Source organism: Beta vulgaris, chromosome 5, assembly GCF_026745355.1.
Source record: "Beta vulgaris subsp. vulgaris cultivar EL10 chromosome 5, EL10.2, whole genome shotgun sequence".
Classification (NCBI taxonomy): domain Eukaryota; kingdom Viridiplantae; phylum Streptophyta; class Magnoliopsida; order Caryophyllales; family Amaranthaceae; genus Beta; species Beta vulgaris.
Window position 1 is genome coordinate 34,610,276 of NC_079206.1, and position 72,089 is coordinate 34,682,364.

The 72,089-nt window shown below is 36.4% G+C and overlaps 2 protein-coding genes across 3 annotated transcripts in view; one reads left to right on the top strand and one right to left on the bottom strand.

The window, feature by feature from the left end:
* LOC104893617 (receptor-like cytoplasmic kinase 176) overlaps nucleotides 1-10,990 on the bottom strand; it is a 14,214-nt gene extending 3,224 nt beyond the window's left edge. Inside the window, exons 1-5 of one of the 2 annotated variants that reach the window (XM_010679746.4) lie at nucleotides 10,394-10,990; nucleotides 9,643-9,962; nucleotides 9,259-9,394; nucleotides 9,020-9,162; nucleotides 8,799-8,922 (exon numbers count right to left, since the gene is read on the bottom strand). In XM_010679746.4, the coding sequence (XP_010678048.1) occupies nucleotides 8,799-8,922; nucleotides 9,020-9,162; nucleotides 9,259-9,394; nucleotides 9,643-9,962; nucleotides 10,394-10,445 (775 nt within the window). In that variant the 5' untranslated portion in view covers nucleotides 10,446-10,990. Of the gene's footprint in view, nucleotides 1-8,798; nucleotides 8,923-9,019; nucleotides 9,163-9,258; nucleotides 9,395-9,642; nucleotides 9,966-10,393 lie in introns of both variants that reach the window. The other variant, XM_010679745.4, reaches the window with a different exon arrangement.
* A 14,433-nt stretch (nucleotides 10,991-25,423) lies between these two features.
* Nucleotides 25,424-35,072, top strand: LOC104893616 (mitochondrial import inner membrane translocase subunit Tim9). Its single transcript, XM_010679744.3, has 2 exons — nucleotides 25,424-25,656; nucleotides 34,634-35,072. Exons 1-2 carry the CDS (start codon nucleotides 25,562-25,564, stop codon nucleotides 34,818-34,820), a joined length of 282 nt encoding a protein of 93 aa, XP_010678046.1. The 5' UTR covers nucleotides 25,424-25,561; the 3' UTR covers nucleotides 34,821-35,072.
* The last annotated feature ends 37,017 nt before the right edge of the window (nucleotides 35,073-72,089 follow it).

A 72,089-nucleotide genomic window follows, 5' to 3' on the forward strand; every position in this document is an offset into this window, starting at 1 on the left:
TCGTTCTTGAATTGGGAGAGGCAAGGCGCATGACTCGTCTCTTCCATCATAAAAACATGGGTGATTACAAGCGTTTTGATCATGCTATCTCAAGGTTAACAAACTATGCAAGTGATTGGCTTGATAGTTATCAAGATAGGCGTAGGAGAGAAGGGGAGGAGGAGTTAGCAACTTGAACTGATTTGTGTGCCAAGAGGAAGAAGAGATTCGTCCCTAGGACATACAAGCTTCATCAAATTGAATTCTTTGCAGCAAAGTCAGTTGAGTGTGGAAACATATATTTTTGAGTTTGAAAGGTCAAGTTCCTTCTTGGTCTCGAGAAGAAAATTTCTGATTTTTTGGAACTCCATCCATATGAAACGTTTGATGACTTGTGTTTGCTAGCCAAGAAAGTGGAGAGGCAACAAGAACCAAGGGCTAGGGAGAGTAGTTGTGAGCTGACGCAAAGGGCCGAAGGAACAAAGGTGGGAGATGCGGAATCTAAGCTTAACAATGAGAGTGCATCTTCCTCTAACTACAGGGCTCAAGCACAAGAATCTTTGACACAACACACAAGGGCAGCAAACTATGAAAGAGGAGATGTGTCAAGTGAGAGGCTTCGGTCACTTGCAAAGGGCGTGTCAAAATCAAGTCCTAATTTATGTGGAGAATCATAAAGCACACTTGGCTGCAGTAAGGTGTGACGAAGAAGAGAAAACGTTGGAGGATGTGGTGAACGAGGGTTTTTGGCAAGCTACTCCAATGTTTGAAGCGGAGAAGGAGCATAAAGGTTTGATCTTGAGCAAAGCGTTGATGGCTACACCACACCAAACATTCAACAAAGGGATAATTTGTTTAAAAATAGATGCCTTGGTCAATGGTAAGTTGTTTTCAGTTATTGTTGATAGTGGATCATGTACTAATGTGTGTGCCTATTCTATGATTGATGATGCAAAAAATACCTACTAGCGAGCATCCTAGGCCATATAAACTGAGTTGGTTGGATGAGAAGAGTCGCGTGTGGGCAAGCACTTGCTTCAGTGGCTATATGGATCAACTATGGTGTGACATGGTTCTTGCTGCTTGTGCTTTGTTGTTGCGTCACCCATGGCAACCAAACAGAAGTGTGATTCATCATGGAAGAGACAACATATACGGTGTTGAAGGATGGGGAAAGAATAGGATTAAAGCCTATGCCTCCAAAGGGTGTGCCCTGGAAAAAAAACTGCGGTCGCGGGAACGGTCACGTTCTTGTAACGGGAAAATAGAACGTTCCGCAGCCAACGCGGCGTGAATTTAAAAAAAAAAAAATCACATAAATATGTTTCAACCTTATTTGCATTTTTTTAGTTCATGAAGCATCATTACAACATAATATAATCAAATCTATTAGAAGATCATGTTTCATCAACTATATAATTAAGGGTAATGTTATATGTAGCCCTTAGGGCTACATATAAGCATTAAATACATTTCTTTGAATGGAAACAGTTTAAGAATTCAAGACATATTTTCACATCAACTGAGGTAATAAATGCTTAATTCAATATTTTATTTTCATTTTAAGCACCTTATACATACCCCTAAGGGCTATGTATATCATTTTCCTATAATTAAATCATAAAAAGAATTTGGCCAATGTTTGAAAAGAACATATTTGACGGGGATAAAAGCGTTCTAACACGGCGAGTTCGCGTTAAGGAACGGACAACGCGGCGAGAAATAGGTGAATTTTATTGTGGGCATTTCATAACGGAATTTCGCGGAACGGCAAATCAAAAGTCCGTTACAGAACTGTCGTTCTGTAATAGAACGGGAGAGTTTTAATTCCCTAGGTATGCCTGCTACTTCAACGAGCGCACCAAGCCCGAGCATGGCTGTTGTAGCTAAACCTCATGTATGCTTAAGTTCTTGTAGGGAAGAAGTCTTGGATGTGTCTAACAACAACAAGGAAAGGCGAGCAAAGCTAGCGCAATAGTCCACACTTGCACAAAAAGGATTATGTATGGCTTTCATTACATATAAACCATAAGCATGTCGAGCCTATTGATAAGGATCCATTCAAGGTTGCGAAGAAAATTGGCTATGAGACCTATAAGGTGTTGCTCACACACGACATTTGTGCTACATTGAGTGTGAGTGATCTTATGCATAGACACAACTTGAGACAAATTGAATTTAAGAGGGGGAGTATGATGTGTGCGTGAAGGCATCATTATTACAAGTTCTAGTTTTGTTAGGACACTCTATGTAGTTCCGATGTGTTAGGAAACTATGTATTTGATTTGTTTTATGACTAGTTTGTTTCATTTCCTTGTAGTTTGGTTCATTACCTTGTTTTAGGAGTTAGCATACAAGTAGGAGTGTTAGTTTCATTTCCATGTGGTTCTAAGTAGTTAGGCGTGTGAAGGATGCTTCATTTCCTTGTACATCCTAACTAGTTCGCGTGGTGAACTACGTTTATGTGAATTAAGTCAGACCACCCAAACATCTAACCAAACACAATGTGATAGCTAAGGAAGATGAATAAGAGAACGAAGAGAGAAAATTACACAAGCAACAAAAAACACATAAAGGAAAGTGGTATAATATTAGTATTGCAAGGAAATGAGAAATACAAAATAGTATGAGCTTTCGAGAGGCTCACTCTCTCACAACCAAGTTCCCACAATTTTCCAATACCTCTCTCATTTCCCTCTTCCCTTATTTATTGACAACCCATTGAGATTCTTTTTAACCAAATCTAACACACCCACTACCCACTAATTGTTTTGTGGTCCATTCCCCAAATTCCCCTTCTTTATGGCGCCTCTTGTATGTTATCACCTAAGGTGTATGATTCATCATATTACCATCCGCCCAAAGATTCACCTTGTACTCAAGCTGGAACCAAGGAAAACGATGATTAAGTCCAGCCACATCCTCCCATGTAGCTTCAAAGGTAGGCAAACCTTTCCACTTAATGAAAGCTATTAGACGAGTATCGGTGCCTTGATTAATACATTTTACCTCCAATAATTCTCCCGATTCAACCATGAGCTCCAAAGTCAGAGGAAAGTTATTCAGGTCTGGTAGGTAACACCGGTAACTGTCCCACAACTTTCTTGAGTTGAGAAACATTTTGGCTTACATGCCAATGGACCAATTCGCTGCGAAAAAGGACCATAGAAGCGAGCAACCAATTTCTCGTATGGGCGTTTGGCCAAAGATTTCTGGCGATATGGCTGTAACTTCAAAAATATCTTATCTCCCACATTGAAGTTAACCTCCCTTCTCTTCTCATCAGCACCCAATAAGGCATCAGGTTAACATGAAGATCATCCAAAAGTGCATCAATAAGGTGTATGTGCACACATCAGGTTAACATGAAGATCATCCAGAAGTGCATCTCTTTCTTGCAATAAGGCATCTAGACTATCAACTTGAATGTGGCCTTCTACAACGCGGAGTAAATAGGGGGATCTGTGTCGTAAAGGACCTTAAAAGGGGGTCATCTTGGTAAACAAATGACGAGAAGTGTTGTAGGAGAATTCCACCCAAGCCAGCCATTTTGCCCACGATTTCGGTTGTCCGCCAACAAAATAACGCAGATACGTCTCCAAACTCTATCAGACAATTGTAGATTGTTCATCCGTTTGTGGATAATATGCGATACTCTTCTTAAGTTTTGTACCATGAATGCAGAAGAGTTCCTTCTAGAATATGCTCATGAAAATGCGGTCTCTATCGGAGACAATAGAGGTGGGAAACCCATGGAGACGAACAATCTCCTTCATAAAAAGTTCACAAACTATTAAGGCATCGCAAAATCAGGAAATGAGCATACTTAGATAACCGATCTACCACCACCAAAATTGTATCCACTCCCTTCGATACCGGTAACCCTTCAATAAAATCCATGGACAAATCATCCCAAACATGAGATGGAATGGGTAAAGGTTGCAAGAGACCTCCTGTTGCTGGTTACTTACTTTTTGTTGCTCGGAGACTGTGCAATGGTGTACATAGTGGCCTATATCGCGGCGCATGCCTTGCGAATACCATTCCGCTGCAATTTTGAAGTAAGTTTTTCGATCCCCCGCATGTCCTCCTATGAGTGATCATGATAGTTTTGTAAAAGAATGGGATTGAAAGGCGAAGAAGTGGGAATGACATACCACCCCTTGAACAAGAGTGCATTATCCACTACAGTGAAGTGCTTGTGGCGGGAGTGTGGGACTCGACCCCTGTTAAGAATGTCTTTCTTCATCTGGACCACCAAGAATCTTGTTCTATTGCTCTCTCCAAATCCCCCTAGTCCCACGCCATGAATAGAAATCATAGCCCCGAGCTCCACTACTCCTAGCAAAAATCTTTACGTGACAACGCATCAGCTACGCGGTTGGCAGCCCGCGGCTTGTATTGTATCTCAAAATCGTAAACCATCAATATAGTTACCCACCTTTGGTACTCAACACCTATTTCCACGTTGTTAGTAATGTAACGTAAGCTTTGTTGATCGGTACGGATCACAAAACGTGGCCACAACAAATATTGTTTCCATTTTTGCACAGCAAGGCAAATGGCTATAGGCTCCTTCTCGTATACTGACTTCAACTGAGCCTAGGGACCCAACAACTTGCTCTAAAAAGTGATACGTTAGCTTTCTTCCATTAGCCCTGCTCCCACTCCATACCCCAATGCATCGGTCTCAATAACAAACAATTTATCGGCATTGCTAATACCGGCGCCGTGACCATTGTGACATCCTTGGACCACCCAAAACTATCCTTCTTTAACTAGGCAGTCAAAGGACGAGCAATGTGGGCATAGTACCCCGTGAGACCCAAAAATCCTCGGAAGTTCGTGGAGGTTCTTTGATTTTTCCCGTTCCCACATAGCCTCAATTTGCCACCCTTTTGCTGGAAATTATATGGCTTAAGTAGGCAACTTCATACTTCCAAAAATCACACTTCTTCATATGAACAAAGAGCTAGTGATGTGCCAAGGTATACAGCACCACTCTTAAATGCTCAACATGTTCTCACTCAGTAGGTTCTATTGTAGATGAGTACGTCGTCGAAGAAAACAAGCACAAAACGCCGTTAAAAAGGTCTAAATACCTCATTCATTAGTGTCTAAATGTCGTCGGGGAATTCGTGAGGCCAAAAGGCATTAACAAGAACTCGTAATGCCCTTCATGCGTACGGAATGATGTCTTATGCATATCTTCGGGCTTCACCAAAATCTTATGATATCCCGCTTTGATGTCCGGTTTACAAAATATAAAAGATATTGAAGCCCTCTACAACTCATCGAGTAACTCATCTATTACGCAAAACCCTATTACGCAAAACCGCCAAGATCCATCCTTCTTTTTTACCAAGATGACGGGACTGGAAAATGGGCTGGAGGGCTTAATTATCACTACTGCCAACATCTCTTTGATGAGTCTTTGGATCTCATCTTTTTAAATTGTGGGTATCTATACGGTCGAACTCCCACCAAGTTGCTCCCTTCTTTGAGCACTATAGCATGTTCATGTCCTCGCTGTGGAGGTAACCCCAATGGTACATCAAAAACCCCCTGATGGTGCTCAATTAGGTTGCGTAAAAATGGTGGTATTGTTTGTTGCACTTGCTACTGATAACAATTCATAGCTCATAATCTAATTACATTCCAACCATAACCCACCACCTTCCTTGCACAAACTACGTAACATTGGCACATTGCCTTAAGTGAAATTTTGGACTGAGCTAAAGATGGATCACCCTTTAACTTGATTGGAATTCTATCGACCACAAAACTCATCTTCTGAGTTTTCCAATCACTAACCAGTGTACCCAACAATTCTAACTAGTGGACCCCTAAAATGACATCTGAATTTCCAATCCCCAAAGGTAGAAAATCAGTCTCCACCTCAACTCCTCCATCTAACTACAGAATTACACCCTTACACACTCACTCTGGTCCCTCGAACTGCTTGACCATCTTCTAAGGATACCCCAAAGCCCGCAAATGTTGTTATCCGAATCGACAATTTGTCAATGGTAGTGAGAAATTGGTAGTGAGAGATAGAAAATTGTGTATAGCCCCCGGATTGATAATCACTACCACCTCTTGATAGTTTTAGGGTTTATCCAACTCCAGCCAATAACGGAATTAAGAGATACCTCTATTGGAGTGTCTTCCATTGAGGACGTAGGTGGCTCGCTGGTGGCTAATTCTCCCTCGGGCTCATCATCTTCCAGATCATCCAGGAGCAGCACGCTCAATTCCTTTCTCCGACACCGGTGGCCGTGGCCCCACTTTTCATCGCATTTGAAACACATTCTTTTAGCCCGCTTCTCTTGCAACACTCATTCTCCCAGTTGTCACATCTCCCCAAAGCTTCTGGTAAGCATTGAGCATTGATTTAGGTGAATTCACACAGGATTGAGATTCACTTGGCTCCAACTCTTTCCCCCGAGTGGGCCACCGTGACAACTATGAGAATGGGAAGAATTTGAGCCACGGTTACAAAGGGAATAAGTGTTGGATTTATAAGAGTTAAGCCCGCTGCGTTTAAGCCCAATAACCCGGTTTTTCTCCTCAATATCCAGGGCCTGCTCCAAAGTCAATGGGTTCAAAACTCTCATATGTATTTAGATATCCTCTTTGAGCCCGTAAATAAGATTTTTTCGAGAATTTTCTCCAATGTTGCAGCCATCTTTATGAAGCGACAACGATATTCAAGAACGGCGGTGGTGTGGGTTGTGGCCAACCATTGTTCGTGTAGAGATCCACAATTCGTCAGCCGGAATTGTTGCAGTACAAATTCCTTGAGCCATTCCCAACAGTCAATTAGGTTTCTCTTATTCTCCCATAGATACCACGACCGCCTCCCATTTCTCCTTTCCGTCAGCCTGTAAAACGAGAAAAACTTCTCGGCTCCCAGGAACCATCCATCTGGATCCGCGCCTTCAAACCTGGGCATATCCCATTTTCGGTCCCTCCAAGTTCCTCCACCACCATACCCCCCACCTTTGTCCCACTCATATCCTGATGTGCCTCCAGATCCACCCTCCTCAAACACTTCATTCTCACCCAGAATTCCTTCAACCCCAAACCAATTATGAGTTCTGCATTCTTCCGGTGGTTTTCCTCGAAGATTCAATTCATCCTCCTCGAATCTCACTAATCTCGTGTTTTGAGTTGCGGGCCTAATTTGATTGGAGATTTGATATCATTGTTCTCATCTGTGATTGAAACTTCTCTTCCTCCGAGCGAATTATCGTTAAGGATCGTTCGATATTCTCTCGTGTTTGATTAATCCTCACTTCGAACAGGAAATTCGCCAAATCCTAGTCCTCTATACATTTTCTCATCGCTTCCTCCATTCTCCTAGTGATCTGGTAAGCAATGGTTTGCTTGGCTGCATCACTGGCCAAGCTCACTAAACTCGTGATCTGTTCAGCAATGGATTGCAGACCTGCCATATGAGCTTCCAACAGATTCAGCCTCCAAGCTCACTAAACTCGTGATCTGTTCAGCAATGGATTGCAGACCTACCATATGAGCTTCCAACAGATTCAGCCTCTAAGATGATGTCGGTGGTGCCATTTTAAAATAGAAAAAAAAAATTCAGCCAGAAACGAGCTCCTTTCAAGTGTGTTGAACTCTGTTCACCGAATCAAGTCAAACCACCCAAACAGCTAACCCGACACAATGTGATAACCAAGGAAGATGAATCAGAGAAGGAAGAAAGAAAATTACATAACAAGCAGAAAACAGATAGAGGAAGGTGGTGTAATATTAGTATTACAAGGAAATGAGAATACAAAATAGTATGCGCTTCGAGAGGCTCACTCTCTTCCAGCCAAGTTCCCACGATTTTCCAATACCTTTCTCATTTCCCTCTTCCCTTATTTATAGACAACCCACTGAGATACTTTTTAACCAACTCTCACACACCCACTACCCACTACCCACTAACTATTTTGTTATCCATTCCCCAAATTCCCCTTCTTGTGGCGTTTTGTTTAAAGTAATTAGAATGCTTGCATTGAATGTTGGTTGTGAACCAAGAACATACAAATCGAGGTTTGTGTGCATCTCCTAATCGAGGTGAGTGAGAGATCATCTAGTTCTCGAGGAAACAATAGAGCCTATCCCACTTAAAGATCCAATCTTTATACCTTAAACATATAAAGTTCGAATCTTTACATAGCTACAAGTGAGACTACAGTATTCAGAGTATTGTTCTTCATTCCAATAGACGAAAAAACATCATTATCCGATATCCAACATTCCAAAAACTAAGTATCTGAATTGGTATGAGATCTGAGATTTGGATCGGATAATCTTTCAGATCGAGTAGCCAAATAATCAGACCGGATAAAAATTGGATTATCGGAAATTTGGATTGTAAGATGGTTTTACTCAGCCGCGGTAGTATGATGGCTGCTGCATATATGGACCATGAACTACACTCCAGCACTCGATAGTTCCAGAAAAATACAACTCAGAGCTAGTAGCACTAGCGCTGCGTTTAAAACCGGGAACAGTCAGTGCATAAGCACTTCTTACAATTACACTGACATTGAGACAGAGTATACAAGCTTACTTTCAATTGACATCAACAATTCTCAGAACATAGGAAAGACTCTCTATGCATCAATCATATAGTGAGAATCTTTGAAGCCCATCAAAAAGATATTATACGTTTTAGTTGTTAACAGTTAAAGACATAATTATTGCACCATGGAAATACAAGGTTAAAGAGCACCAATTGCTGGACAGGAAGGGAAGACTTTGTACTTGAGACTCTCAAGACAAGCAACAAGGCATGAAAAGCATACCTGTTGCGACATATTCTGGTGCAGCATATCCATAAGTTCCCATGACCCTCGTAGAAACATAGCTTTTATCACCAGAAGGTCCATCCCTGGCTAACCCAAAATCAGATAGTTTTGCATTGTAATGCTGCAATGCACATAACAACAGCAAATGAGCATTCACATAATCTGATAGCCTTTTCATTCAATAGAACAGCATCAAGTACACAAAGCAGTTTGCCTACCACGTCAAGTAAAATATTCGAAGTCTTAAGGTCTCGATATATAACTCGAGCTTTATCACTGTGAAGAAAAGCAAGCCCCTTCGCAGCACCAAGAGCTATCTTCATCCTCAGGCTCCAAGAAAGAGGCTGGAAATGTGCAGACCCTATCCCACATATTTCAGAAGGCCATTAAGTTAACTCACAGAGTGCAACAGATAAATAAGTAATAAGCGAGCAGCACATAGGAGTATGAGACTCACTCCTAAAAAGATGGTTCTCCATGCTCCCACGAGGCATAAACTCATACACGAGTAGGCGGTGCTCCTCTTCTAAGCAATAACCAATCAATCTCACAAGGTTTGGATGACGTAATTGCCCCAGATAGTTAATCTCTGTCTGTCAACCATAAAAATAAAATTAACAAGTTCACTCATTTCGCATACTCCAGAATCCAATGAAAAACACACAATTATATTTTCAGATGATATACAAATTCTTACAATTCCTCATACTAACATAATTTTATAGGTGAAATAAACATCAAAACACGTGTAGTTTAACAAAAAGCATAATAAAAATAAGTTAATAACAATCACAAAACGAATATAATCAACAGAAAGACAGGAGGGATGCATGATACTAACCAACCACTCTTTATGGCCCTGAGGCCCTTCTTGATTAAGCCTCTTAACAGCGATCACTATTCCGGTTCCAGGTCTAGTGGGAGTAAGTGCATGCTCATCAATCCATCCCTTGAACACGGCACCAAAACCACCTTCCCCCAATACACTATCAGGACGAAAGTTCCGAGTCGCTGTCTTTAGTTCATTGAAGCTGAAGTTTTTCAAATTGGAAGACTGCAAAATCTCCCCCTCGCTGCGAGGAGTCTGGGGTGTTGAGGCGGACGAGAGTTTGCTATTACTCCAATCTTTGCCATCCTTACTGCCAGTTCTGGAATTATACCCTGCTATAGTGCCAGACTAGCCTACTTAGAAAAATGAATATGGGCAATTCTTGTATTTCATATCAAATTTTGCAAGTATTGACCGAACAGTAATCAGCCATATGAGCTTTAAATGACTGAATCATCATACAGAACACTATATAACTCTGTTGATGAAATTCATATCCAAAAATATCGATTATTACTCTATGACACTAAGACAGGAACTGCAAAACAAGGGCAAATGAAATTTATAAGAAACTAACATATAAAAGTATTAGAACATGATATTCTACAGAATAAAAAACTAATCATAGAAAAAGATTATGCAAAAAATGACTGAAAAAACTAAATGAAATTGAAACCCTTAAACTATCCAATATCAGTAATTATCATCAATAACAAAAATCCAATAATAAAACATGAAAAAAACGGCAGAAAATCATTAATACCGGTGTGAAGAGGACTCTCAGCTTTGATCCGTTTGCTCCAGCAAGCTCCCATAGAAATCAAGCAATTAAAAATTGTACCCACTATATAAAACTATCAAAACCTCTATCGAACACGCAATATATATACTTTAAGTCTATAATTTTGTGTTCTAACTGAATATTCAATAAGCTAAAATTTTTATCGAACAACAAACAAAAAATAAAATAAAAACAACTTTGGTCACGTACATCCGGTGCGAAAAGCTCAAACCCAAAAACAAAATTATATCATCCACTGTTCCACAATCACAAAAATTAGGTTGCCATCTCTTTTTCTCTTCTCTAGAAAAACAACATACTTGTACTTTTCTCTCGAGGCGTGATTGTTTTGACTAAAAAATGAGTTGGGCAGCAGTAAACAGTTTGGACACGAAAAAGATTATGTAAGTTGATGATGATCGAGGAAACTGCGATAAAGAGGGGAAATTTTGGTGAAAGTCTAGAATTATTGGGTTTTGTTTGGTTGGATGATAAAAAATAAAAGTGGGGAAGTGGTAGGGAATGTTAAATGTGAAAAGAAAAGTGTGGGGAAAGGACGAAAAAAGTGGAAATACGGGCTCTTTGCGTTTTGGGTGTTTATGAGGTTTATCGCTTCTGGCATTGTCTGTCGCCCACGTTTTGGACCTACGCTAAAAGAGGTCAGCGGTTGACTCATGAGATCATAGCTTGCTAAACTTCGTGCAATCTCATAATTTTGTAGTTGGTATCCTTTCTTTATTTTTGAAACATTACAAAATTTTATATACGACTATCCATCTATATAGTATATTACCTTCATTTCTCAATAAGTGAAATATTTTTTTTTCACTTGGAATAGTTACAATAAGTGCAACTAATCTCAAAATGGTACAAAAAAAGTTCAATCTTATTACAAATATGTCAAAAGCAAAAACGGATCACAATTTTTTTTGTTTCATTACTTGAATTACTCTACTTTATTGTGGTCCAACTTTTCTCTCTCTACATTTATTGATATCCCCCCACTTTCTCTATGTTGCACTTATTAGAAACGGATGAAGTATATACTAACTAAGTCATGCACAAGTGCACGATGCACAGAATAATTATCTGCTTAAATAAAATGCTTGAAGGATTTAAGAACCTCGAATTATCATAATCCTAAATAAAATGACATAATGTGTGTAGATAAACGACCATTAATCAACGGAATACTATTTGTATAATGCTTAAAGAATGATTACATCTAAAATGAAACATCCAAAGAAAATGTAGTCATTATCATAAAACGTTATTGATGGGTACATTAATTGAAGCTGGTTCTGCAAAGAATATTGATTAACCCATCCTGCACAGCAATATACGATACAATTAAAAAATACAAAGTAAATCAAATAACAATTGCAACATAGATAATTTATGAAATAAAATATTAGTAGTTATATTCCAATTTTATTTACTTTAATTACAAGTCAAACAATCGGTGACCGATTCTACATGTAAGGGTTTGATACATTTTTGTACTGTTGTTATTTATTTTTATAGTTTTCTATACTTTTGTATAGTTTTATGTAGATTTTTTGTATTTTTGTGTGTATTTTTGTATTTAACAATTTTTATTTTTCTCCCTCCACCTTCTCTCACTCTATAACCAATGCACCACTATACCACCTCCTCCACCTCTCTCTTTCTCCCAATTACAACCCATTAAGACCCTCGCCCATCCACCTAACCACCAACAACTAAAAGTCTAGCTCGCCACCACCCACCACCACTACGAATACTATCGGACCTTGCATTGTGATTTTTGTTGATCTGTGCTTGCGCGTCCGCCCGGGCGGAATTTTCTTCCTTAGATTTTTTCCTACGTTTTGCGAATTATTGCCCAATTGATGTTGTCTTACGGGCCCGTCCGGGCGGTTTTCGCCCGACCGACCCGGGCGGTGCCCAGTGAGCGTTAGTCTTCGAGTTGGTCGAAGTTTTGGCCCTGTTTCCCATGTTCCTGCAGTAGTGTTCCAACATATGAAAGTTCACTCCAAAAACACTCCAAAAAAAAATCAAAATGAAATAAAAAAATGGAAAATTAGGAAATTGGGTTGCCTCCCAATAAGCGCTAGTTTTAAGGTCATTAGCTCGACCTCCTCAATTATCACTCAGATGAAGGGATGGAGAGTATGATGTCAACTCTCTCAGCAATAGGATCTCCAGCTCGGTAATGCTTGAATATGTGGCCATTGACCTTGAAAGTGCCATCCTGGCGGTTCCAAAGCTCCACTGAACCATAAGGAAAAACCTTACGAACTTTGAATGGACCTGACCACCGCGAACGAAGTTTACCAGGAAATAGCTTTAGACGAGAATTAAAAAGAACAACCAAATCCCTTCCTTGAACTCTCGCACAATGCCCTTGTCATGCCATCTCTTAGTTTTCTCCTTGTACAATCTAGAACTCTCATAAGCATGAAGACGAAGCTCATCCAGCTCAGTAAGTTGAAGGAGTCTCTTCTCACCCACCGTTTGAGAGTCGAAATTGAGGCTCTTAATAGCCCAGAATGCACGATGCTCTAACTCAACAGGGAGATGACATGCTTTCCCATAAACAAGACGATAGAGGGTGGTACCTATAGGGGTTTGAAGTTGTCCTATAGCCCATAATGCATCATCAGTTTAGCAGCCCAATCTTTTCGTGTCGCAACCGTCTTCTCTAGGATATTTTGATCTCACGGTTGGAAACTCCATTGGCCACTAGTTTGGGATGATATGAAAGTCCCACTCTATGATGCACACCATACTTCTTAAGCATAGCTTCAAATTTATTCTCCAGAAATGCTTACCTCCATCACTAATCAAAACCCGTGGAATGCCAAAGCGAGGAAAAATAGTTTTCTTGAAAATCTACTAACCACACGAGCATCATTAGTTGGAGAAGCAAGAGCCTCCACCCATTTGGAGACATAGTCCACACAACCAGAATATACTTGTTCCCATAAGAGGAAGGAACGACCCATGAAATCTACACCCCATACATCAAATATCTCCACTTCAAGAATAGTGTTGAGAGGCATCTCATTCCGACGGGACAGATTGCCCGTCCTTTGACAGCGATCACCAGGAACATCCTTGAACAAAGTAGGCCAATAAAAACCACATTGAAGAATTTTCGCTGCAGTTTTATTAGTACTAGCATGGCCTCCACAAGGTAAATCATGACAATGACATATAAAGGGATACCTCATTTCCAGGAATACACCTTCTAATCACCCCATCGCACAGACTTGTAAAGGAAGGGATCATCCCAAAAGTACCTCCTCACATCCTTAAAGAATTTCTTCTTTGTTGAGATGAATACCATGAGGAATAGTGTCACTAGCCAAATGTTGGCTATATCAGCATACCATGGGATCTCTGCAGTGGCTAAAGCTAGAAGCTGCTCATCAGGAAAAGTATCATCAATTGGTAGAGCCTCATCACCCTCAGCATCCATAACAATTCGAGAAAGGTGATCTGCAACAACATTCTCAATGCCTTTCTTGTCTCGAATCTCCAAGTCAAACTCTTGTAACAATAAGATCCACCGAATCAAACGGGGCTTAGCATCCTTTCTTGCTCATCAAATTTAAGGGCCGCATGATCAGTGTGAATTATCACCTTCGACCCCACCAGATAAGACCGAAATTTCTCCATCGCATATACCACTGCTAACAATTCCTTCTCAGTTGTGGCATAGTTCATCTGGGCCGGAGTAAGAGTCTTGCTTGTATAGTAGATGGCATGAAGTTTACCATCCTCCCTCTGACCCAATACTGCTCCCACTGCATAGTCACTAGCATCGCACATAATCTCGAAAGGGAGATTCCAGTCAGGCGATTGAATTAGAGAGCAAAAATAAGAGCGCTTTTAACCTGTGAAAAGCCTCAGTACAAGCATCAGTAAACACAAAGGGGACATCTTTGCCTAAAAGCTCAGTTAGAGGTCGAGCAATTTTGGAAAAATCTTTTATGAAGCGGCGGTAGAATCCCGCATGACCAAGAAACTCCTTACTCCTTTGACAGAGTTAGGAGGTGGTAAACGCTCAATGACCTCTATTTTGCTTTGTCACTTCAATGCCCCGATGAGAAACAATATGACCCAGAACGACTCCTTGTTGCACCATAAATGACATTTTTCCCAGTTGAGAATCAAATTAACTTCTTGCATCTATGGAGCACCTTTTGTAAATTAGCAAGGCAAACGTCAAAAGATGTTCCATAGACGAGAAGTCATCCATAAATACTTCCATAGAGTTCTAATAAGACTGAGAAAAATTGCCATCATGCAACGCTGAAAAGTGGCAGGAGCATTACATAATCCAAATGGCATCCTTCGATATGCAAAGGTGCCATAAGGACATGTAAAAGTAGTCTTTTCCTGGTCACTTGGATGAATAGGAATTTGGAGAAAAAACCAGAGTATCCATCCAACCAACAGAAAAAGGATGTTTTGCCAATCTTTCTAACATCTGATCAATGAAGGGGAGGGGAAAATGATCTTTTCGGGTGGCCTTATTCAATCTTCTATAATCAATACACATGCGCCCACCTGTCACGGTTCTAGTGAGAACTTGCTCACCCTTATCATTTTTGACAACGGTCATACCTCCTTTCTTAGGGACTACTTGAACAAGGCTAACCCACTTACTATCTGAGATAGGGTAATGTTCTGTTGTGGTGGTTTATTGCTAACAAGTTATTGAATTATAACGGGTGTTATGTTGTTCGGTGCTGTTATGGTTGGTGGTGTGGTTGTGTTGGTTGTTGATGTTTCGTTGTTGTGTTGTTGTAGTGGTGGTATTGTTGTAGAGTTGTCACTGTTGTTGTGAGCTAAGTTTTGATGATATTGTTTGATAAATAGATTAAGTGTAATATTATGATGGTGAATTGAAGATTAAGAAAATTAGAATGTTAAAGGTGGATAGTTTGTAAATTGGGAATTAATTGTGATTATGTTTTGTAGTTTAGATTAGTTTAAGGATAATTATTGATTATTGTTATAATTGTGAGGTAATTCTTGGAGAATGATTTTGGAGTGAAGAATCATTCGGGATTATGAAGTTGATTGTGTTGTTGGTATTGGGATGCGTTCAGGTAACTTTTATGTTCAGTAAAATCATTTACTCATGCCCATGTGTCTGTGGATTTCTATTCTGTTTTTGATACTTAAGTTCGTACTATGGCCATAGTTATGAATGTGTTGATTCCGGAAACGTTATCCGATGGATATGAATATGCAACTGTTTTGCTAGCTTACTTTATGAACTGAAAATAGTAAGTGGGCAAGGTATTGGTGGAGGATGGTTACTCTTTTGACCTAATACGATCGGCTACGCTCCATTGCGAACTTTGGGGGTAGTGTATTGCTGGACTCCATAGCGAAGCTTGGAGGCAGCTTTTGTCTTTTGTCCGAAGCCCGTACTTGCCACTAATTTTTTTAAGAGAGTGAACTATGCCAGCGGTGTAACAAGATGGAAATGATTTGAGAAATAAAATGTTTATAACGGGACTGAAGTAAAGGTTACGAGTTTTCCACTCATTTTGAAATATTGTTTGTTTTGTATTTCTTCTCTGAATTTACAGGTGTAACACCCCCAAAATCCACACGCGTCTACCCCCGCTTCGGGGGCGTTACCGCCGCGATGGAACGCAAGGCATAATAAGAGTTAACGATAACTTAAAACATTGTCTTGAAAACTAAAATGCAGCGGAATTAAATATAAATACAACTCGGGAATCATCAATGACCCCTTTCATTCAAACCACAAACCATATATAAGTCTTAGAAAAACCAATAATACTTATTTCAAAATGCTTTAATGTAAATACCCAAGCCTAGTCCCCGTATGCTCGAGATTTTACAGCAGCACCAGCACACCTAGTCTGCTCCCCATTGTAGCATCAATGGTTCATCGCAGTTCATCAAACACATAATAACACACAATCAGCTATGCTGAGTACGTAATGAACCATTGAATACATATAAACATAAATGATGCACACATGAACAATCTTAAGCATGATGCTACACTATGTTACATCCTTTAACCTTTAATCTTTAATCTTTAATTGGCATCGAACGGGCACCGTCATCTTACTAGAATCATACGGCTACTGAATCCTTAACAGACACTAGGTCTGTTAGATGAAATGCAAATACGGTTTTGTTCCGTCTCACACCCATCACCTTAGTATGCATCCCCCAAGATCGAACGGAACCTTCCGCCTACTTGAGTGTCAAAAATATAAGGACACTACTGTCGTCACAGTAGGCCTGCGTAGGAGCGTAGGACAAGTCCCACACTCCCCCCATTGTTCATCACTTGTAGGGAGTCCAGCTACAAGATATTGCCATAATTCATTTTAATATTAACCATTCATTTCATAACCACATAATCATTTACCTTTCTCTTATTACAATGCTCAAATCGTATCTCTTGTAACACTCTTGTTACACTATGGATACATAGAATCATTTACCTGTTCTCTTATTAAAATGCTCAAATCGTATCTCTTGTAACACTCTTGTTACACTATGGATACATAGAATCATTTACCTGTCCTCTTAGTTACAATGCTCGAATCATATCTCTTGTAAACCTTGTTACACTATGGATAGATTAAAAATGCTCTTGTTTATACTACGATAGAATTACGCATTCCAATGCAACATATCATTTCAATTACAAATGTCTAACCAGACAATCTCAATCAATCAAACGTTCCCTATCATGCTTCTAGGTTCCAATAACATAGATTGCAACCTAATCATGATACTAATACTTGGGATTAAACTGGTACGCGTACGTACCTTGTAACGGAGAATTTTCGCTGTCTTAATCGAACGTTCCGCTTATGAAATTGGGACCTAAATCGTTAAATAAAAGCTTTAGTGCTACGTCGTTGGTAACGTTAACAACTACTACGTAATTAAGACTATACGGTTTAATAATTCGAAATAAACGATAACTAAACCCCTTGTTTATGAATTTTCGTTACTTTTCTATTATAAAGATTTTAACGTCTTTTAAGGATTTAAGGTTAGTGAGCATACTATTATTAGTTAGTGTCATTAGTCAACTATCTTTACCAAACCAATTAAATCATAAGTCCAACCATGTTTTATGTCCAAAATCTTATGTCCAAAAGTCTTAGGTCCAATCCAGTATTATGTCCGAAAGTCAGATCCGCAATTATACACAGATCAGTAAAATAAACTCATTAACTTGAATTATTAATTAACTAATTATAATTTAACATAATTATGAAAACATAAATTATAATTAAACTTAATATAATATATTCAATATATTAAAATGTTTTATACCGTTAAGCTCGCCGGTCAACCAACTCCGGCAACCAACCTCCGGCACACGGCCAAACCCTGACGAAGGCTCGCACAACCGTCGCTCGCACGTCGCACAGCAGCACGCACAACACTCGCTCGCGCACCCTTTCGCGACCCTTCGCTCGTCGCACAACACGAGCCTCGCACCAGCTTCGCTCGCACAGCCCCTATCGCGCACCCGAGTCGTCGCACAGTCGCTCGCACTAGATCTCTAGTCGCTCGATGCACAGGCCTCGCTCGCACCAAACTTCGAACGCACACCCTCGCACTACCACGCTCGCGCCTCATCACTCGCTCGCAGCACCTCGTCGCACACACACTCGCACCGCCCAACTCTTGCTCGCACACGCTGCAGCGCCACTCGTCGCACAACGCGACGAGGATTCGAGAAGGGCACGACGCAGGAGACGATGAAAGGGAAGGACAGTGAGAGAGGAGAGGAGAGCAACGAGAGAGAAGAGGAGAGCAGCGAGAGAGAAGAGGAGAGAGAAAAAAATAGAGATGACGGCTGAGTAGAAGAAAAGGAAACTTAGGGTTTCTGAAATTTCTCCTCTTATTTTCCCTTTTTATATCCTTCTAAAAGTGGTAACCTTAGATCGGGTGAACTCGGTTTACCCTTTATAAATCCGAAATTAACACAACCGACTCGTATTATTATTATTTTATTCTTGTTTTTTTTGGTAAGTAAGTAAGATATATTGAAGCACAAAACTCAAATTACAACTCTATCCATTGGCATACCAATGTATATACATCAACAGCCTCCTATACAATTCTGTAACCAGCTCAAACACAACCTTGCACCTGCTCAAACCATCTAGCATCTACAGCACTTATCTTCCTAGGGATTTTATCCTTTACTCTAGTAACAGTACTGTATTTAACATCATTTATACATTTCTGCACAGTAGACACCTTAGAGTTCCAAAGTGCATTGTTTCTTTCTTTCCAAACAAGATACATTGTGGCTATCACACTAGCATACATGACTTTCCTTCTAAATCTACTGCCTGAATATCTTCTTTGCAGCCATCTCAACAATTGTGTGTAATTCCCTGTACAAGCTGTGATTCCCAGCCATGCCTTTATTTGCTGAATGCATTGCTTACTAAACTGACAAGCAAAGAACAAATGTTCATGATTCTCCTGCTCCAGTTCACACAGAGGGCAGATATTCAAGGAACATAGTCCAATGTTATGAAGTCTATCCCTTGTTTTCAATCTTCTCAACATAGCAAGCCAAGCTATAAATCCATGCTTAGGAGTATTATAATGATCCCATATGATGTTATGCCATCCCACTTTCTCACCCGATTCCTGAAGGTTCCTGTACATGCTGGCAGTGGAGTAGTTAGCTTGAGTTAGCCAACCAGCACCTATCTTCCTTATGAGGTATTGCTTTGCCTGACAAATGTAACTCAGAGCCCAACTAGCTGCCTTAGGAGCCACATAAGTACTCCAATCTTGAGTCTTGATGTACATTGTGTGTACCCATTTAACCCAAAGGTTATCTTCCTTCATAGCTATACACCAAGCCTGCTTTGCAATCATTGCTAGATTCCAGACTTGAATATCTCTGAAACCTAAACCCCCCATAGCCTTGGGTTTACAAACCTCAGTCCATCTAGCATGCCCTGGTTTGTCAAAATTGCTGATTCCTGACCACAAAAAACTTCGACAAATTGCATTTATTCTCTGAATTGCAGACTTTGGAAGAATAAAGATTTGTGACCAATACACACTTATGCTGAGTAGGACTGCGTTGACTAATTGCCTTCTTCCACCAAAAGATATGTTTCGAGTACTCCACACTCTAATTGTAGCAACCATTTTTTCCACAAGTTTTTCACAATCTGCATTAGAGAGCTTCCTAGTAGAAATGGGCACTCCTAAATACTTGAAGGGAAGGTTACCATGAGTGAAGCCAGAACTTATGCACAACCTTTGCACCTCTTGAGTAGTCAACCCACAGCTATAAATTTCAGACTTCAATTTATTTGCTTTTAACCCAGTAGTGGCAGCAAACAACTCTACTCCTTGTAACAACATAGTGATGGATTTGTAATCTCCCTTGCTAAATAATATCAAGTCATCAGCAAAGCAAAGGTGATTAATTCCTAAGGCTTTGCATCTAGGATGAAAACCAAACCCAGGTTGTCTACTAATATACTTCATCACCCTAGACAAATATTCCATACACAATACAAACAATAAAGGGGACATGGGATCCCCCTGTCTAAGTCCTCTCTTAGACTTAAAAAACCCAGTAGGTTTACCATTGATCATCAGTGAAAATGAAGGGCTCTTCACACAAGTCATCACAAGCTGAATAAAGTTGTTAGGAAAATTTAAAGCTCCTAGCATTTCTTCAAGGAACTCCCAGCTAACAGTATCATATGCCTTTTGAAGATCTATCTTTAAGAGGCAACACTTTTGCTTCTGACTTTTTCTATACATTTTTGCAATATCCTGACATAGGAGGATATTATGTAAAATACTCCTATTGGATACAAAAGCACCTTGAGACTGTGAAACCAACTCATTCAACACCAGCTTCAATTTAGTGCAAATCAACTTGGTTATGCACTTATAAATGATAGAGCAACAAGAGATTGGCCTAAACTCACTCACATGAGAAGGGCTTTTCACTTTGGGAATAAGAGTAATAGAAGTATTATTAACTTCTTTCAAAAGCTTACCAGAGTGAAAAAAATCTTTCACAGCTGCAATGACCTCACTTCCAACAATCTCCCAAATGTGTTTAAAAAAATAGCTATTGTACCCATCTATTCCCGGGGCCTTATCATTAGGAATAGAGAACATAGCCTGCTTGATTTCATCATCAGAAAAGCTGCACTTCAACAACTCCTGTTGTTCACTTGTGAGAATAGCCCCCTCCTGGATTATTACATCTTTCACACCACATCTAGCCTCCATGTTTACACCCAATAGCTCCTTATAATACTTCACAAAAGCATCATCCACCATTCTTCCTTCATACACCCACTGCCCCTGGCTGTCTTGAATAGCATATATCTTGTTATGAGTTCTCCTGGCTTTAATTGACTGATGAAACAATTTTGTATTATCATCCCCCATACAAATCCATCTTTCTTTAGCTTTCTGCTTCAGAAAACTCACATACATATCCCGGGCCTTCTTATGCTCCTCAGTAGCTTGTTTCTCCAAATTCACCAGAGAATTATCACTAGGGTTTTCATGCATCTTCTCTTGAGCTCTAAACATTTGTTGTTCAGCTTGATAAGCATTCACCTGAATATCAGAAAAGCCCTTCTTATTCAATTGCTTCAATTCTATTTTCAGTTGCTTCAACTTCTTTATGACCCTGAACATAGGGCACCCTCTCACTTGAGTATCCCATATTCTCCTAACAATCCCTGTATAATCTGGAGCTGTGGTCCACATATTAAAGAAGCGAAATGGTTTCTTCCCCTGCTGATCCTTATGAACACAAATCATGCCAGGGCAATGATCATAGTCCCCTTCAGGCATAAAATGAACCATAGCATTCTCAAACTGAGTTCTCCATCCTTCATTAACCATCACTCTATCAATCTTTGAAAACACTCTTCTTCCTCCCTCTTGTTTATTTGTCCAGGTGAAAAATCTCCCACATTGCTTCAAATCAGCTAATTCACAATTCTCTACACATTCTCTGAAATCTGCTACTTCATGCAATCTCACTGGAGACCCCACCCTTTCATCCATATTCAGCACTACATTAAAATCCCCCATGACAACCCATGGGAGATTAGTCTTCACCTTACTGAGTGCATTCCATAACAGAACCCTATCTTTTTTGTCATTGGAACCATACACAAAGGAACACATAAAAGCATCAACTTGACCTTGAGGTTCAATCTTACAGTGTGTCAACTGGTCAGTAACCAGTTCCACAGACACATTGAAGACACTTGGTAACCAAGCTACCACAATCCTACCTTGATCTACCACATTGCTATTACTTGTAAAACACCACCCTGGACATAAATTGTTGTAAAGAGACCCCATCTTGGCCCTTTTCACCTTGGTCTCCAGTAAGCTAAACAAAGAGACATTATGTGCAGCAATAAACTTCCTTACATTCACCTGTTTACTGCCTCTGTTTAGCCCCCGGACATTCCACACTAGCAAATTATCCATGACTCTCAGAGGCCTTTAACCCCTGCATCTCATCAGCACTAACATCATAGAACAATTCTGCTGTTGTGGCATTATTCAGAATCTCAAATCTATTCTGCACATCAGTGGTTACCCTTCCTTTTTCCTGCTCAATATCCTTAGATTGTCCTTCACCCTTATCTACAGCCCTTGTTACTTGAGTGTTGCTACTTTGATGACCCTCCCTAGGTCTACCCTTAGGTTGTTTAACCACCCAAATCTTCCTTTGTTGTGTCTCCAGTTTCTTCTTAATGCAATCCTTCATACTATGCCCATATCCATGGCATTGCATACAAGTGATAGGTTTCCAAGGATAGTACACCTTCTGCTCAACAACTATCCCCTTTTCATTCTTGAATTTTATCATTTCTGGAAAATCTTGATCTACAACAACCTCCACAAGCATCCTAGCACTTCCCAGATTTTCCCTATTCTTGGTTACCTGATCTACTTTCAAGAATTTCCCAACAGCCCCTATTATCTTTGCCAGCGATTTTTCACCCCAATATTTAAAATCAAGACCTGGCAATTCCATCCATATGGGTACACACTGAACATCTTTTTGATTCCAATCCACATCCGAATCCCAAGCTTGTGTAATCAGAGGTTTACCATCAAAGAATTGGCAATCTTCTGATAAAATCGCATCCCTAATTTCCACTGAGTCAAATCTTATCAAGAACACCCCATTCCTTAGGCCAGCAATTTTATTAATACCCCTCTTCCCCCAAATTCGACGCAAATACCCCTCTATAACATGTAGTGGAGGATTTGCTCCAAGAACAAAGCATACAATGGATGATCCCCAGTAAATCACTTCCTCTTCAATATCCCCCCAATCAATTTCAGGTATATCCTCAAGAGTATGATTAATTGTTTTTAATTGAGACCCATTTTCATCCCCAATCATATTATCATTCATTCCCAACTCACTACAATTCAATTGTGGACTACCCGCATTCAACCCACTATCAATTCTTTGTCCAGATTCAGCCTTACTATTGATTACAGTTAACCATTCTGAGAATAATTGTTTCTCCACAGATTGTTTCTTCAATTCAGCAATGGAAGATTTAGGGGATAAAATCATACCTTCTTCTTCCCTGGAATCTGGGTCTGAAACAACGAGCATACCAACTCCTGTGACTTCATCCATATCTCGCGTCTTCTTAGCATCCTCAGATGATGGACCTTTCATCCTACCCTTTCCCTTAGTCGCTGACTTGGAATGTTTCGACCCTCGAGTTCTAGCCATGGCACCCAGCAATACGCTGGAAAAACCCGCGAGAGGGAAATTCAAAGTCTAGCTAATCACACTTTTTTATATGAAGCATTGTTTGCCAGGAAAAATTCAGCAATTAGGCCCTGTCGCCCTCCCTTTTATTTTATTCTTGTTATTCTGTAAATAATACTAAAATACCTTTTTATTATTTTCTTGGTATTTCTTAATTATTACGAATTGATTCCAAAAATACGGAGTATTACAACAGGTTTGGTATCAAGAGCTCAAGAATGGAAGTGAAGCAAGATTATGATGTTGTTGTGGATTATGGATTTAGTTTGTATCTAGATAGTTGAATTGAGAATAGTTATTTATATTTTGTTGTATATAATATTTGGGAATCTAGTCGAGATAATTGTGTTTTTTTAAGGATTTTGTTTTGTGGGCCAATAACCCACAGGTCTAGGATCATTTTATAGGTTATGTTTCCGCTACTAGTAAATATTTAATTTGAGATTTATTGAGCGTTGATTGTGATTAGTGAATCTTATGTGTATTAAACGTCCACTAAATAACATGAGCATACACATTAGGTATTACTAATAGGATTGTAACAAACTATTTAAAGTTCAAAGGCCTAATCGTTATCGTTTTCTGTTTTCAAGTTTTTTATTTTTTTAAAAAAACTAGAAACAAAAATTTGGAACCAGAAGATGTAGGTTTCAATATTATGTTATCCGTTTCCAAAATTAATATATTTAACATATATATGACTAAGTTTAAACTCATTATGTCCTTTATATCATATGTTTTTCACATCTATACAAATATATAAAAAGTCGTGCCTAGAGAATTCTATTTACCACGTGGCACTCTACTCAAACTTCAAATGCAAATGCCTTATGTCCATGTATATTACTCCAAATTTTTTTTTTGTGTAATTACAAGGTCTCGAACATGTGACCTTTGAAATGGAAAAAAAGAGTTTAACCATCTCGAACACTGTGACTTTATGGTTTAATGTTTGAAATATAATATGAAAAAGTTTATAATAAATATATTTGACTTGAAAAAGTTAAACAAGTATATACATCTCTAACACCCTTATTACGTAACTTTTTTCTAATAAGGTAAGAAGATGACACTCTAACCGGACCGGAACCTCACATAGGTCAATCTATCCAGGGTTTGCAGGCAAGACCCCTTAGGAGTAATGGGGAATGATAAGGGGAAATCCCCACCCCCAAAGTGCCTCTAGTGGGGTTTGATCCCATAACCTCAAGGTCGTGAGATATAAACCAAACCACTAGACCAAGTACTACTTGATATTCTTATTACGTAACTCACAATATACTATTGATGTCATATTATGTTACCATTATTCTTAAAACTCAAACCTTTCAGATTTTTTTACTTATTACGTAATAACGTAAACTTTTCAATTTCTTAATGGACAAAAAAATGAAAAGTGGCAAAAAAAATAAAATAAAATTTAAGAATATAACATATTTGTTTACTGTAACTGACGCGAGACATCGCTCGGATCAAAATACTACTTCCTCCGTTTTTGTTAGGTGACCCGTTTTGACTTTTGATATTATTCGCATTTGTAACTTTGATTATCTTTTGTGATCTATACTTAAGACAAAATATATTCATGTGGGATAGTGGTAGATTTATCTTAATGTATATTTTCATAATATCAACTTTTTGTAATTTTTGTTTATTGATAATTAGAGATATAAAAGTTTAAAATAATGCAATTGACATATATGTACAACAAAAACATGTCAACAAAAAACAGAGATAGTAATTCATAAAATAAAAAATTAAAAAGTGTGGATAATGTTGAAAGTGAAACTAGGCCTCAATAGTCTACCCTTTTTTCCACGAGCGCTGATAAGCGCATAAACAGTATTTGTAAATACCGGGGCAAAGTTATAAATAAATACAACTTTTTCTTTTTTTTTATATTTTTTTGGGGTTTTTACTTACATATATTCATGATCTGATTCACATTGTAGTTGATCTGATTCATATTGTAGTTGATCTGATTCATATAATAGTTGATCTGATTTCTCTCCAAGATGATCAGAGTTGTTTAAATCAACTTTTTTTGTCTTTTTCTGGCAAAATTACTAACATACCCCGATATGGACACAGTTGACCCATATCGAGTATGCGCATATACTTTCTCCTTTTTCCACCAAACAAAAAAAATGACTGATTGCTTTTGTACCATAAATGCCCCTCCCTAAAGACCAAACATTGCTACATAGGGCCAGGAATGCGGCGCTTAGGGTTTTAGCTGGCGAAGGATATAGCGAACTACAGACGAGAGGGTTTTCGCGAAAGACTAAAGCAGAGGAATAGGACGGCGAGATTCAAAGATGGATAAGAACATGCTCGGAGATCTTGACAATCTTCCCGAAGAAGATAAGATGAAAATGGCTGCCATGATCGACCAGCTTCAGATTCGAGACAGGTATCTTTCCTTTTCCTCTTCCTCCTTCTCAGATCTTCCTCATTTACATCTTACGGCGGTAATGACTAATGACTGAAAATTTGATGACTTTGAAGAGCTAGTTATCTGCGTAGAGAAATTTGGTGTTGCATTTTTATTTGCAATTGTTTGTTATTTATTATAATTTTTGGGTGAAAATTTTCTGTTATGGTTTGCTATTCACATTATTGTTTGTTATGAAAATTAAGATTACTTGCTGAATATTCAATAGAAATAATATTCTGATATCTGAGTTTTGATTTCTTAGAGTATGAGATGCTATCTGTCTTCAGAGCGCGTATAAGTGAACGAGAGCCTAGGTTGCACATAGACGGATACGGGTATGGGTTCGGATACGGGTACAGGGACGGAAAATGGTAAGATTTTGAAAGTTTAGGAATGGGTACGCTTACCCATACCTGATATGTATCGTATCGGGCACGGGTACGAGTATGTGACCTAGAAGAAGTACCCGTGCTACATAGACGAGAGCTATTGTGTCCCCTATAAATTTAGTTAACTGCTCATTAGTATATCAACTATTACAAAAAAAAAGAGGAAAAACAAAGCCGAACTCAAATATAGCTTAAAAAATTAATGTAAATGTCGATCGCAATCAAGTAAAATTGAGCCACCAAAAAAAATCATTAACTATAAGATTGAGTACATTTATGTTGGAAAAAGTAATATGGAATATTACATCAATCAAATATCTTATCAATCAATTTACAAACACAATCTATTACAACCTGTTTTCCAAAAGTTCTTCCTACTTTGAACAATTTTCTCTCAAAAAAAAAAAAATACAAATAAGAATAACAAAAGAAAACGGAGGTTTTTAATTTAAAAATCTAAAAGAAAATTTAAGTAAAAAAAAAAGTGTTAAGTGATAGATGCTAAACCTACGAATTTCAACCCCAAAGAATGTCTAATGTTTAAATTTTACCCTTGTTTATGCCAAAAAAGACTCGAATTCAGTTTGACAAAAAAAATCCGGCACGCATCGCATGCATAATTTGCTAGTATATATTATATATATTTTGATACATAAAGATTACGTACATGAGAGCATTAGTTAAGATAAATTAAGAATCGAACTACAAAGGAACCAAAGTAAACTCACCCGGTTTGTTCTAGGACATACTACTGCCACAATCACAAGTCACAACCCAACAATCATCAAACAAGGCTAAGACAAGGTGAAACAACTTGTCCTACAACCTACTTCACGAGCTTAACTTTCACCTCAATGGATGACAAACAAACAATAAAGATATTAGAAGAAACAAAACCAAACCCGATTTTGGACTGAAAATACACTTGTTTCAAATTGAGAGAACTCTAACATTTTTCATTAATCAAGTCCAAGCAGCTGACTACTTATATTACAACATGCCAAAAGATCTCATCTAACAAAGATCTTGAGATACTATTAAAATAAGCTAAAAGCCGAAAGAGCTCATGAAATTCGTTTTTAAGGACCTTTTTCCATCTTTTTGCAAATATCTCATGATTAGGTGGTCAAACGTCCAAGAAACCAATGTGAATGTTTCCTACACTTGACGAGCTTTTCATCCATAGATAACATGTCCCAAAATGTGGAGAAATCGTTAATTTCTTCTTTCGGCTTTTCATACGTTGCCCAACATCCTTTGTGGACTTTTCTTCTTCCTCAACTTTTCAGTGGCTCTTTAACGAGCACCTGCCTCATAGGTAGAGGTGTCAAAAACTGGGCCGACCCACGGGTGAACCCGCATGCGACCCAGACCCAACCTGTTCCGAGCCGAGAGTGGTCGGTTGGAAAGCCGACCCATTCCGACCCAGTGTTCACCCGTGCCCAGTTTAACCCGTGGAATTAGTAACCCAACCTGAGTTGGGCCGACCCAGTTGTACCCGTACCCAGTTGTACCCGTGAATAACGATCCAGACCCAACCCGTTTCCGACCCAAAATGACCCGCACCCAACTTCACCCGCCAATGACCCAGTTAAACCCGCCCAGTTATCACCCAACCCAGTTACCACCCAACCCAGTTGTGACCCAACCCAGCTATCACCGACCCAGTTGTGACCCAACCCAGCTATCACCGACCCAGTTGTGACCCAACCCAGCTATCACCGACCCAGTTGTGACCCAACCCAGCTATCACCGACCTAGTTTCGACCCAACCCTATAACCACCCGACCCAACTAAACCCGACCCAATTTTTTATATATCTATAAAATCATTTAAATTTATAAATTTATAAATTTTCTTATATTTAATAATTAATTAGATAAAAAAATAAATTACATTTAATTTAAGAGTTAAACTTTAAATATCATTTACTTATTTATATTTTCTATAATTACCTAATATCCTTATTCTCAAATAATATTAAAAAATATCCTATTAAATCCTATACTCTAAATTTATTATCCCATTTTAATATTCTACTAAATTTTCCTCATTTTTCTTTACAAAATTATCCAATTTAATATTTTACCAAATATTATCTCAAATTCTCATAACATTATACTAAACAACAACATATGAGCTCATAAAAAATCTGCAATTATAATAAATTATACAAAAAACTCAAAATTTAGTGAAATTGCATAAAAATTACACAAAAAAAATAAATGTGAAATTATATGAAATTACACAAAAGTCAATAAATTTGGGGACAAAATTGAACGATATTATTATTACACAAAAACAAAATTAATCAACACAAAAATTAACAAATTAAACTAAAAAATGGAAAAAAAAATCTTGAACAGAACTAGATCTGGCCGGACGAGTGACGAGTGACGAGTGACGAACGAAGACTGACGAGCTACGAGCTAAGACGGAAGACCGACCAGCGAAGACCGGCGACGACATCAGCTTTACTTGGTACAACTTTACTTTCAGTGTCTTCAGCTCCATCAGCTTTCTTTGGTCCTGTCATAAGACCCATTACAGGATAATCTTCCATTGCTTCTGCATCTCCAGAGTTAGGATCCTCTGCTTCATCCTTCGCATGAAGTTCATCTACAGGTTCTGCTTCTTCAGTAGATAAAACGACATTTTCCCCAGCATCAACTTTGCTCTTGGACAAATCTTCAGAAAAGAAAATTTTAGGGAGAGAGTCAAAGATAGAGTCGGTGGCGGTGGTGAGGAGAGAGGGTGAGTGTCGGTGGCGGTGGTGAGGAGAGAGGGTAAGTGTCGGTGGCGGTGGTGAGGAGAGATAGAAGGAACAGATGAGACTCAAAGGATGATGGAGGCAGATGAAATTTGTGGGGAGCAAATACACTTCTTTTATACCTACTAATATTAGGGTTTCTAAATTCAATCTCATCCGTTGGATTGATATTATCAACGGATGAGATTAGATCCCATCTTTTTTATCCTCTTTTATGTTTCAATACACAATTGATGGTTAAATTTTAATCATTCTCATATCAATGGTTCTAAATCATAATCCATGATATCATTCTTTAGCCAATAGAAAAATAGAATTACCTAGCACATGGATTGATGACCTAGCACATGGATTGATAATCTTATATTCTTATAATCTTAATAGTTGTTGTCTTGGTTTAGTAACTTAAAATATTTAATAATTAGTTAATTATTATTATTTCATTATAATTTAAAATTTTAATTACCTTTATGAAGTTATTATTAGTATTTTTAAGTATATTATTATTATTATTATATTTTATTAGACTCCTTATAGCGTTGTTTATACAATTATCACACTATTACTCAATTAAGTAATTGTATAACTATATAGTATTTAAGTGATGCATTTATTGATCTCGGCCGATAACTGTTGTTGTAAACATATGATTGTCATTTGTTATATTATTATATCATATCAAGAGTCATTCTACTAATTTATAATCAATATAGTACTAGAATGGTTTACAATAATTTTATTACCAATGTAGTACTAGAATGGTTTAGAATGGTTTACAATAATTCATGACAGACCTAGAAATCATTTCCTCCTTATTCAGGCCATCTTGTTCAGCTTTCTCTCTGATCTGCTGCAGTGCGAAGAAAACACCTTTGATCTCGCTAAACTTAAGCCGAATTTCTGCAAACCAAAAGAAACGGTAACAATACAATAAATCAACCAGCAAATTTGAAACAAAAAAATCTAAAGAATTACGATGAATAAGTGAGAGAAAGAGAGAGAAAATAAATTAAAAGACCTAGAAAGTTTGTTGTCGAAAATATCATGATCTACCGGAAACTTACATTGATACATTTGTTGATATTATCCAATATCCATTATCTTAAACGAACTTACGCCGTCTTGAATTAGCTAATCGACTTACATCGATACATCGATCTAATCCAATATTAACTTGTTTCTATTCAAATTAGATGTTTTGAGTTTCAATATGAATTTAACTTAAAGACGATTAACTTAAATGAAACATTGTTATATTGAACCAATCTACTAAGTTATACGATTAACTTAGAGACGATTAACTTAAAAAAACATAGTCACATTTACATGAAATTCGATCATGTTCATCCTCTACTAACATAGTGTTTGATTATGTATCATTTTCATATGATATATTGACATATTCGATTAAGTGATAAGTGATTAACGTTGATCATTGTTAATTGTTAGTTGTTACTTGTTAGATGTTAGTTGTTACTTGAGTACTTATGCAATCATCAATAAGAATACTAAATAGTGAATAACTAATAGTAACTGTACTGATTCAGACTTGAGAGTGAGTAAGTCACTAACTAACAAAATGTTTAAGTTAATAGTCTATTAACCCTAACACTATAAGTCTATAATCAATAATCCTTATGGTTGTTAGTTGTTAGTTGTTACTCACTTACTTGTTAGATGTTAGTTGTTACTTGTTACTTGTTACTTGAATACATATGCAATCATGAATGAGAATAACTAAATAAGTAAATAACTAATGAGTGATACTTAGTAACTTAGGCAATAGGCCAATTACCAATAGCCAATAATGGTGAATGGCCCAATAATATAAGATTATAAGTATAACTTATAAGTTATAAGTCTTACTTTAGTAACATTTCAAATTAGTAATATAAGTATCAAAGTATTAATGATTCAATGTATTATTAAAAAATTCACAATAATGACTCAATCACAATTCACAATATCAGTATAATTACAGATTACTATAATATACCACTATAAGTATAAAGTATAATGACTATAATCTATACCACAATATCACAATACCTCAATACCACATCCACAAGTTATAAGTTTATAACAATCTCGACCCAAATCAATACGCCACGGAGCCGCCGGTTCGATATTTAGTCGTTCCAAGTAATTCCGATATCGATTTCTTTCGACCCAAGTAGCCCGAAAGCCGATTTATTCCGACCCAAGTAATTCCGAAAGCCGTATTATTCCAAACCAAGTTATTCCGATATCGATTTTTTCCGACTCAAGTAACCCGAAAGCCGATTTCTTCCGACCCAAGTAATTCCTAAACCCGATTTCTTTCGACCCAAGTTATTCCGATTTCGATTTCTTCCGACCCACGTAACCCGAAAACCGATTTCTTCCGACCCAAGTAATTCCGAAAGCCGAATTATTCCGACCCAAGTTATTCCGATATCGATTTCTTCCGACCCAAGTAACCCGAAAGCCGGTTTCTTCCGACCCAAGTAATTCCGAAACCCGATTTCTTCCGACCCAAGTCATTCCGAAAGCCGATTTCTTCCGACCCAAGTTATTCCGAAAGCCGATTTCTTCTGACCCAAGTCATTCCGAAAGCCGATTTGGACCAACTTCACCTTATTCCATTCCGACCCAAATTCACCCAACCCAGATACCGGCCGACCCAGTCTCACCCGACCCATTTCCGAGCTCCTCTCACCCAGTTTCACCCGACCCAAGTTCACCCGACCCACCCAGTTCCGACCCATGACACGGTGTCACCCAGATTATTCCGACCCAAATCATTCCGACCCAGCTTGGGTCAACCCAAACCCAGCCAGTGACCCAGATTGACACCTCTACTCATAGGTAGGGGTAAAATTTCGGTGTACAGTTTGGATTAAGCCCCAATCGGATCTGAACAAAATTTGGATTTCAATTTTCCAATTCAATCTAAACCAATTAGAGTTTGAATCCGATCCAATCCATTATAAACAAAATTAGCATGAGCTAACTTTAATCCCAATCTCTTTGAGACTTGTTCACTAATGTCCCTTAACAAGGTTGTTAAGGTCCTATTTGTCATTTGACCATTAGTTTGAGCATGAGCCATAGTACTAAAAAGAAGCTTAGTACCTAGCACCTTCCACAAATTCTTCCAAAAATAAATTAAGAACTTCACGTCATTATATGAAACAATAGACCTAGGAACACCATGAAGACTTATAACATCTTTAAAGAACAAATTAGCAACATGAATAGCATTATCTGTTTTGTTATAAGAAATAAAATGACCCATTTTAGAGAATCTATCCACGACCACCATGATTGCATCCTTGCCTCTTTGTGTTCTAGGCATAGCTGCAATGAATCCATGCTAACATCTTCCTATGGTTGATGTGGGATTGGAAGGGGCTTTTAGAGACCTTGGTAAAAAGTACTCTTTTGCCTTTTGACATGTAGAACAACGAGCAAGAACTCCATGAACATCTCCATCTAGCGTTGGCCAATAAAAGTGCCCTTGGAGCACATGTACTATTTTGTTGATATCAAAATGATCAGCTAGGCCTCCTCCATGCACTTCATGTATCAATAGCTTCCTTAGGGAACACTTTGGAATGCATAGCTTGTTATTCTTGAAAAGAAAGCCATGTTGCAATAAATAGGTGCAAAATGCACCTTCTTTGATGATTGTTGAGAAATCTGGATCTTTACATGCAACTCTTTAAGAAATCAAAATTCAAGAACTCATGCCTCCATAAAAGAAAGCATAGAATGCCTCCTTGATAATACATTTGCAATTTAGCATGTCTTGGATTAAGTTTGTGTTGGCCATTGATGTATTTGAGAGCTTGATGATCTGAATGCAACACAAATTGAGCTGGTCTCAAATAACGAGTTCAATGTTTTAAAGCTCGAACCTACTTCGACTAGAACCACCGCGATTGTAGCGTCTATCTGATCCGTAGCTTAGTCCACCTAATGTGCTTAAGTCTAGGTTGCACATAGACAGATACGGGTACGGGTGCGAATTCGAGTACGTGGACAGAAAACGACAATATTTTGAACTTTTAGGAAAGTGTACGCGTACCATACCCGATACATATCGGGTACGAGTGCAGGTACGAGTACGTGACCTAGAAGAAGTACCCATGCTTCATAGCTTCCAGTTGCAACATCACCAAATTTTTTTTAAACACCACCAGATCCACCGGTATTCCCCCCAAACCCCCCATCTTCATCAGGTAAACCAAAACAAATAATATCTAAAATGCCCTTTCCGCTACAATATTAGTTCTTACTAGAATAGTTTCTTTATTAGATTGTCAAGACCTTTCTAATAACAAATCACATGCATCCATAGGTAGTACATCACACAAAACTTCATCTTTGTAAAAATCACCATAAGAAAAGCTAATTAAAGCTTGTTTAGTCACCTCAATATTGCTGCCATCATTAAGCCAATGAAGCTTATATGGTTTTGGATGATTTAATGTTGGATGGTTAAGCCTCTTCACCATGGTTGTAGATACCACGTTGGTGCAACTACCTCCATCAATGATCATGGAACAAAGGCGCCCTTAACAAGGCACTTTGTTTGAAAAGTTTGGTTCCTTTGGCTAGGAACCTCATCAAATGCTTCTTTTGTGTAAAGAACCCTTCTCAAAACAAGAGAAAGATGCTCCTCTTCAATTGGTCCTATGAAATTTTGATGAAAACAAGTACACTTTAGATCTGGCAAAAATAAATAAAAATAAAATTAATAAATTGAATAGTTTTAATGATTTATATTACTTTAAATGTCATAGTTTTCATAAATTAAATGGAAATTATAAGCTTATTAATTTACATTATCTCAGTCACAAAAGTAAAAAACTAGAAAAGTATTAAAAGCAAAAAATTCAAAAAACAACCAAAAAATTCAAAAAACAAGTGAGGAGAGGAGGAAAAAATAAAACAAAAAACAAAATCGTAATTAAAAATTAAATAATTAAGAAAATACAAACAAAATCCTTTAGATCTGATATTTCCCCTTTAAATTTTAACTAAACTTGACTGGATACGTGGATTTCCTCTCAAATACGTCCCCAACCCGTACCATCTTCATCCCAACCTTACCCAATTCAAACCGCCGTACCCACCTCGTTAGATTCGTTTTAGGTACGAATCCCAGGCGAATTCGTCCTGTACCTGTGCCCGGTAAGGGAAACGGTGTCTGGAAGTCGTGCCCATGCTTCATAGGGTTTAAGCATTGTTGAGGTTTCTAATTACTAGAGCTTTAGTGCCTGCAGTGAGGGTTGGTTGTTTATAGACCTCCTAGTTTATGTCCATTCTTTTAACCAAACAATATATAATGGGCTCAATTTCCTTCTATGGGGTTTGAGTATGGGTTCATATGTTTCACGGGTGGCAAAATGCTTTTCTACATATTATGGCTAACCCTTATTGGTGCTGATGCCCTCGCCTTGTAGTGCCTAAATTTGATTAATGTTTATCATTGCACTGTGTGTCTGTGTTGACTTGGTGTTTGGACTTGGTCTCGATAAGTGCCTAACTTAGAATCATATGAACTGTTTTAGTATTTAGTTCCTAGCATTTCATGATCTATTTGTTTCTTTTATATTTTTATGCTTAGTAAAGACCGTCTTTTGAGTGATGTAAACAAGTTCAACTAAAATTTTTCTTCCAAGATAGAACAAAGAGTTGGTGATTTTGTGGTCTCCAAACATCTCTCATGAATGTTTTTATTCTATTCACAGTTCCATTTGGATTAGATATGTGACAGTTAATAAATCTTATGAAAATTGATTTTCAGTCTAAGGATGTACAATTCTCTGGTGGAGAGATGCTTCACTGACTGCGTCGACTCCTTCAGACGTAAAACTCTTGACAAACAGGAGGAGACATGTGTCAAACGGTGTGCTGAGAAATTCTTGAAACACTCAATGCGTGTTGGTCTGAGATTTGCAGAGCTCAACCAGGGCGCTCCCACCCCTGATTAAGTTGCTGCATAACTAAATGTCAAGTTAAAAGCTTTTCATACCGTATTATTTCTACCTTTTATTGGACCATTAGTAAGCTCGATTAGCTCTCATTATTCTAGTATGATGATGTATTGATTGAAGTACGTATGTCAAATGCAATTTTCAGTGTTTTCACACAGATGATACGATATTTTGATTCGGAAAATGTGGTCACAATGAAATTTCTATTCTTTAACGGCTGAATGTGATATGAGGAATTTTTTTCTTAAATTTTTTCTCTTTTTCATGTTAATTTTTGGTATTAAGAATATGATTGGTTTGACATTTTTGGGCTCTACAAAACGAAATTAATTATTTATCTCGATCTATTACTATTATTTGATGGTAATGGAATTCTCTAGTTTGTCTTCCTTCTCAAATAGCAAAATAGATTTCTCAATAGTAATGATTAACCTTTTTTTTTAAGACTTAAACCAAACATCTAATAAATGTGATATTATAACTTTCTTTATTTGATTGACTTATTTTTAATTTCATTCTTGAATTAAACAAATACTAGATTTGGAATAATTAATATCGATCTTAGTACACGAAGCTCCTTAGCCCTTCAATAGGTGGTCATTGATTAGAGATACTAATGGGAATATTGATAGCCCATCTAAATGGAGAAAAGTTCCATAATTTTTTTGTCCACCCCATTCAAAAAATCTGAAAAGATTATCGGTCTCCTACATGAATTTCATTAGCGTCCATTAGCTTACATTTGGAAGTGAAATTCTTGCAAGATATTTTCCTCGTTTTATAATTGTAACTAGGTTTTAGGCCCGTGCATAATGCACGGGAACTATTTAGTATAATAACAATGTATATGTATCAGCTATAATGAAAACTTGTAAACGATTCTTACGTTAACTTGATAAAAAAAAACTTTGTGTTTAAGAGATATATACCTTTATATTAATTATAAAGTTGTTTAGCATATAAATAATACCCATATGTTTTGGAAGACTTCTTTTTAGTGCAAAACAAAATTTATTAAGAAGATACTCCCTCCATTCTATTTTTATAATATTGCAAAATGAGATTTTTACACTATCCATTCACCATCATAACCTTTCACTACACATTATGATTTTTATGTAAGGAAAAATATTGTCATCTGGGGTCTTGTTAGATTCGTCTCGATATATACTTTCAGAATATCAATTTTGTATAATTTTACTAAAAAGTAATTAAAGATATTAATAGTTAAAATAGTGTATTGGCAAACGTGAAAATTACTCAATTGTTGCAGTAGAAAAAGAACGGAGGTTGTATAACATAGTCATAAGCAAAGCCAACAACACCTTAAGAGGAACTTTGAAATTTCATATTTTCTCCACACTTCCGATACAATTGAACCGCTAATAACTTATGTATGAGAATTCTTTGAAAAATTAATAAAGTGATGACATAATTGAATATAATATACCAATTTTGGCGTAGCCCCACAAAGCCATCATCTAAGGGTTGAGATGACAAAGGTAAATTAATGATCTCAACTGCTTCAAAAAGGGAGAAAAGTTGCACGAACTTGGTCTTATCCCACTAACCACTTAGGGGTCAATTGTCCTAGAAACCCTCTCCACACTACAATCTTCATTTTTTACTCGAAATGGCCTTAAAGTGTTAGACTTCCCATGTTTCTCATAAATTAGTACTATTAGGGAATTTTTATGGCTACATAAAATTAGCCATGACTAAGAACTGGTCTTGGGAGATATAAACCTATCATGTGATACGGATTGTCCTTGACTTTTAACACATGGCTAAAAAAACTGTCTTTTTTGAAACATCATAAGAAATTTTGTTCCAACTGACGGAATAAGTACCATATGGGGTATAAATACCTTATTCCCCGTTGCTACCTGAAATTACCACAATTTCGATGATGTACTATATCATACCTTATTCCCCGTTCCATCTGACGTAATGAGTATCATATGGGGTTTCCCACTTTACTTTTTTGCCTAAATACCTTATTCCCCGTTGCTACTCGAAATAATCCTTACTCATTAGTTTCTTCCTAAAAATAATTTTAAAATATATTAAGCCACCACAATTTTAATATTAAGAATGGTTTAGAAAATGATAATTTTGTATAGTAAACAAATATAAATATACAGTACTTGTATAATGTATGTGTGTTTTATAAGTTCTCCATATGATTTACATTTCAATATTATCTTTTACATCAAAAAAAAAAAAAAAAAAAAGTTGTCAAAATAAAGTGCATAGGCAAATTAACAACTTTTCTAATTCGATAACTTATGATCTTTCAACGACAGTTTTACTCTCTTATAGACCAACTAAAATTGAATACTTATAAATCCCTCTTTTGATATATAATTAACTCATTTTGTTGATTCACCTTCTCAATTAGTGTCTCGAAGCTCATTAAAGAAAGCTATATTTTATAATTTAAGCACATGGGCCATGTTTCACTTTCTATGTTAATCCTTTATTTTAGAATTTTTATATAGAATGGGCCAAATTCAAAGTGTACATTTTTAAAAAAAATGATATTAATATCAAGTGTAAGTTCATAAGTGGATGTATTTATAATTTTTGTTTCATTTGAATGTAAGAGCGTGGGAAAATTTTGAGTGATCCTAAGGTTAAACCCTCTTAGACACAATAAAATAATAATATTAATATATATACAATAAATTGGAGAGAGAACAATCATAAAATTAATGTCTGAATGTACTATTGGCCAAGGAAATTTCAATAATTAGAGGGCTGACAGCCCGTTGGATCACCTAATCATCTAAAATTTTTCGAACTTATATCGTCATAGTTTTATCAAAATAAGTTGAAGTGAACCGACCCTCTATGTTGGTTTTCACTTTTTTTTTACCTTATTTAATTTCTTGTTTCATATATTGTCTCTTGTCTTACTTCTCTTACTTTAAGGTATTGTTCTCCCCAACTTATTTTCAGTTCAATTCAATTCCTAAATTATTATCATTATTATTAGTTATAATTTAATTCAGTTCAGTTCAATTCAGTTCAGTTGTTTATGCTAAAGAGAACAACCCCTAACTCTGTTTTTTTTTTTAAAAAAAAAATTAGTATGTATTGTTCATGGATATTATTTGTTAAGATGATTCATATTAGCCCACCTTAGACCACTTCCGGACTAAAGATTAAGTTGTTATTGTTTTTATTATATGTAACCTCTGATCATAGTCATGGTGTGACATATATTTTTTTTAACAAAACATCTTTTTATTTCTTATTTGGCAATAAAATCGGACCTACTTTTTACATCTTAAGTATAACGTATCCTCCGGATAATTCAAATCAAAGCAATTGGATGTCCAACCCGGGCCCATATGACCGATCAATAAAAATACTCCAACACTCCACCTTGGGGAATATTTTATAAATTAAAGATTTTAGGATGTTTCTCATAAAATCATGGTTGAATAGTAGCTCATGAATTATTATAATAATATTGTGTAATTAAAAATATATTTTAAAACCGACTTATGACCCGTGTGTTCAGTGATTGATGTAACTAATGTCATGATAAAATGCACGGGAAGTTTTTTGTTGATTAGAAAACTATAAAAAATATCGATTGACTTTTTTATTTATACAAATTCTTTAGTACCACAAATATACAGTAAGAGTCTGTTCTCCCCAGCTTATTTTCAGTTCAGTTCAGTTCAGTTCAATTCAGTTCAGTTCAGATCAGTTCAGTTTAGTTCAGATCAGATCAGTTCAGTTCAGCTCTTGACAATATTTTTACTCTCACATATCACTATTTATTTCAGTTCAGTTCAGTTCAATTCAGTTCAGTTCAGATCAGTTCAGATAAGTTCAGTTCAGATCAGATTAGTTCAGTTCAGTTCAGTCCAGCTGTTTTATGCCGAAGAGAACAGGCCCTAAGTTATTGTTACTTGAGGGTAACTTTTTGTCACAAATACATCAGTTTTCTCAATCTAGAAGTGATCCATTTAAGATTAAAAGTTACCGCTTTTACCAATAATTTTTATTATTCATCTAGATATAATAGTTGGAAACAATTAGTTTTAACTTGTCGAAAAATTACATTTTGAACATATTGCTTTAGACCCTTGTAGATTGTACGCATAATTTTCATTTTTTTTCAATATGTTTGAAGTTCAATACTATTTTAGGTATACTTAATTACATCTAATAGTTGTTTTTGTACTTCATGGTATCTTGTGTAAAGTCATATATATTATGTAGATTACGATCTATATTATATTACTAAAAGTTACACAAGAAACACATGTCACTTCGTACTATAATTTTTTCCCAACAAAATATTTTTTCTGTATTTTCTATTTTTTTCGCCTGTCCCTTCTACTTTGTGGCAAGAAGTTATACGTTTGAGATATGATTTGGACTTGTGCATAATGCACGGGAATTGTTTTTTTTAAGTAGTTGATTTTGTTCCAAATTTATTAAATCTATAATAATCAGATTTCATGCATTTAAGGTTGAAATAATATAAAATATAAAATTATATTTCATGATATATACAAATCATTTTTTACAACATTTTAAACAATCTTTTTAATCGTGATATATACATCTATAAATAGGTACGTAAATGAAATAAAAAAGCACATTAAAATACGGGGGAATATTTTATAAATTTAAGATTTTAGGATGTTTCTCTTAAAATCATGGTTGAATATTAGCTCATGATTTAATTTTTTATTATCATATCGTGTAATTAAAATATATTTTTAAAACTGGCTTATGACCAGTGTGTTAAGGGATATAATTGATTTTATTTCCTTAAAGATTACACTTATGTGGCAAGTAATTGATTTAATTATAAAATCCTAACATCTAATTGATTTGTTGCCTAAAATGCTAGAATCATGGATAAAAGGAATTCAATTACGCCTAAAATTATGAGCTGAAAATGAGAGATCTTAAGGCTAATGACACGTGGCAGATTGATGAAATGTAAAGGAGAAATCGAGGAGCAATGTGAGGCTTTGAATAATGGTGGCTTGACACGTAGGCAAAATTTTTCTTCCTTTAATATTATATATGATGTTTCAACTTTCACACTAATCTTAATTTTGACTATGTTTTTTTGTGAATATATACAAAATAGATGTTATCATGTATGTTGGATTGATGCAAGAGTTAGAGGGATATGAGCACGGTTCTCCAATACTCGAAATTGACAAGATCTTTTATTCATATCCGACTGGAAATTTTCAATATCTAATATCATGAATTTGAATTTTTGGGATATATTGAACTATTTGAAATCCAGAACCTTTCTTCATTGCTTTTGAAAGTTGCATTTTTAACCATCAAACAACGTTATATAATTGTAAACTAGTTTCACGCCCGTGCACAAATGCACGGGACACTAATTGTTTGAATTTCTTTATAGAAAAAGGTTAACAATATGTATGTTAAATACATAAAACAAACAAAGTCACATATAACTATAAAAAAACGCATTATTGTATAATATCTAACAAAAAATGATATGAGAACTGTGAGTGACTATATGAAGAGTTTGAAAGAAAAAAATAATTTAATTCTTTAAAATCAAGTTTTCGTAATGCTTGTTACACATTTTGAGATACTTCCTTATACAGTACATTTGTGGTAATATTTGAGTTACCACGCTCTTTATCACATATTAAAATCTCCAAATCCTTTTTGCTTGTAACTCTTGATACATCAACATAGAATTGTCTACGATTGAAAAATGGTTGAGGAAGATATTATCCTACATATGCTAAAGACCATCGTTGGCTTTTATTTATAGTCATTGCAAAACATACAACCAAGGAAACTGTCTTCCCTAAAATTTTATCGGGAACTTTGTTGTGTCTGATAGACTAACTTAAAACTTCTCATATTCATTCATTTTAAAGCAATATAGCCTAAAATGAACTAAAATGATCTATATTTGGTTCTAACTTGCCTATATTTTGTAATTTTATTCACAAATACAATCCAACACATTAAACTAAGTATATATATATATATATATATATATATATATATGATGTTTGAGGTGTATATAACTCAAACTAACTTAAAACTACTAATATTCATGCATTTTCAAGCAAAATGACCTAAAATGAGCTAAATGACCTATATTTGATTCTAACTTGTCTATATTTTGTAATTTCAATCAAAACTACAATCCAACATATAAAACTACGCATATATATATATATATATATATATATATATATATATATATATATATATATATATATTATATATATATATGATGTTTGAGGTGTTTATAACTCAAACTAACTTAAAACTACTCATATTGATGCATTTTCAATCAAAATGGCCTAAAATGAGCTAAATGACCAATATCTGGTTTTAACTTACCTATATTCTGTAATTTCAATCAAAACTATTATTCAAAATTTTAAAATAAGTATATATATGATACTTTAGATGTTTATTACTCAAATAAACTTTAAAGTACTCATATTCGTTCATTTTCAAGCAATATGGCCTAAAATGAGCTAAAATGACCTATATTTGGTTCTAACTTGCCTATATTTTTTAATTTCAATCATAACTACAATTTAACACATTAAAATAAGTATATATATGATGTTTTAGATGTTTATAACTAAAAAAATTAAAACTACTCATATTCATTCATTTTCAAGCAATATAGCCTAAAATGAGCCAGATGACCTATATTCGGGTTCTAACTTGCCTGTATTTTTTAATTTCAATCAAAAATACAACTTAACACATTGAACTTAGTAATATATATTATATATATATATATATATATATATATATATATTTATATATATATATATATATATATATATATTGTGGTTTAGATGTTTGTAACTCAAAAAAACATAAAACTACTCATACTCATTCATTTTCTAATGTGCCTATATTTGATTCTAACGTGCCTATATTTTGTAATTTAAATCAAAACTAAAATTCAACACACTAAAATAAGTATATATATATGATGTTTGAGGTGTTTATATTTCAAAAAAACTTAAAACTACTCATATTCATTCATTTTCAAGCCATATGACCTATAATGATCTAAATGACTTATATTTGGTTCTAACTTGCCTATATTTTGTAATTTCAATCAAAACTACAATCCAACACATAAAACTAAGTATATATATGGTGTTTGCGGTGTTTATAACTTAAACTAACTTAAAGCTACTCATATTCATTCATTTTCAAGCAATATTGCCTAAAATGAGCTAAATGACAAATATTTGGATTTAACTTGCCTATATTTTGTAATTTCAATCAAAACTACAATTCAAAACATTAAAACAAGTAGATATATGATGTTTAAGGTGTTTATAACTCAAACTAACTTATTATAACTACTCATATTCTTGCATTTTCAAACAAATGGCCTAAAATGAGCCAAATGACCTATATTCGGATCTAACTTGCCTGTATTTTGTGATTTCAATAAAAAATACACTTCAACACATTGAACTAAGTATATATATATTATATGTTTTATATGTTTGTAACTCAAAAAAATATAAAATATTCGGATCGGGCCCGAGACGAAACAGTTTCGTTAGTTCTTCGTAGAACAGTCATAACTTTCTCGTTTCTCAACGGAATTGGGCATATGACCTATCTTCGGAAGGATCTTTGAACAAGCTATCACCTCCAATTTGAATAGAATCAAAAGCATTTATAGATTGAGAGATATGTCCATTCAAAGTCAGCTTTATGCCATTCACAAGATTTCAAGTCATATATATATATATATATATATATATATATATATATAATATATATATAATATATTATATATATATAATATATATATATATATATATATGATATTTGAGGTGTTTATAACTCAAAAAAACTTAAAACTACTCATATTCATTCATTTTCAAGCAATATGACATAAAATGAGCTAAATGACCTATATTTGGTTCTAACTTGCCTATATTTTGTAATTTTAATCAACACTACAATTAAACACATTAAACTAAGTATATATGTTGTATTCAAGTTTTTAATAATGAAAAATAATGTTATTGAGTCTAGGAAATTATTAGTTGAGTCTAGGACATTAATTTTCTAACTTCGAATTAATTTTAATATTGTCTTGAGTTTAATTTATTTAATTATAACTCGTGGAGAAAGGTTATGAGTTAACCTAGTCTACTTATTTAAATAAATTAGTTCATATGCTCGAAAAATTATGTGTTATAAATTATTTTAAAATAACCTAATTACATGGGATATTATTTTAAACACTAGTAGAATAAATGCTTATTGCGCAATAAGTGGCTTATTGCGGCGGTTTTGACCGCGCAACAATTAAAGGGGCAACAATAGGTAATAAATATATTGTTGCGGTTTTGAACCACAATAATATTTTAACGTATTGCTGCGGTTTTTAACGAATACCGCAACTATATATTTATTTTATATTAGAAAATATCAGTATATTGCTGCGATTTATAGGACAAACCGCAGTAATATACTTTATTTTATAACAAAAAATCAAGGATATTGATTCGGTTTAGGGTATTGCCCGCAACAATAGGCCTTGGGCAAGAAAAAAAAATTCAAAAAAAAAAAAACAAAAAGAGAAAAATAACGATAAACATTGCAGATGAAACCAACATCAAATTTCTCTAAGATCTGTTCCAGATGAAGAGTAACACACAAAAAAACAACCAAGCCAGATCTGAAAAATGAAACTAACATCAAAAACCAAAATTTAACTGAATATTAAACTAAAATATGAACTCTTTTACAAATTTGTAAAAATAAAATAAAAAGGAAAAAAACGCACGATCTAAACATCAAATCTAAATATAAGATGAAAAAAAAAATGAAAAAATACAAAAATAATTTGAGAACGGCCGATGATTTGCGAGCAAGGATGACGTGCGAAGAGTGACGGCGACGAAAGTTTGCGAGCAGATGAACGACGACCACGATGGTGAACGTGCGAAGAGTGACAGGTTGCGAGAGAGGTGCACTGATCCGAACGACGGTGAACGTTGGTGAGACGAACAACGGTGAACGTTGGTGAGACGAACGGCAAAAGAGGAGAGAGAATGAGAGGGTCTGCATCTCTGCAAGCAGATCTTGAATACCAGAACGACGAAAGAGGAGAGAGAATGTTAGGGTCGAAGAGAAGATCTTGAATACCAATGTCTTGAAACAAATCCTGATCTTGAAACTTTGTGACCGACAAAGAGATGACAGATCGAAGAATGAGAGGTTCGAAACAGGAGAGAGAAAGTCTGAAAGAGGAGAGAGAAAGTCTGAAACTGAGAGAGGCGTGAGAGAGAGAGAGGTGTGAGAGAGAGAGTGAATGAGGAGAGGCGTGAGAGAGAGTGAATGTGGAGAGAGGAGTGAGAGCGCTAAAAACTCTAAGTTATAACTGAACTTGTAAGGGATATTGCTATGGTTAATGACAAGAACCGCAACAATATATTAATTTTTTTTTAATGTATTGCTGTGGTTTTTGTCCAAAACCGCAGCAATATGGTGAATTTATATTTTACCTTTTATTTTAACGTGATATATTGCTGCGTATGGGTAAAACCGCAGCAATACCAGCGCAACTTAATTAGACACTAGTATTTATAGTGGTAATAACTTAAAACATGGTATTAAAACATGTTTTAGTGATAAAACCATTATCTCATGATGTTCCTTACCGGGAGTAACACGTTCCTCCTTAAAACCATGATCTCCATGATCATTGTTAAACGTGGAAGATAAACATGTTACTGCTCCTAAAACATTAATTCTAAAATTTGATTTAATTTAAAAGTTTGTCATTAATAAAATCAAAATAAAATTCTTTTACAAAAACTATCATCTTTGAAAAATATTATCCATAAAATCGAAAAGGATATTTATTATCTTAAAAAAATAAAATCTTTTCCTTAAAAATGTTTTTCCTCAAAATTAGATTTTTACTTAAAGAAAACAATTACCTAGAAAGGCATAAATTACTCAATAGACATAATTAAACCGTTGTACTTAAGTCTAGTTACTTTTAATAGTTAGTTCCTTTAACTTATTATGATAGTGCCAATTCGTGTGTTCCTTACGAAGGAACAAACGCTTATTCTCATTTTACATTGCCACAATTCCTTACCATTCTTACTCGTGCCTTTACATTGGAACTAGAAACTAAAAGCCTCACTTTGGCTTTCTAGCTCCAATACTTCTCCAGTACCAAATCTTTGAATATCTTCACTTAGTCTTCAAAATCCAAATTTGATTTCTTCTTTGACTTAGTATTCTCTTTGTTCCTTTCATTGATACCTGAAATTCATTGACTTAAAAAACTTGTTAGTCCAATACTTAGTTTGCACCTTTGTTCCCTTGTCATCATTAAAACTAGGGTTCAACAGTTGTCTTACCATTTCTCCAACAAAGGCTAATTGATAAACATTCTTATTTTTTATTTCTCGTGACCAAATTATAGCCAATAATGATTTAAAGGTAAAGTTGATTATTAATATTCAAATGATTATTTCAATTAGCGATTTTCCCCAATAAAATCCCATTAGCAATTTTAGCCTATAAAAAGAAATTGTATTACTGATCTAACATGATTACATAAATGGTATACAAAAAATTAAGTTTCTACATGGTTTCAAATCAATATAATTTTTGATTTTTTCTCTTCCATTACTTTTCCTTCAAAAAATTATAAAAATCTAGTAAGGTAAAGTTCAACCGAAATTCTAAGAGTTAATTTTTCAATTAGTTATCAGATAATATAAAAATATCACCAAAAATATATAGATAATCAAGACGAAAACATGGTTGTTACCACATAATCAAATAAGAGATATTAATAATGAAAAAGTAAGTTTTATGAATTGAACGCATAACCTCTAATTTGAGATACAAATGCACTAACCAATTACTTTACAATCTCATGTTAGCCTTTATGGGAAAAAAAATTAAAGATAAGATAACATTTATATTTTAAAATAATCAAACACAAATTTATATAAATAAATAATTAAGCTAATGCTAGTAGAGGATGTCCTACATTTCAGTACTCTTATATTATTAAAAAAATCGTCAAATTTTATAGCCTTTGTAAAAATAATGCTACAACATTTAATTACATCGTTATACTGTCTTTGTCACCTGGTTCTTGTACTAGGGTCTATAGGAGGAGCAATCTTGAAGCTTGAATGAACATGAATGAAGATTAATGGGGTTTTTCTATGAGTTTAAAAGGTAATCACAATAATTGCAATCCCAACCCAACTACACACATCTTAGAAACTAAGGTCTATAAAAAAAACTTAACGCTTTCCTTCTTAATACATCTTACAAATTTTCTAAAAAGATTATCTATAGTTAAAGCAGCTAGCTACTTGCAAACATTACAAAAAATCTTACTACATTTATTTGCCTCCAAATACCATACAAACATTATATTAGAAACATAACATAGATTTTCCCATTTTTCTTCCTTGCCTTTTCCCTTTGTTAATCAGATCCATAATAATCTAAACATAACTTCTTGAACTTGAGTAGTTCAATCTTGAACAGACTACTTGGCAAATTGCAGCAGCATACTCATAGAAAAAAAAAACACATGTTGAACTGATTTAGGCTCATTAGTAAACAAACAGGAGGTTGTATCACAATTTATCAACTGTAGCTAGTCTATTTTGAAGAGCTAATCAAAGAATTAAGTTTCTCTTATGTGCTATGTTGACCCTTGAGTTTTGAAGATGACTTAACCACAAAAGACATAGTATATTTTATTTATGTTGTAGCAAGGTGATTCATGATCGAGCAAAGAGAATATTTTGATTGAAGATTAAAACGGAGAATTAATCAAGATTGAAGTAAAGATGTTCGAGAGATGAAGAATCAAGCATGGAATGAAGATTAGAATACATTAGGGTATTTATTATCTTCATGTTAAGGTTGAGTAAAAACTTAATTAAAGTTCGTGGTGAATTCTCAAAGGAACTTGGTTCTGTTCCCATGAAAGGAACAGACCTGGCACTATAGGAACAAGGTTAGGGAACAAGACTTAAAACTGATTTAGGAACTCCTAAGAGACTCTAATGTTGTGCGCCTAAGTTAAACTTGTGCCAATATAGTTGTTAGAGTTTTTAGGGTTGTTTTAACTAAGATCCACTATTTTAGGAATTTAGTTTAAGTTTGTTAGGAAAAGATTTTAAAAAGATTTTCTGATTTTAATTTAACCGATTTTCAAATATTATCTTTTTATCTTTTATCTTTTATATTTTATTTAAAAGATTTTGTTTTCAAAAATAATATCTTTCCGGTTTTTAAATGTTTCGGATTTTAAAATATAAAAACTGTTTTTCCGTTTTTATTAAAGATATTTTGAAAAAGATATTTTTCCTAAAACTAGCTAAAGTATTTAAATTATTTATTTCCTAAAAATTGGATTGCACGCCTAAAGCTACTGCTACACGATTTATGTAGTTAGTGGATTTAGTGGCTTAGTTAATTATCCTCCAAGTATTTAATTAAATTAAACGAGTTTAATTATTCTTCAAGTTTTGTAAAACCACGTAATATGTTACTGCTTCCCATATGGAGTGAAGTAGTGGATTATTTACTTGACATAGAATATTTAATTTATTTAATTAAATTAATTAACATCATGGAGATCATGGGATAATGGTTTAACTTAGTGGTGATAATGTCTTGTCTTAATTGTCTATAAATAGGCGCCTAATTCATTTAAACAAAATGTGTCTGACTTAGTTAATTTGACTTAAGTTATCTAAAGTGTCAGTGCCTTTTCCTTAAGAGAATTCATACTTACATTAATCGAGTTTATTACTCTTCCATTATTTTACAAAGTGTATTTTTGAGAAAAGGGTTTGAGTGAACTCTTGTAAGTGTAAGAAGCTTTGAGTGAAGCAAGAGAAAGAGATAGAGAAAGAGAAAGGAACTTCTGTTGTAGGAACTGTCGTTGGGAACTTGAGTTGAGTGACTTAAGTTGAGAATCGAGAGAAAAGTAATAGGTTGTAATCAGAGTTGTTTTGGCCTATTAAAGTGGAAAGTTGTGTAAAAATCCCTTGTGGTCGAGGTTGTTTCTTCCTACTAGGCCTAGGAAGTTTTTCCTCGCTAAATCTCTCGTGTTCCCATTGTTTGTTCCCAAGTTTACTTTTAATTCCGCAAAAAGTATAGCTTATTCTCTCACTATAATTCACCCCCCTCTTATAGTGCTCATATTATACAACAATTGGTATCAGAGTGGGAACTCTAATAATCATGAAACCCTGTTGAGTTCAAGATCTTGAAAAATATGAATACTAGAGAGAAACTGGAAGAAGGGTACTCTACGCAGAGGCCACCAATGTTCAATGGTGAGTTCTACACTTACTAGAAGAACATAATGGAGATCTTTATCAAAGCCGACAATTACCAAGTATGGAGAGTCATAGAGGTAGGTGATTTTGAAGTCACTACCACTAATGACAAGAATGAGGTAATTCCTAAATCTATATTTGATTTTGATAAAGCAGATTTCGAAAAGATGGAAATTAATGCTCTTGCTATAAAACTGCTTCATTGTGGTCTTGGACCTCATGAACACAATCGTGTCATGGGATGTAAAATCGCAAAACAAATTTGGGATCTTCTTGAAGTCATGAAACAAACACGCCTCTAATGAAGAGTAATGTTTAGGACTTGAAACAAACACACCTCTAATGAAGAGTAGTGTTTAGGATAGATTGAATCACAATCTAAAAGACTCCTCTCTTAGCTTATGATTCGGTTTCAATTAAAGAAGTGAATCTCACTCTCTTCTCTAATCAAAGGGTTTTAAACTAACAAAACTAGTGAATCACTCTCTAATCTTGTTAATTGGTTTGAAATACTTGTAGTTTTACCTCCCAAGTAGTTCGTGCAAAGGATAGAACATAAAACACTCGGTTTTAAGTCTTTAAACACGACGGTTTGTAAACTTTGTTTTTCAACTCAATAATCTGATTTTCATTTAAGTTTAGAGCTGCTTATATGTAGTACATAGCTAAAACACTTACTACAATCACAAACTAAGCTAATACACACTAGATAGATTAAACAAAGCAAAAGAACTCCAAAGCTTCTCTAAGGGGCTGCCGTAGCCTCTCCTAGCTTCCCTTGTTGTGTAGCTTCTTTTGGAGGTCCAATGAGAAGGTTTCCTTCAAGTGAAGACTCTCTTCAAGGAAATATCATTCTGCAGCATACACTTGACAACCAACTTGGCACAAGTTACATCCTAAGCTAAGTAAAGGAAAACCGGATACATGTTTAAGTGTTACAAAAATGATTTTAGGAGCTAAGTGATTAACTAATACAATTAGTGTAAGTAAAGCATGATTAAAACTAAACTAACACTAATTAAACAAAAACACCTTAAGCATACACTCCTAACTCCTAAGGAGCTACGTGCTTATCACTTAGTTTCCATCCTTGATTACTAACATGATCAAACTAGCACTAATCTTTAATCCATGTAGCTCTCCTTTGTTGTAAGTAAGATTAGTGCTTAGTAATACCTCTTGGTGTGCATTTGATTTCACATCATCCTCCCCTTCTTCAAAAGGAATTGTCCTCAATTCTAGCACATCTTCATCTTCTAAGTATGGGGATAAGTCACCTACATTGAATGTTGCTGCCACGCCATAATCTCCGGGAAGGTCTATCTTGTATGCATTGTCTCCATAACGTTCAAGAACTTTGAAAGGTCCTTCAGCTCTAGGCATGAGTTTATGCTTTCTTTTGCTTGGAAATCTTTCCTTAGGTGAATCCACACTAAATCTCCCGGTGCAAACACCTTAGACTTTCGGCCCTTGTTTGCTTTCCTCTTATACATCTCATTAGCCTTCTCTATGTTGGTGCGTACCTCCTTGTGAACCTTCACCATAGCTTCAGCTTGTTGCCTAGCATCTCCATGAACATAAGAGTCTTTAGGCAAGGAAATAAGATCAATAGGCACATAAGGATTTACCCCATATACCACTTCGAATGGTGAGTGTTTATTGCAAAAGTGGGAGTCCTATTGTATGCAAATTCAGCATGGCATAGCTTCACTTCCCAATCCTTTCCTGTCTTGCTTCATAAGCCCCTTAATAAGGTGCCTAGAGTTCGATTTGTCACCTCCGTCTGACCATCAGTTTGAGGGTGGTGTGAAGTACTAAATAGCAACTTAGTACCCATCATCCTCCATAGGGATCTCCAAAAGTGACTCAAAAACTTACTATCTCTATCTGAGACAATAGTTCTTGGTACTCCATGCAAACGTACAATTTCCCTGAAATACAAACATGAAACATTAATAGCATCTTCTGTTTTATGGCAAGGCACAAAGTGTGCCATTTTTGAGAATCTATCCACCACCACCATGATGGAATCTTTCCCTCTTTGTGTTCTAGGAAGTGCTACAATGAAATCCATGCTAACATCCTCCCATGGTCTCTCTGGCACAGGTAAAGGAGTGTATAACCCCTTATGGAATGTACTCTTTGCCCTTTGACAAACACCACAACGAGCCAAAACAGCATGTACTTCTTTATCATATGAGGCCATGAAAAGTGCTCTTGTAATAGCTCCATAGTCTTGCTTACACCAAAATGACCAGCCAAACCACCTCCATGAGCTTCTCTAATCAACAAGTCACGAACAGGACACTTAGGAACACATAGCTTGTTCCCTTTGAATAAGAACCCCTCCATTTGATGATAATGGTCTTTTGGACCATCTTTGGTAGCCACGAACAGGTCACGCATCTCCTCATCAAGAACATAGAACTCTTTGATCAATTCAAACCCAAGTACCTTGGAATCCACCATAGAAAGCAATACATGTCTCCTTGATAGTGCATCTGCTACAATGTTAGCTTTTCCAGCCTTATACTTAGCAACAAAATTGAATGATTGTAAGAATTCTACCCATTTAGCATGACGAGCACTAAGCTTATGTTGTCCATGAATATATTTCAAAGATTCATGATCAGAATGAAGAACAAAAGCTTGTGGTCTTAAATAATGACTCCAATGATTAAGAGCTCTAACCATAGCATAAAACTCTTTATCATAGGTAGAATAGTTCAATTTGGCTTGATTAAGCTTCTCACTAAAATAAGCAATAGGCTTACCACATTGAATCAAAACAGCTCCAATACCTGTTCCACTTGCATCACACTCAACTTCAAAAGGTTTAGTAAAATCAGGTAAAGCTAGAATGGGCGTATTACACATCTTTTCTTTTACAAGTTCAAACGCCTTTTGAGCTGCATCACTCCATTCAAATCTTCCATGTTTAGTGCATTCAGTTATAGGAGCTAATAAAGTACTGAAATTATTTATAAATCTCCTATAAAATGAAGCTAAACCATGAAAAGATCTCACCTCAGTGATGGTCTTAGGAACCGGCCAAGAAGAGATAGCCTCCACTTTGGATGGATCTACCTTCACACCTTATCTGAAATAATGAAACCAAGGAAGCCAATCTCCCTTTGCATGAATGTACACTTCTCAATCTTGCCATAGAGCTTTTGCTCCCTTAGAACCTCGAACAATTGTTGCAAATGATTCAAATGAGCATCATGGTTAGAACTATAAACAAGAATATCATCCAAGTAAACAACCACGAACTTTCCCAAAAATGGCCTAAGTACTTCATTCATCAATCTCATGAAAGTACTAGGGGCATTTGTGAGACCAAATGGCATAACCAGCCACTCATACAAACCATACTTTGTCTTGAAAGCCGTCTTCCACTCATCTCCTTCTCTCATGCATATTTGATGATATCCACTCCTCAAATCAATCTTTGAAAACACCTTGGAGCCACTCAACTCATCTAACATGTCATCTAATCTAGGGATGGGAAATCTGTATTTTATGGTTATGTTGTTCACTGCACGACTATCAATACACATCCTCCAAGTTCCATCCTTCTTAGGCACAAGCAACGCCGGAACAGCACAAGGACTCTTACTCTCCCTCACGTAGCCTCTCTCCATCAACTCACTGATTTGGCTTTGTAATCCTCACTTTCTTTGGGATTGCATCTATAGGAAGGTTTATTTGGGATTGGTGCTCCGGGAATGAGATCAATTTGATGCTCAATTCCACGTTTAGGGGGTAGGCCAGTGGTAGTTCACTAGGAAACACATCCTTAAACTCCTCCATCAACTCCCTCAATTTCGGATCTTTCACCTCCATTCCTTCATTCACCTCCTTAGCAACCAGCACATACACCACATGATTAGCCTCCAACTCCCTCTCAAATTTTTTTCTCCCTAAAACACACTTCCACACATTAGGTTTTCTTTTGGTTTAGGCTTTGTGTTTCGGATTTTTAGAAGGGGGTAATGGTAGTAGGGTTTTGATTTTTCCATCCTTATTCACCTTATACACATTAGTAGCACCATCATGTATAACTTTTCGATCAAATTGCCAAGGTCTACCAAGTAACACATGACAAGCAGTCATAGGAATTACATCACATAGAATTTCATCTTGATAATTTCCTATAGAAAACGTGAGCAAGACTCTTTCTTTCACCCTTACTTCATTATCATCATCTAGCCATTTTAGCTTATAAGGATGTGGATGTTTATAGTAGGTAGTTCTAATTTCTTTACAAGTTCAGTTGAAGCAACATTAGTACAACTACCTCCATCTATAATCAAAGTGCATAGCTTTTTATTCACTAAGCATTTAGAATGAAAAATGGTTTCTCTTTGTTCCTCATTTTCAGCCACAACATTAGAATACAAAGACCTTCTAAGAACCAAAGTTTCACCCTCCATTTCTGGATTACATACATCCTCCTCTTCACTTTCGGTTTTATCATGTTCCATCTCTAAAAGAGATTCTTTTTCCAATTCATTCTATCTCCTCTATGTCTCTTATGGTCATGACTCTTTTAGTAGGACAAGCAGATTGATATGACCATAGCCTTGACACTTAAAACATTTCACTTTTAAAGATTTATCATCTACAACCTTTCTTTTATCTTTCTTAGTGAAATCGGTTTTTTTGTTCTTATCAAAGTTACTAGTACTAGGATTAGCTTTGAAAGTACTAAATGGCTTTGAATAAGACTTACTTAGCACTGTTTCTTCTTTTGGCCATCAATTTTGAGAGCCACTTTGCAAGCTTCATCGAAAGTAAGGTATGGATACACCTCCACTTTCTCTCGTACATCTTCATTTAGGCCTCCTAGGAATCGACCTAGCTTTTGCTCCTCCTTTTTTTCTATTTCACAAACAATGGAAAGCTTCTCAAACTCCTTGATGTACTCCTCCATGGACATGGCGCCTTGCTTGAGTGTGGACCACCTAACATACTGATTTTGTTTGTAGTTAGTTGGCACAAAACGCTTCCTTAATTGCTTCTTCAATTTCTCCCATGTAGCAATCTTGGATTTGTCCTCCTTTATCCTTTGTCTCTTCACGCCATCTAACCAAATTGATGCATATTTGGTTAACTTCAAAACAGCAACCTTATACTTCCTCTCATGTGGAGTATCCTTGTAATCAAAGAAACGTTCTAAAGATCGTTCCCATTCAAGATATGTTTCCGGATCACTAGCTCCATCAAACTCCGGGACTTCTATCTTCAATCCTCTATCATCAGCCTTAGAACTCCTTTCCTCCTCATTGTTTTTCTTCTTAAACACTTCTATGGTTAATTGAGTCATCATCTCTTGCAATGCATTGTTTTGCCTAGCTAAAGCATCTAGTATGGCATCTCTTCTAACCTCATTGTTCAATTCGTCTCCCATTTCAGAACTAAGCTCTTGATACCACTTGAAACAAACACGCCTCTAATGAAGAGTAATGTTTAGGACTTGAAACAAACACACCTCTAATGAAGAGTAGTGTTTAGGATAGATTGAATCACAATCTAAAAGACTCCTCTCTTAGCTTATGATTCGGTTTCAATTAAAGAAGTGAATCTCCACTCTCTTCTCTAATCAAAGGGTTTTAACTAACAAAACTAGTGAATCACTCTCTAATCTTGTTAATTGGTTTGAAATACTTGTAGTTTTACCTCCCAAGTAGTTCGTGCAAAGGATAGAACATAAAACACTCGGTTTTAAGTCTTTAAACACGACGGTTTGTAAACTTTGTTTTTCAACTCAATAATCTGATTTTCATTTAAGTTTAGAGCTGCTTATATGTAGTACATAGCTAAACACTTACTACAATCACAAACTAAGCTAATACACACTAGATAGATTAAACAAAGCAAAAGAACTCCAAAGCTTCTCTAAGGGGCTGCCGTAGCCTCTCCTAGCTTCCCTTGGTTGTGTAGCTTCTTTTGGAGGTCCAATGAGAAGGTTTCCTTCAAGTGAAGACTCCTCTCTTCAAGGAAATTCATCATTGCTGCAGCATACACTTGAACAACCAACTTGGCACAAGTTACATCCTAAGATAAGTAAAGGAAAACCGAAATACATGTTTAAGTGTTACAAAAACTGATTTTAGGAGCTAAGTGATTAACTATTACAATTAGTGTAAGTAAAGCATGATTAGAACTAAACTAACACTAATTAAACAAAAACACCTTAAGCACACACCTCCCTAACTCCCTAAGGCAGCTACGTGCTTATTCACTTAGTTTCCACTCCTTGATTACTTAGCATGATTAAACTAGCACTAATCTTTAATCCATGTAGCTCTCCTTTGTTGTAAGTAAGATTAGTGCTTAGTAATACCTCATGGTGTGCATTTGATTTCACATCAAGTCACTCATGAAGGTACGAGTGAAGTTAAGAGATCAAAAATAGATCTTTTGATGAACCAATATGAACTTTTTCAAATGAAATCAAAAGAGTCTATCCAAGACATGTTTACACGCTTTACTAATATTATTAATGAGCTAACATCTCTTGGAAAAGTGATTACATCTGAGGAACAGGTACGAAAGGTCCTAAGGAGCCTTCCTAGGGATCGATGGATGGCTAAGGTAACTGCCTTACAGAAAACTAAGGACTTTACGAAGTTCAGTTTGGAACAACTTGCTGGTTCCCTTATGACTCATGAGTTGCAATTGGACAATGAGAATGGAGATATGTCCAAGCAAAAATCGATTGCCTTAAAAGCTGATGAAAATGAAGACTCAGAAACTGACGAAGAAGAATCCGCTCTCATGGTCCGAAAATTCAAAAGAATGTTTAGGAACATGAAGAATGGAGATTACAAAGGTAAGAATAAGAAATATTCTAACAAACTTGTTTGTCATAAGTGTGGCAGCTCTGAGCACTTCATCAAGGATTGTCCCCAATGGGAACAAGAAAAAGGCAAAGGAAGGGAACGAAGCAGAGATAGGAACAAGGAATACAAAAGTTCCTATACTCGATCTGACATGAAGAAAGCTATGGTTGCTGCATGGGGAGACTCTGACTCCGAAGAAGAAGATGATCCTCAACTAAATGAGGAGACTGCAAACTTCTGTCTTACGACTCTTGACAATTCCGAATCTGATGAAGAGATTGAATCTCTTGAGGCAAGTCTTGACACCATCAAAACTCGTTTTAATTCTCTAAGTAAATAAAAGTTATTTGAATTTATTGTTGACGCTCTAAATGATTGCAAAGATGAGACCATTAAACTAAAATAATGTCAACATGCTTTAACTGTTGCAAAGGAACATACCTCTTGGCTTAAAAGTGTTCGAATTAATATTGAAAAAAGATTTTTCGATTTGTTTGATAAAAATCTTAAATTAAAAGAGGATTTCGAAAATCTTAAAAATGAGAACTACTTGTTAAGTCTTGAGTTATCACAATTAAAAGAGTTTGTTCCTGGAGTAAGTTCATTTGACATTGAGTCAGTTCCCTTGCAAAGTTTCAAATCTGAAATAAACGAATTGAAAAACCATGTTTCATTTTTGGAAATAGAAAATAATGAACTTGTAGGGGAACTGCACCAAATGAGAAATGAAAAGAAAGTGCTACCTATTCCAAACTGGATTAAGAACCCTCAAACAAAACGAACCGAAGGTCTTGGTTTTAATCACAAAAAGAAATTTGAAAAACCTAAAAAGAGAGTTGATTTACCAAGTGATAAAGTTTGTATGTTTTGTGGGAACACTGGTCACTTTAGGAACTCTTGTCCTAAAAGACTTGGTCGCATTAATGAGAACTTGGAAACAAGTAGAGTAATTTGAAAAAAGAAATCTATTGTTCCTGAAGGAAAGGAACCCAAGAAAGATTGGGTTCCTAACTCTAACAATTAGTTTTCTTGCAGGTTGGAGTGAGGGGGAACAACACATGGTACCTAGACAGTGGTGTTCTAAGCATATGACTGGAGATAAATCAAGATTTCTCTCACTATCAGCCTATAATGGTGGAAGTGTGACTTTTAGTGACAACAAGAAAGGTAACATAGTTGCCATGTGCAAAGTTGGTAAGTCATCGTCACATTCCATAGATAATGTTTTTCTAGTTGATGGATTAAAAAATAACTTGTTGAGTATTTCCCAATTCTGTGATTGATAAGTGCGTTTCTAACGCACTTTATGACTTTCTTTTGGCTTGTTTTAGCTCCCTTTTCCTCCTTTCTCCTCACTTTTCCCTTCTATTTCATTCACTTGATCATACTTGATCATAGTGACATTTTGCTAGATTTTCGATCTATTTTGATCGAATTTCTAGCACATATGCTTTCACCATGTTTGTTCGTGTTTCTATTGTAGGTATTACCCTTTTTGGGGACGAGAAATGCGAGACATGGCACAAGGGAACGAGCTAGAGGCTGAGAGGTATCCTGAGGTGCGCTTGGTATGCCCCGCACACGATGGTGCGCCCGCACAAGCTACTGGTGCGCCCGCACCATCGACCAATTCTGGAGCACAAAACAGACGACATTGGTATGCCCGCACAAAGCATAAGGTGCGCCTGCACATTCTGACGGAGTAATTCAGGCTGAGGCAGAAGACTTAGGTGCGCCCGCACCTTACATGTGGTGCGCCCGCACCTGCCCATTTGTGCGCCCGCAGCATTTGACGGGAGATTTTTACCATGAGACAGAAGACTCAGGTGCGCCCGCACCTGAGGTCTGGTGCGCCCGCACCTTTGCATGGTGCGCCCGCACCATGCGTTCCGGAATAACAATTCACATCATTAAACCCTTTTTCTCTTTTAGTTTTTGACTTACGTTTTCATTCTAGTTTTTACACAATATTCTAGGGTTTTGTATTAGAGAGAAAACACTTTAGTTTCCATTAAGATTTGAGAATTGTTGATCATAGTTTGTGATTTCCAATACATTCAAGGTACTTTTCATTCAATTCAATTCAAAGTTTTAGTTTTTATTTCATTCCTTCCGTCTTTGTTCTTGCTTTTGATTATTCTAGATCTTTATTCTCTTAGTCCCATAATTGTGTTTTACATTAGTTTAATTATTACTTAATCATGTTTAGCCTTAGATTAGTCATAGATTCACTGTTTAATTGCTTTAACTCCATGATTAGTGAGTAGTTTCATAATCTAGGGTTAGGGTGAAAGTATGAATTAGGGTTTTAAATATGATGTTGATGTGATTGTGATGTATGGAGAAGCTTATGCATTGATCTTGGTGTTTTGAGTCCTTAGGATAGATATTGATCACATTTATACTTTGGTATTTTGATTTCAAATGTTCTTAAATCGGATTTTGAACTCTTTTATCATCCCAAGAATCAACTTAATTTCTATACCAAGATATTGGATGGAAATTAAGGGGATCCTTCATTAGGGGTTTTCCAAACTTATTGAATCTCTTAATCAATTAACTAAAGACCATTCGAGAGAGGATTTAGTTGATAGATTAAGCGATTACTCTTGAGGACAATTCGAGAGAGGACTTGAGTATTTTAGAGGAGAACTAAACCTTGCATAGTCGTCTTTGTTGCTTCATAATCGCATTAACAATCATCATCCGTTCTTATTCATACTCGTAACCTTAACTCTAGTGTCTTTTATTTGATATTTAAACTCGTGATATTTGCTTGTTCTAGTTGTTAGTTAGTCTTAATTGTTACCAACCATCTTTCAAACCCCCAAATACCTTTCAATTAGGTAGTCTGGACTTGATAGACTTTAATCAATCCCATTTTCCCTGTGGATCGACCCTTGACTTGCCCTTACTATTCTCTTGGTAATTGCTTGTTAGGATTATAAATATTGTTTGGAAAGCGGTTCTCAGTGCCCTAACGACACACTAAAAACCTCTTATCGAAAATTTAGTTTGGTGCGCCCGCACCTTCCTCTCCGATGTTTTTCAGAAAAAACATAAGACTTTGGTGCTCCCGCACCTAGTCCATGTGCGCCCGCACCTCATAAAAAATTTTCGAAAAAAAAAACAAGGTGCGCCTGCACCCACATAAGGTGCGCCCACACCCACACAAGGTGCGCCCGCACCAGTTCTATCGACTGTTTTTGGAAAAAAACAGAAGACTTTGGTGCGCCCGCACCTGGGGTCTGGTGCGCCCGCACCTAAGTTTGGTGCGCCTGCACCACTTCTTGGTGCGCCCGCACCAAATCCTTCGAATTTTTTGAGAAAACAACAGAAGGGTTTGGTGCGCCCGCACCTCTTCTTGGTGCGCCCACACCAAACGCTTCTGAAATTTCTTTTTTTCGATTGGTGCGCCCGCACCTGAAGGAGGTGCGCCCGCACCAACCCGGCTGGGCAAGTAAATTCATGATTTACTTCATTATTTTCGGTTCTCACTTCTCTCTTCTCCTCATATCTTCGAAATATTTCACACTCACTCACTTTCTCTCTCTTCCTCCTCTCTAGATCCGGCGACCTTACTTGTTTTCCGGCGACTCCCGACGACATTTATCACCGGAATATTCATCAACTTCCTCTCTACACCATTCAAGGGCACAAAAATTGGGGGTTTTGCAAGGATTTGATTTCTAGGGTTTCAAAATTGGGGATTTTCATCTCCATGTTGGTAACTCTCTTCTAATCTTTGCTTTTTCATCAATTATTTAGTAATTTGGAGTTCTAGTGTGTTTTCTTTTAGATTGCATGCTTGTTTTCCATAAATTTTTTTGATTGTTCATGAACTTTGCCCTTATTTGTGTTTGATGTGGTGGTGAACAAGTATATTTCATGTTGATTGTGGTATTTTTCATGATTCTCTGAATTTTGTTGAACTACATTGCATGAATTTCTAGTGTTGTTGATTCTTGTGCATAATTGTGGTTGGTTTGGTGAAATTGGCTTGAACTTCTCTATAAGTGGTGATACTCTTGATTGTTAGCAACTTGGTTGCGACTAATTGTGGATGGCTAGCTGGTAGATCTTAGGATTAGTTTTTGTTTTTTCTTTTTGTGTGTTTTCTTTTTTGTGTGGTTTGATTTTTCTTTTTGAGTGTTTCTCTGTGTGGAGAGCCCGCTTTGTGGTTGTGTCATTGCAGCAGATCATCACTTCTCCTTCCTCTTTTTGCAAAACAACAATTCTTTACCACCATGGGAAGAAGTTAGTGGTGAAGGCTCATCTAGGTCTAAGAGAGCAAAGACCGGGTCCTCTTCACAAGGACCCTCGTCTAGCTCTAATCCCCCTCCCCTCTATGCTGTGAAACTTCCCAATGCCGCTCATAAAAAAATTTTCCAACAACTTTCTGAGCGCACGTTTCGTCCCACAAAGTTCTATGACCACACTACCTGCAATTACCTTAACATCGAGTCGATGATAAGGGAGATGGCAGATAATGTCGGGTTATCGGACTTCCTTGATGTTCATGAACCTACTTATGATCAACTCACTCTCGAATTCTTGAGTACGTTGAACATAAGTAATGTGACAGGTGCTCTAACTATTCAATTTCGTATGTTTAATCAAGCTAGAGCACTGTCTTTTGACGAATTCTGTGAGGCGTTTGGGATGGACCCTCGAGCTCCCTGCGTTGCCCCTTTGGGCACAATCTGGCAGGGATACAATGAGCAAGAGTGGTGGACAAAGATCACCAACAATACGACTCCGTTTCGGACGAACTCGTCCAAAGCGTCGGAGATCATCCACCTTGCTCTCCGTTACTTCCATAGGATGTTGGTTTACACCATCTTTCCTAAACAGGAAGTCGGGCAGTTGAGGAAGGACGAGCTGCTGGTTCTCTGGTTGGCCACTGACGGGGCCCACCATAGAGCCCGCATTAACTTTGCTGCTCTCCTCCTCAACCGACTGCAGGAGATTCGTGGGGGCACTACGGTGACTGGGGAGATCCTTTGTAGTGGCATGGTCACCCGGCTAGCATCCTACCTTGACTTGCACTATGACCTGGCTCGCTTGGAAGCCAGCGTGCCTACTGTTGGCCAGTCCAACAGATTGGATGGTGCCAGTCTGCAGCAGATGAAATTTCTGCGCAATTATAAAAAGAAAACTGCATCTGGCTTGTGGGGGGGGGGGCGACCTTACTGTTATATAGGGCCCGACTTCGTTTGGGATCTCCCCGCTAACTGTGAAAACCGTTGGCGGGTTCCCCCTGCCCATGACATCCCACGGGCTATCCCTGAGCCCATTCCTACGGAGCGCATTCCACGCGTTCCGAGAGGTCCGAGGCCCGACCATTGCATTCCTGAGAGTGAGGTGGCCGAAGCTTCCTCCTCTCAATCCTTCGACATGGGCTCCGTCATGGCAGCCATAGCCCAGATGCAGGCCTCTCAGGAGGCCAATCACCGTGCAGTTACGGCTACTCTTGCCAGTATCCGCACCGACCTCGACCATGTGTCTAGGGTGGCTTGGCGCACTCACCTCGCCAATGTCCAATCCGGACATGAGCCTCCCTTCCCTAACCATCCCCACTATCCTCCTTCTTTCGACCCTCAAGAAGGGCCGTTTGAGGAGCCTTCTTTCCGCCTTACCCCACTACCCATCCTACTATCCTGATGGGTACTCTGGTGGGTATTTCCCTCCTTACCCCCCTCCGATGGGGGTGATGGTGGGAACTATTAGGAGCTTTTCATGACCCCCCTCTCCCTCCTTTTGCAACTCCGAGCGCGGAGTTTTGCTTAAGCTTGGGGGACTTGCATGTATGTCCATATCTTTGGGAGTTTTGGAGTCATCGATGGTTAGAAGTTAGGGATCTCATTGGTTTTCGGTAGCAGTTGGTGATTGTTCCTGTCTGTGGTTTTGACTCCCCCACCCCTGCTGACTTCACTTCACCTGTACAGCTTTGACTTCTCTTCACCTGTACAGCTTTGCTTTGGTAGTTTTTTTGGTAGTTTTGTTTTGCTTTCATATTTTTATAAAAACAAATAATAATAATAAAAAAAAAACATTTTCCTCTTTTATTCTTTTTCTTCTCCTTTTTTTGCATTTAGGATAGCTTGGTTGCATGCATGATTTGTGTACAAAGTTTATGTCTCGATTGGAAGACCTTCCTTATATTAGACTTGATGATTTTGGAAGCCCTGTTGTGACTTTAGGCGTCTCTTGAAACCGATAACTTTTGGTAGAGTCTCTTTGAAATTAGGCGAGTTGGATGAATGGATCGCCTTGCCCCTTGTGCGATGAATCCCGAAGGAGGGCCAAGAACCTCGTAAGACTCACTCACAACCCTCACCATTGATCGCCTAACTTGTGACTTGCATTTTAGCTCTCCAAGATTACATAAGACGAGCCTGTAGGAGAATGATTTAGGGCGTTTCTTTTGCTAGTAATAGGAGCTACAAAACCAAAAGCTTGAATACCTGCATAATATTCGCTTCTCAACCCATCTGAGCCTTTCTATCCTATTTTTGCTTAACCCACATAATGTGTCATGGCCAAACTTTCCCCAAAGTGGAGTACATGTATAGTTTTTGTTGAGTTAAGTTGTTTTGATATTAAGTCTTGGTTGAAAGAGAGTTAATGTGCTTGTATGATAGCAAAAGTTGAAAAAATTTTTGTGAAAAAGAAAGACAAAAGAAATAAAAGAAAGAAAGTTCTTATTGTTTGATTTGGTTTATTATTGCAAATGAAAAGAAAGAAAGATCAAATTGATGAGAAAAATGAAAAAGTTCACAAAGTGAAAAAGAAACAAGTGAAATTCAAGGTTATGTGTGAGACTTCTTTAATTGAGAATAGTGTTAGGACTAGCTTGGGGGAGTATTTACCCCTAGTTTGTACTCCACTTACCCTTTTTGCACCACATTCCTAGAATATAATCCACATGTAATCCCCCACATTTTTAAAGGATTTTCATAAATATATTTAAGTATTTATGTAATTATATTTAAATCCAAATGAGTTTGGAAAATGATTTGACTTTTAAAATGGGTTGACTATTTTAAAAGTCAACTAAAAATATTTTCTTAGCTTAATAAATTGATATTTTAATTAAGCAGTTTTAAATAAGAGTTTAATTATTAAAAGCATATTTGAAAAGAAAACTTAATGGAATCGAAAGCCCAAAGTAATAAAAAGGGAAAGGATAATTTGATGACTAAAGTCCTAATAAGCCCATCTTGTTAGTCATCAAAGTTTTAATTATTGAAATTCCTTTTCCTAAGCCCAATAGGATTAGCCTATTTAAATATCCTAAAAACCCAAATATTTTGCCCTACACTTTATTTTCTCTCTCCTCCCTTGCACGTGATTCTTCAGCCTCTCCTCTCACTCGACATTTTCTCTCTCCTCTTCCTCTTGAGCGTGAGTTTCATATTTCCTCTCAAAAATCGTTTCTTCTTCGCTAAGTAACGTTTCTTGTTGAACAAGAAACGTCACAACATTTTCTTGAAGCCGAAAAACCTGCTGCCCGCCGGTCCTTGCTGCTGTCTTCAGTCCGGCGCCCCTTCTTCCTCTTATTTTGGTTGTTTTTCTTTACTTCTCCTTTAAGATTCCATTAAAGTCCTAATTTTTATTGTTATTTTATTACTATTTGCATGATTTCGATTTGAGTTATTATTTTTATGAAAAATTTGTTTCGGTTCTCATATGTATAAAAGAAAAAAATTTCAGATTTATTATTTTTAGTTTTAATCATGAAAGATGTGATTTTTAGGATTTTAAATCACTAGAAATCGTATATTTAAAGTATGAATATGAATTTTGATTGGAATACGATTTTATATGCATTTAAAATATTTTCAGAAGTTTAGAAAATTTTATAGATGCTGGAAATTCAGAAAGTTAATATTTTAAGGTTTTTAATGGTTTTTAATCACTAGAATAGTTGATCTATACTAGGGATTAAAAATAATGAGAGTTTAAATTATAAAAACGATTTTTAAAGAAGTTTAAAAGGTGGTTTGGGACGTTTTAAAGTTGCTGTATTTTTTTTAGTTCAAGTATTTTACTTGATTATTTATTGTTCTAGGCGGAGATTTCATTGTAGGGGACTTTTAGAGCTTAAAAGTGGCCTACCGTTGCGTTTATACAAGGTACGTACATAGTCTACGTGCTATATTGGTTAGAAAACATGCCTTAGGGATGTTTTTATTTATTAGTATCATGTATAGGCGCCTTGTTGTTCGTATATATGAGTTTGAATTTGTTTACATGATATTTTGCCTATGTGCTACATGTAAATTAGAAGCAATTATGAATATGTATGTTTGTATGGAAGTTTGATGCAAAAAAGGAGTTCAGTTCATGTATTAATTCGTGAGAGAATTAATGTAAGTAAGTTGAATATGTGTTACATAGATTCATGAGTTTCATTTATTTGTCTTATAAGAACGTGGATCTTATTTGGTAAATATGAGTTATACCATATAAAGGTACAGTTTACTGTTGGCTAGGTTCAACAGGCAAGTTAGTAAAGAATAAAAGAAGTTAAAAGAGTCTTGGATGCTAAGTTGTGAACACTTATTGATTCTAAGATTAAAAAGGGAGTTTGTGATGTTATGTGATTATTAGTTGTGAGTATTAGTGCTTGGTTTGGTGTCAACAAGTATAAAATGAATGCAACGTAAAGTGAAACGAGAATAGTTATAGACTTTAGACTGGTGCACGTCTAGAGTTGGACACTAAGGGTTGGAGTATGGTGGTAGCCCATGGCTTTCCTGGGATTGGATTGATACCTTTCCTCTTTAGCTCAAAGGTTCCTCGATATCGCAGGTCAATTTGGTTTCGGAGTCATGACCGTATTTCCTATTTCAGTATAGACAACTCGTCCCATAACTATTCCATTAAAGAAGAAATAAAAGTTAGAGTCTAGTTCAGTAAGAGTCATCTGCAGTTGTTACGTTATTATTATTTTATTCTACAAGTTGTGTTGTAGTATCATGTTAGGATTATTTTGTCTGATATGTAGTACTCAGCTTTGCTGATTACGTGCTTGTCTGTGTTTGTGATCATGGCTTTGCCTATTGATCCTGTGGTGATCCTTCGGGGGAGCAGAGTCAAGAAAGCATTGACATTACAGGTTCGAAGATGCATACCATTGGGAATCTGGAATGGAGAGGCTTTTGTGACATTATCGTATTTAAGTTGTTTTTAGGAAGTTTATTTCAAACATTAGCTTTAAGTTGGTGTGTTTCAGTTCAAACATTGTTTGACTCTTATTTCATAAGTTTAATAAAGTTGGTTTTGTTTTAGTAAGTTTTCCGCTGCAAAATTCTGAGTAAGCCGAAACGTTATCACACGGGCGATAATGCCTGGGTAATTCTCTAGATTTGTTATAAAAGTATTTTCTAGAAAGAGAGAATTATCGGGGTGTTACAAAGTGGTATCTGGGAGCTTTAGGTTAGTTTAAGACTTATAGGCGCCTAACTAACTAGCTTATTAAGTACTTTAGCTTCTTAAGTTACCTAGATTATGGGTTATTTGAAGGAAACCTTAGTAGTGCTCCTACGTTTCATTTCGAAAAGTTAGACAAAATATTTTGAGGATCAAATTTTTTTTTTAGGAACCGAAATTTTCGGAAATGCGAGCTTCGAAATTTTTCCGAAATTTTAGCAGTTCGAAATTTTTTTTCGAAAAAACGTGCGAATCGAAAAAAAAAAAAAAAAAATTTTTCGAGTGAAAAGAAAAAAAAAAAAAAATTTTTTTTTTCGAGTAACCTAGGAGTCCAAATTTCTTTTTGAAAATTATTGTAGGCACAAAGTAATGTTATTATAAAAAGTGTCTGCATTATTTTCATGCCTTTAAGGTTTACAGTATTGCATTGTGAGAATGGGTAGTATAGGAAGGGCATATAGGATAGAAATATTATATGCCTGCATTGAAAAATTAGTTCAGCATCATATATAATTTTCTTCCCTGCAAATAAGTGCATTATTATTTTTCTTCCCTACTAATTATGCATGAATGTTTTCTTCCCTGCTAATTGTTATATCCTTTTTGCCTATTAAGGTGTTATATTTTACATGCCTTTGTTTTGTTACCTTTGATTCTTGGTGGGAATACGTTAAGGAAGAGTGCTAAACCTTTTGGGTTATTGTGATGTAGCTCTACTATTATGGCTGCAAATTTAGGAAACTACTTTAACCCTATCGTCCTGACTGACGATGAAGACGACGACCATCATCCACCCATTGACCATAGGAATATGAAGAACTGCATTGGATAATGCGTCGCATCTTGAGAAGACACTATGCTAGGGATGATGAAGTCATCATAGAAATGGATCATGCTAGAGGAACTACCAGGGAAGACATATATGATGCATGTATGAGGGTGGAATCTGAACCTGAGGAAGACTTGGACACCATACCTACTAGGCAGTCTAAGATCAAGAGAAAATTCGTTGACTACTATGAGACTGACGAAGAGGACGAAGTTAGTGATGAAGACTTTGTACCTCAACAATATAAGGAAGATAAGGATAAGGATGGCAGTGTAGTGCCATAAGTTATATACGTATAGATATTTTTTATATATATAGTACATAAGGTTTTAGTTAAAAGAATAAGGTTGGGTATATGCCAACAAACAAAGGTGTTTTATAGGAGTAGCATTTTAGGAAAAATATATATATATTAGTGTGTTATTTCACATTTTTTTCCTTTTTCCCTTCTATGGAAGAATAAATTTTAGTTTGTTTATTCAAGGAGTAAAATTTATTTTGGACACGTAATGGGAATATTTTTTTTTTATTTATTTTCATTTAGTTTAATTTTCTTGCTAAATTCATATGACTATGAATTTATTTACGTGAATAACGTATGAATATTAGTGAACATTCCATGTTGAAACTTAGTGAAATTGTATGTTGATGCGATCTTTAGTGATCAAATCAAGTATTGTCTTGCTTAGATGACTATAAAAGTTCTGGAACCTGAGTAGAGTTATATTACTTTCAGGTCCCGAAGTAGAATGGCTAACAACACTGAACTAGCTGACGCTATTCGCCTCTTGGCGGAGAAACTGAACCAGGACAAGGTTGAACGTCCAGAGACTGCTGGAGAAATGTTTGAAAGACTGTCCAAAGTGAAACCACCTTACTTTAAGGGACAAGCTGACCCTACTTTCCTAGAAAACTGGATTAGGGAATTTGAAAAGTTGTTTGAGGTAGGGATTGCCCTGCTGACATGAGAGTAGGACAAGCTGTTTTATACCTAAAGGATGAGGCTGACTTGTGGTGGAGAGAAAATGGGGCTAGATTGAGTGCTGCTGAGGGATTCAATTGGGAAGCCTTTGTGATTGTGCTGAGAGGAAAGTTTTACCCTGCCTTCATGAGGAAGCAGAAAGCCCAAGAGTTCATCAACCTTAGAATGGGTAGTATGACCATTTCTGAATACTATAGTAAGTTTATAACCTTGTCTAGGTTTGCACCTGAGGTGGTAGCTACTGAGAGCTTAAGGCTCAGAGGTTCGAACAGGGTTGACTGATGAATCCAGCTGGGATTAGGGGGTGAGACCTTTACATCCTTAGATGTAGTGTATGGGAGAGCTTCTCATATTTATGGTTGCAATCGAGAAGAGATAAGAAGGCTGGAATAGTTGGTGAAAGAGAAAAGGATTAGTACTGGGGAAACCAAGGTAACTTTAAGAAAAACCGGAATGGGAATGGGAATTTCAAGGAAGGAACAACCAGGATAACGTAGTCAGGGTAGACCTGAGAGGGTTCACAATTGCAAGTTCTGTGACAAAAACCATCCTGGGAAAGACTGTAAGGAGAGTAGTGTTGCATTATTGCCAGAAGAAGGGCACAGAGAGTATGAGTGCTACGCTAACACGGAAAAGGTTTGAGATTCAGGGAAACGGTAATCAGGCTAGACCAGGGTCTAATCAAATAGGGAACCAGGGTCCTAAGCCTGGAGGTCAGAAAACCAAGGGAACCATAGTAGGCCTGCTGCTAATGATAATCCTACCCAGAACAAACCTGCAGGAAAAGTGTTCGTGATGAGTCATAACGAGGCAGAGAGATCTGCGGATGTGGTAACTGGTAATTTCTCTATCAACTCAGTTTTCGTTAAAACGTTATTCGATTCGGGGGCTACTTATTCTTTTATTTCGCCTTCTGTTTTAAAGAGTCTGGGATTGGTGGAGTATGAGTCAATTGACTTGTCTGTTAGTATTCCTACTGGGGAAGTCGTTAAGTGTACTAAGTTATTTAAGAACTTACCTTTGAAGATAGGAGGGAGTGTCTTTCCATCCGATTTGATCGAGTTTAACTTAGGAGATTTAGATGTGATTCTTGGGATGAACTGGTTGAGTCATTACAAGGCCAGGATCGATTGTGAAGTCCAGAAAGTAGTGTTGAGAAACCCTTCGGGAAAATTTACCTCATATAGACGATTTGGGAAACCTAAAAACTTTGGAGTGATCTCTGCTCTGCAAGTGCAGAAGTTGATGAGAAAGGGGTGTGAGCTGTTTTTCTGTAGTGTGCAAGATGTGAGTAAAGAAGCTGAGTTAAAACTTGAGGATGTTCCAATAGTGAATGAGTTTATGGACGTATTTCCGAGTGAAATTTCAGGTATGCCGCCTGCAAGAGCTGTTGAGTTTACCATAGACTTAGTTCCTGGAACTGCACCTATATCTAAGGCACCTTATAGAATGGCACCTCCTGAGATGAGTGAGTTAAAGACGCAATACAAGAACTTTTGGATAAGGGTTATATCAGACCTAGTGCATCGCCTTGGGGAGCTCCTGTTTTGTTCGTGAAGAAAAAGGATGGGAGTATGAGATTATGTATAGACTATAGGGAGTTGAATAATGTTACCATCAAAACAAGTACCCTTTGCCTAGAATAGATGACCTATTCGATCAACTAATGGAGCGAGTGTGTTCTCGAAGATTGACTTACGTTCAGGATATCATCAATTGAGGGTAGCTGATAAGGATGTACCTAAGACTGCCTTTAGAACGCGTTATGGTCACTACGAGTTCACTGTAATGCCATTTGGGTTAACCAATGCTCCTGCTATATTTATGGATTTGATGAATAGAATCTTTCATGAGTTTTTAGATAAGTTCGTAGTGGTTTTCATCGATGACATTTTGATTTATTCGAGGAATGAAACCGAACATGATGAACATTTGAGGACTATCTTGGAAACCTTGAGGAAGAACCAATTATATGCCAAGTTCTCTAAGTGTGAGTTTCGTTTGGAGAAAGTAGCATTCTTGGGTCATTTTGTGTCTAAGGAAGGAGTTCTGTAGATCCTGCTAAGATTCAAGCTGTGAGTGAGTGGCCAACTCCAAAGAGTGTGACGACATTAGAAGTTTCTTGGGTTTAGCTGGCTATTATAGGAGATTTGTGAGGATTTCTCGAAGATAGCGAGACCTATGACGAATTTAATGAAAAAGGAGTCCAAGTTTGAGTGGAATGAGAAGTGTGAGGAAGCTTCCAGATCTTGAAAGATCGTTTAACCACTGCACCTGTCTTAACCCTACCTGATGGGAATGAGGGATTTGAGGTCTATAGTGATGCTTCGAAGAATGGTTTGGGTTGTGTGTTGCAACAGAATGGTAAGGTAATAGCTTATGCATCGCGTCAACTGAAACCTTATGAGGCTAATTACCCTACCCATGATCTAGAGTTAGCTGCCATAGTATTTGCATTGAAGATTTGGAGACATTATCTTTATGGGGCAACTTGCAAGATATTACAGACCATAAGAGCTTGAAGTACATATTTACCCAAAAAGACTTGAATATAGAAGAGAAAGATGGCTAGAGTTGATTAAGGATTACGATCTAGACATCCAGTATCATGAGGGGAAAGCAAATGTGGTTGCTGACGCCTTGAGTCGGAAATCGAGTCATAGCTTGAGTGCTTTGATAGTCCCTGAGGAGTTGTAGAGATATGCAAAGGTTGAACCTAGAAATTTTAAATCCTGGGGAAAGTGAGGCTAGACTCAGTAATCTTTCTTTGGGAGTGTCAGTTTTCGATGAGATCATTGAGGGTCAAGTTGGGGATGAGCATCTAGATAAGATAAAAGAGAAAATGAAGCAAGGTAAGGAAATAGACTTCAAGATTCATGACGATGGGAGTCTAAGGTTTAAAGGAAGGTGGTGTGTACCACAGAAGTGTACGACTAAAGAGACGTCTTATGGATGAGGGCATAACACTCCGTATTCTGTGCACCCTGGGGGTGACAAGCTGTATAAGGATCTTAAGGTGATATATTGGTGGCCGAACATGAAACGAGAGGTAGCTGAGTATGTGTCTAAGTGTCTAACCTGTCAGAAAGTGAAGATAGACCATAAGAGGCCCATGGGGAAAGTCCAACCACTAGAGGTTCCTGGATGGAAGTGGGATTCGATTTCTATGGACTTTGTGACTGCCTTACCCAAGTCGAGGAGTGGAAATGATACCATTTGGGTTATAGTGGATAGACTGACCAAGTCCGCTGTTTTCATACCTATTAAGGAGACATGGAAGAAGAAGCAACTCGCTACAACCTATATCAAGCATGTAGTGAGATTGCACGGAGTCCAAAGGACATTATTTCAGACCGTGACTCTAGATTTCTATCTAAGTTTTGGAAAAGGTAATCAAACCTTGGGACAACATTAAAGATGAGTACCGCCTTTCACCCTGCGACCGATGGTCAGACTGAGAGGACTAACCAAACTATGGAAGATATGTTGCGAGCTTGTGCTATAGATTTTCAAGGAAGTTGGGAGGACCAATTAGATTTGATTGAGTTCTCTTACAATAATAGTTACCATGCGAGTATAAAGATGGCACCTTTTGAGGCGTTATATGGACGGAAGTGTAGAAGTCCCATTTGCTGGAATGACTATGTGAGAATGTAGTTTTGGGGACGAATTCATTGAGGAGACCGTCAAGAACGTTAGATTGATTCAGGCTCGAATTCAAGCTGCGCAAGATAGGCAGAAGAGTTATGCAGACTTAAAACGGCGCGAAGATGAGTTCGCTGTAGGTGATAAAGTATTCCTGAAAGTATCACCCACCAAAGGCGTTATGAGATTTGGGAAAAAGGGCAAGCTGAGTGCTAAATATGTAGGCCCATATGAGATTTTGGAGCGCATTGGGAAAGTAGCTTATAGATTGGCATTGCCAATGGAGTTTGAAAAGATGCATGATGTTTTCATATATCCCAATTGAAGCGCTATATCCCTGATGAGCGCCATGTGTTAGAGCCTGAAAGACCTGTCAAGATTCTCGACAGGAAAGTGCGTAGTACGCGTAACAAGGATGTTCATATTGTCAAAGTTCTTTGGTCTAACCACGAGTCAGAAGAGGCAACGTGGGAAGCCGAAGAGGATATGAAGAAAAAGTATCCAGACCTATTCCTTGAGGTGAGTTACGAGGGCGTAACTCGTTTTCTTTAAGGGGGGTAGAATGCGATAAATTTCGCGCTTTTTGTCTATTTTTATGAGATTTTCATGTATGTGTGCCTATGTTGGGCAATTTGCACATGTTAGTGCAAAAGAAGTAGAGTCTCCGCATAAGAAAAGTGTTCATAAGTAACACAAGTATTAAAAATGGGAAAGTGCACGAGATGCCCTATCTTTCCTTCAAAGATTTTCGAAAGTGATGAGTTCAGACTTTCGAAAACACGAGGGTTTTGTGTTAAGTTTCGGGACGAAACTTCTTTTAAGGGGGGTAGACTGTAATCCCCCACATTTTTAAAGGATTTTCATAAATATATTTAAGTATTTATGTAATTATATTTAAATCCAAATGAGTTTGGAAAATGATTTGACTTTTAAAAAGGGTTGACTATTTTAAAAGTCAACTAAAAATATTTTTCTTAGCTTAATAAAATTGTAATATTTTAATTAAGCGATGTTTTAAATAAGAGTTTAATTATTAAAAGCATATTTGAAAAGAAACTTAATGGAATCGAAAGCCCAAAAGTAATAAAAAGGGAAAGGATAATTTGATGACTAAAGTCCTAATAAGCCCATCTTGTTAGTCATCAAAGTTTTAATTATTGAAATTCCTTTTCCTAAGCCCAATAGGATTAGCCTATTTAAATATCCTAAAAACCCAAATATTTTGCCCTACACTTTATTTTCTCTCTCCTCCCTTGCACGTGATTTTCGCCCTCTCCCTCACTCGACATTTTCTCTCTCTCTTCCTTTGAGCTGAGTTTCATATTTTCCTCAAAAATCGTTTCTTCTTCGCTAAGTAACGTTTCTTGTTGAACAAGAAACGTCACAAAATTTTCTTGAAGCCGAAAAACTGCTGCCGCCGTCCTTGCTGCTGTTCAGTCCGGCGCCCTTCCTCCTCTTTTTTGGTTGTTTTTCTTTACTTCTCCTTTAAGATTCCATTAAAGTCTAATTTTTATTGTTATTTTTTATTACTATTTGCATGATTTCGATTTGATTATTATTATTATGAAAAATTTTTTCGGTTCTCATATGTATAAAAAAAAATTTCAGATTTATTATTTTTAGTTTTAATCATGAAAGATGTGATTTTTAGGGTTTTAAATCACTAGAAATCGTATATTTAAAGTATGAATATGAATTTTGATTGGAATACGATTTTTATATGCATTTAAAATATTTTCAAAGTTTAAGAAATTTTATAGATGCTGGAAATTCAGAAAGTTAATATTTTAAGGTTTTTAATGGTTTTTAAATCACTAGAATAGTTGATCTATACTAGGGATTAAAAATAATGAGAGTTTAAATTATAAAAACGATTTTTAAAGAAGTTTAAAAGGGGTTTGGGACGTTTTAAAGTTGCTGTATTTTTTTTAGTTCAAGTATTTACTTGATTATTTATTGTTCTAGGCGGAGATTTCATTGTAGGAGACTTTTAGAGCTTAAAAGTGGCCTACCGTTGCGTTTATACAAGGTACGTACATAGTCTACGTGATATATTGGTTAGAAACATGCCTTAGGGATGTTTTTATTTATTAGTATCATGTATAGGGCCTTGTTGTTCGTATATATGAGTTATTGAATTTGTTTTAC

Coding starts and splice junctions, on each gene's coding strand:
- LOC104893616 (XM_010679744.3), top strand. CDS start 25,562: ATGGATAAGAACATGCTCGGAGATCTTGACAATCTTCCCGAAGAAGAT. Junction 25,657..34,633: donor CAGCTTCAGATTCGAGACAG/GTATCTTTCCTT, acceptor ATTGATTTTCAG/TCTAAGGATGTACAATTCTC.